Raw genomic sequence first — 72,089 nt, 5'->3', positions numbered from 1 at the left:
AAAAAATGATTACAGCAAGCATTTCCACTCTTACGACGGAGGAGTGCGAAACACGGCAGCCACTTGAACATACACAGTGCTCCTACTACTAGGCATGTGCAGTGGTTCATATGTCAGTACTACACAATCTTGTTGCTAGTGTAGTAAGATATGACGATAACAAATGATGTTGTGCGCATGTCAACTACTCCTATATGTAACACAGTACCGCTTTTTCAGCTGTCCGGTCGAGAATGAACGGTGAGATCAATGTTAATCGAACTAGGTCCACAGCACACAGAGAGTACGGTGCTACAGTACTCCACGAAACATGAACCATATGAAGCACGAATAGTGTTAGGCAGGGTGTATAAAGGGTGCACGGGATGGGAGCAAAAGTTCCCTTCTCGGCCCACTTTTGGGTGTTCGGCAGAGTGCATGAAGGGTGCATGAGTCCACACTAGTAGGTTGACAAAAATACACGAAGAGGAAACAACTATATTGAGATGAGAATGCAACCAAACACACCCACACGCTTTGTGCTACAGTGACTGATCTGCATCATCTGAGTTTGATCCAACGGTCATGTTGCGTCGAGACATGGACATGCCCATGCAGAGGGCGCCTAAACACCACTGAAGTCCCTCTGCTTCTCGAGGCGCATGATGTTGGTGATGTAGGGTGCAACCGCCCGCAGAGCCCGCTCCCGGTCAACGGGAGCCAGTGTCAGGCGCCTCACCTCGGACTCCGTGATCTGCTGCGACGCCATGGCACTAGGTAGAAGCAATGGGGAGAGGAAGCAAAGGGGGCGAAATGGCTGAACGGCAATGCAATCTACGGGAAGGCGGAGGGAGCAGGGAATCTTTTGGTTTTCACCACGGTAAAACACCAGTCGACGACTTCTCACATCAGGGAGCAATGGGTTTTTACATGCGGAGTCATCGTGACTAATTGCTGCTGCGCCTGCTCCCGTCAATCAAAAATTTATTATCCTGGCGCTCCTGCTCCTGTCAATCAAAAAATTAAAAATCATGCCGCACCCAAACACCAGAGCAACACCGCGGTGGATATTTAAATTTACCTGCCGGCAAGTAGATAAAAAAAGGGTGAAAAAACAAATGTGGCGGCGGCCTAGCTAATCGGTCGAACTAGCCCAACTAGCTAGCCACCGTGCTTCACTGATGTACTCGGCGGGAAAGGTGGTCTTTCATGATTAGATGACTCATTTACATGCTTCAGCGCTACGACCGAGCAGGACCCAGAAAATGCGCTGTAGGGCATCCCACGTCAGGAAGAATATATGCGTGCACCACCTGGGAGGACCCTGAAACCGCGCGGTAGGGTGTGCCATGTCTCGGCATGAAGGAAAAATGTGCGTGTAAAAATATACTGTATCAGACGTAGTACCTATGGTTTGACCTCGGGACCCAACCAGTCGGTCGAAAACACCCCACTAGCCACACAACTTCATCATGCAAATGTGGCATGGAGGATAGATGTGGTTAGCTCCATCTCGACCAGCCACAACGTCTCTTGTTCTAGGCGATTCTTCTATTTTACAAGTTTTTTAGATGTAATAACACCACGGTAAGCTAGCGCCGCTCTTCGTGTGTGCCCGTGCAAAGGTTAGGCGATGGAGAGAAGAGAGATTGAGATCGCAGACCTGGGACCCACTAGTAAGTGAGACAACGGTCATGCACGTGTTGACGAGGCACTCCCTCTACTCTACTCAACGCAAGTACTGTATAAAATCAAGTTATGGGACAAAGCCAACAACCGTTCGTTTTTTCAGGCTATCGACTTATGCTTTGTAGTCCAGGTTGCCAGTTTGAATCTCGTCTTTCAGATTTTTTAGTTTTAGGTCCAAATTTGATTAATGACAAGTGGGACCCCCGTGTATTGTTCCGATATTTTAGTGTAGGATGGTTTTTTTGAACAAACACTTTGTGCGGTTAGACAAGTAACGGCATGAGTTACACGTTGTTTTGCAAGTTTACAAACAAAAATGACAGCGACATAGAATATCACATCCACCCTGCAGCTTAGATACTATGGTGATACGAGTTTTTAAACCGTTGGAAGTGAGATCCAATGGCTTGGGAGTAATCTTTGTAATTATGCGCAATTTCCAAACTCTCTAAAGGTTTTTTTGCAAATAAAACATTCAGGCCTCATGTGTGCCGCCGCATCTTGATCCAACGGCTCCTCGGTGCTCATATTAGGTGCTCCCCGTAGCTTAATTACCCGCTACGGTGATATGAGCATCTAGGTCGTATGATCAGTGATCAGATGGCACATGCGTAGTGCTTGTACTTTCTGCGCATTTCCCAAACTCTATCAGACATATATTGCAAAAACATTCAAACCTCCTACTGTGGGCCGTTAGATCTCAGTGAACTCGTATCACCATAGAATCTATGGTGCGGGAGCACTTCATACTCTCCCGTGCAAGAAAACATAAGGTGCTATCGCAGCTTGGATGCTACGGTGATACGAGCTTGGAGGTCGTTTGAGGTGCTCCGGTGATACTCTCCAATGGCATCTGAGCAGTCTTTGTGCTTGTAAGCAGTGGCCGAACTCTTTTGGGGCTTTTCTACAAAAAAACCATTCAAACCACCTAGGAGGTGTTGGGTCACAAATCCAACGCCTCCGAAGAGCATGTATCACCAAAGCATCTAAGGTGTGGTAGCACATGATATTCTTACATACATGAGAATATGATGTCCTCCTTCATCTTAGATGCTACGGTGATACGAGCTTCGAGGTCATTGGATACGGGATCAAAGGGAATCTAAGTAGTTTTTGTACAAATTGTGTGCAATTCTCAAACTCATCAAGGTTTCCTGCAAAAATATTAAGATACATCATGTGAGCTGCTATATCTCAGATCTACAAGCTCCAAGCAACTCGTATCGGCATATAGCATCTAAGGTATGGGGGCACATGATATTCTCCCGGGGAGGAGGGGTGGGGGTGCACAACCAATCGGTGGTTGGGAGGGTGGGGACAAATATAATCTAAACAACCCTAAACAGAGCTCCACAATTTTATCTAAGGTCGAGGGGTTGACCCCCGACAATCATAGCTCCGCCTAAACACAACATTTGCATGTATTGTAGTACTAGACTTAATATTCATGTTTTAGTTTCATGTTGATTTTAAATATTTAACTGGGGACCATGGATGTCTTACATTTTACTCCCTTCGTTCCTAACTATTAGTCTTTTTAGAGGCTTCAAATGGACTGGCACATACGGATGTATATAGACATATTTTAGAGTCTAGATTCACTCATTTTGCTCCGTATGTAGTCACTTGTTGAACTCACTAAAAGACAAATATTTAGGAATAGAAGGAGTATTTTTGAATTCGTGTCATACATGCATGGTTTGGAAAAATAGATGCACTATACTTATTGGATTGTTGTTGTGTTCATGCGTGTCTCTCTCTCTCTCTGTGTGTGTGTGTGTGTGTGTGTGGTCATATGCTTGATACATACAAAGTTTTATCACCTCCATATTATTCATCTTTTAAATTTGAATTTGCATTGGAAAACTTACTAGGGATTCCATGAAATGTGAAATCCACGTTGAGATCACTATATCACAAACTCACTCTAATTCAACAACTCGTCATAAATCAATTACCACGTTGAGATTAGTATTTGCAAGGAAAATACGGGTATTGTAATACACATAGATTCGTTCGGCAATTTAAAAGGTTCCTTTCGTATTCTCGAATGGTAGGGCCCAATGGCGTACCAGCCAGACCTTGGCTCGTGTTGATCCTAAAAAAACCGGGCTCGTGTCCTTCGGTGGCGTGCGTGGTACGCACATTAGGAAACCCCAACCAGTCGAGCCTCAGCGTTTCAAGTCGAAATATCTGGCGGCCAGAATTCCAGCCCTAGGAAATTCCCCTCATGTCCCCGGTCCATAATGACTACCGATGAACAACGGAGGGATGATTTAGTAACTAGAAAATGTTACCTACCATGCCGAGCACGGTTCAATTCCCTCGGTCGCCGCTCGTCAAGGTCACCCGTCAACTGCATTTCCTAGTACTACTACTACTACTACTACTACTACTACTACTACTACTACTACAGGATGAGCACAGAGTTGAGCCCGTTTATTCGTGCCTAGTACTTGAGTTAATATATCAGGTAATGCACTAGTATGGAGAGATTATCCTTTTACTCTGCATATATAACTTGTCTGAACTCTAACTAAGCAAAATGTTTGACCAAATCCTTTCTTAAGAAATACAACATGACAGATGTACGGCTTGAAAATTTATTGCATGATGCAGGTTATGATATTGTTTCGAATCCTGGACCTTAAATTTCAGAAAATCCAAAAGTGAGCATAAATTCTTGAAACTAAGCATGGTCACGTGATATGGAACAAATATTACTTTGTAAGTTTTTTCTTCAATTTGAGACAAGCTGCTTATGACAAGTTGCACAAATGAAGAGCCAAGGTATTTTGGAACAAAGACCTGTCACGTTAAGGCGAACGCTTTCACTCTTGAAACCGTGGGCGTTTACGTGCGGCCACGAGTCCCCGCTTCTCATCAGCAGGTGTCGTCCGAGCAAGCGTGTGAGTCGACGGGAGGCGTGCGAGCAGACCGCTGCGCCGGCTGCCAGGGAGGTGTGCGAGCAGACCGCCGTGTAGGCTCACTAGGAGGAGAGCCATTTGACCAGGCTCCGCCGCCCACCGTCGTCCCAACCGCTCCCACTTTTAATGTCGTCGGCGCCGCAGTTTAAAATCAACCCCGCACTACCCGGTATCGCTACAATCCTCTCTCTTCCTCTCCGATTCTCCTCTCGTCTACCTCCAAGTAGCCTGACCTAAACGTACGCCATGCCGCATCACGATGGTCTGCCCTTAGTGTTCCAGTTTCCTGAGGAAGACACCCAGCCGGAGTCTCAAGAACATAAGGCGCTTTGGGACGAGCTTGAACTGGCCTTGCGAGAAGACGCCGCGCTTGTCCCCGCTCCCGTTCCGGCTCCCGTCGCCCCGACTGCGCCAGCGCCCATCCCCGTGGCATTGATGGACTGGGAGCCGCACATTGTCGCTGAGCTTGATCCCACGGGGTTCCATGAGGTCCCCACCGACTTTCACGCGCCCGTGCACCTGCCAGCGCATGCGCCTGCGCGTGCACTGACGCGCATGCAACTGCGCGTGCACTGACGTGCGCCCACGTGCCGGTGCCCATGCACACGAATGTCTCTGCCACACCATTCACAGCGCCTGTCCCCACGCGGGTGGCAGTGCCCCCCTTAGCAGCATGGATGGCCGTCGTCGACCGCTTCCTTGCACCAACGCCAGTCGCCTCCTCCCGCCAGTTGACTCGCTCCGAAGTCCAGAACATTTTGGCCTTCCTTGAAGCTAGGCCAACGTCCAGGAGTACGCCAACAACGGCGCAAGACGCCGCCGTCGCCGTCGGTCAGTGGCCCGGCAACACACAGAGCACGGCAGAGGAGCCGCTTCCCACCGCGAGACGCCCCCGCCGCCGCGTAATCTAAATTTGCCATGAAAAATGTTCGGATTGCCATGCTTAAAATCCAAACGTTTATCAATTCCGTTTATTTTATATCGATTGTCGTATAATTTAAAGTCAGAGTCAGACTGAACGAAATGTATGGTTTGATCGATTGAATGTTCTGCTAGAGCCATATCAAATTAAATATAAAATGTCATCAAGCCACATGTATTCCTTCTCATCCAACGACCTAGACTACTTCAATGTCGAGCGCTCAACACGTTTAGCGTGCAGTTAATTTCATGCCAAAAATAGTGCTAATCACATGACAACACGCAAATAATATCCTACTAGTTAATATCTGCATGCACTTAATATACTTCCAAATTAACGTGCATTGCACGTACACACTGACTAGTGCTGCTAGTATGTGAAACTGGTGCCGTGACTTGTGAACGCATCCAGATATGGTCAACGACAACATTGCCCGCGAGTTCTTCGTGTTTGCCCGTGCGTCTAAACGGAGAAGCGGAGGAGAGAGAGAGAGCACACATGGAACCCACCAGTAAGTGAAGGCGAATAGTACTAAAAATAATATTACATGTTATCCATTAATTGGGTTGTGGTAATATAAAAACATTATGTGAACAAAGGGGGTACAACAAACATTGCTATTCTATGTATGTTGCCTATTGACGTGCGGCTTGAAGACCCGGTCGCATGTTCGATCCTCTTCCTTTATTTTTTAATTTGTATATGGGACCAAATTTGTTTCATGACATGTGGGCCCCTTGGTGTGTAGTTTGTAGCACTTTAATTTGTGGGTCGAAATTTGTTCCATTCCAAGTGGACTATCAGTGTGTAGTTTTGTAGCTTATTTATAATAATTAAAGAGAACAACATAGTTTTTTCAATAATACCATGGTGCGACGTTGAAGGCGAGAAAGGACGTGCGAGAGAGCGATGACCGAGCCAGAGGGAAATCAAATAGGGGAGTTGCGTGGGTTGCAACGGTGTTTGGAGTAGTTGTGGGTCGAATGCTACGAAAATATAATCTAAACCGACCGGAATAAATGCCTACACAAATTAATCCAAGGTTGGAGTGCCCCTCGCAATGTAAATAGCTCCGGCTTTGCGAGGGATGGAGAGGTAGTAGCTTCAACACATGGAAGATACGGTGTGAGAAAGCGAGGTTAATCGAGAGACATATAGATAGAGAGACAAAGTGTGGTCCGACATTCATTGAACAAATATATATGCTCTGGAGAGCTATTGTCCGATTGAGCTTTTTGGCAAGGGTGAGGGCTGTAAGATAGAGCTTGAGAGATGATCCAGGCACAGACGTGTAGATATATTTTGTGCATGGGAGGAAGCAAGGTCAACCGATCACATAGGGTCGCCGTGCGATCGAAAGAGTGAGACGGGTTGGAGAGAGTGACCTAGATAGACGATGTGCGTGAGAGAGTATACAATGTGAATAGGTCGAATTGGGCTCAAACATGGTGATATATCGTTTTTGTCCGAGAAAGAGCAAGGTCAATCGAGACATACGGAGAGAGAGAGAGAGATTGAGTGAGCCTGGCCCACCATGAGGTCGAAAGAGTGGCAGCGGCTTGGATGGACTGACCTAGACAGACAATCTGCGTGAGAGAGTATAGAGTGTGTCAATCGAGGCCCGAACAGGGAGATATATCATTTGTGTGTGAAAGAAAACAAGGTTAAACGAGACTCAGATAAAGAGAGCGAGATTGATCGAGTGTGGCCCGCCGTGCGGCAGAAAGAGTGAGACAGTCTCGAGGGAGTGACCTAGATATACAACGTGCGTGCGTGCGCACGAGAGGTTGGGGGGCTAGATAGGCAATGCATATATTTAGCGCGAGAGGGTGAGAGGGAGAGGGGAGAGAGAGCTCGGCATGGGGTGCAATGGCGGGTGTGTGAGGTAAATACATTTGGTAACAGAGTGGAAAAGGGGGTTGTGTAGTTGAGAGACTTAGAGATCGAAACATGGAGAGAAAGAATGAACGTGTGTTGGAAACCGATAGCTTCCTAAGGTGGTTAGGAGAGGAAGATTGACCGATACAGGAAGTATGTAGCATTTGTGCGGGCGGGGGGGGGGGGGGGCTAAAAACAGCATTTGAATGTACATAGTACGAGACTTAATATCGATGTTTCAATTCGGTGTACATTGTAAGATTTGAACCGAGGACCAGGCATACGGGTAATTATTTCGAATTCATTCCATACTAAGTTTCGAAAAGTTGACATTGACTCAGTTTGTTGTGCTATTTTGTAGGTCATATGTTTTAATCCATCCAAAAGTTTTCTCACTACCATGGTGTTCATCATATACATATGAATTTGTATTAAAAAGTAGCGTGGATGTAGTGAAATGCGAAATCCACGTTAGAATTGGAGATCGCTACATGACACACACTCTAATTCAAATAACTAACTATGTGACACACACTCTAATTCAAATAACTAATTATGTGACACACACTCTAATCCACGTTAGCGTGGGTAACGTTTCGATTTTTTTTCAAATAACTCCTCATTAATTAATTTATAGTATTCCCTCTGTTCACTTTTATAAGACCTTGAAGACATTTCAGACAATGTGCAAAACAGTTCATTTTAAGTTGTCTGAAACGACTTACAAAAGTGAACGGATGGAGTATCTTGTTTCGAATGACTAATTATTGCAAGGAAAACACAGGCATGGTAATACATACAGATTCGTTTGCAAATGAAAGAAGATTCGTTTGCATTCTCAAATGCAGGCGCACCAGGCAGACCAGGGTCGTGTCGGGGTGGACGCTGCTTCGGTGCCTTAAAGGCAACTGCCTTTGGGTCACTGATATGTGGGCCAGCCACCTGTTGGGCCCGCATGTCATGGACACAAAGGCAGGTGCCTTAAGGCACAGAAGCATAGTCCTGTCGGGGTGATCGCGTGTGTCGGACGGACACATAGCACCCAGCAACCTAGCCCCCTCTCCCCAAAAAAAGGACGACGACAATATAAGTTCGCGCTTCCACGTTTCGGATTGAAATATCTGGCAGCCCCAATTCCAGCCCTGCAAAATCTATCTTCTCCATCCTCCCCTTCCGCGCCTAGATTTTGCTCAAATCCCTAATTCGCTGCCAACCCTCGAATCGCCCCTCGTCTCGTCTCTTTCCCCACCGTTCCCCACCTCTGTGCCAGACGACGGTCTCGCTTCACCACCGCACCGGAGCTACCTCATCTACGCCCTCGTCCACCGCACCGGGTGGTCCACCGACAACGTCGGCCGCCGCAACCGACCTGCCTCACAGATACCGAGTTCCACCGCATCAGGTGCACTTCACCGATGCCGTCTCCCAACTCACCAGGGCTCCTTCACCGAGCACATCGTCGCACCTCCGCCCCCAAGGCCGTTGGGGCTTCACCAACGGTCTCGTCCACTGCATCGTAGCGCTCCGCTGCCACTCAAGATCTGCATCCATGCGCGGCCAGCCAATGCCAGCGCATCACCCTCAACGGCTCTGAAGTGACCCGCACTCTAGCTAGGCGAGCGTGCCCAAACGTCGGCCCGAACTAGGTATCCACACATCACTCCCTTGTGCACTGTTCCGACGATGTTTGGATATCCTTTCACTGCTCTCTTAGCTTACACGCCTATGCAACTCTGACTTTAACTCTTATTTCTTCGGGAGATATCATCTGAAACAAGCAAATCCATTTGTTTAGCGAAGCATGACGGTGCTACGTTATCTGGTACACATCCTGCACACCCGTATAACCTTGTAAGTATCTGTCCTCCGGTACAACATCAAGGTCGATTCCTCTTATTTGATCAACCATTCGCCGTGTCAAAAATGCAGAGGGGGATGCAAGGAGCACAAGGCCTGCACATCCAAGAAAGTGGTAACATGGACTTGTACATGGAACATCCCAAGCGCAAGCAGAGCTGCAGTGAGCCTGTAGAACGAGCTAGCGTAAGTCCCTGCATTTCATTTAATTCATACTAGCATTCGTGTATGATTTGTGTGCAGTGGCTGATCCACGAATTCAAGTTACCAGGGGCGAACATTTAACTTAAAAAATATGAAGGCACTTGCACCCTGGGAATCAACATAACTTGAGAAATGTGAAGCTACATGCACTTTGAAAACCAGCTAATGATCCAAAGTAGTTCAGATTATAAACACTAAATGATGCAAGCACCAAAAAACACAAAATGCAACATGGTGTACAAGGACTACAAACATGGTCTATACCTGCTTGAATTATTCGTTCTCTGGCTGAAAATATCGAAGTGTAATTGCACGTATAACCAGTGCGCAAACTGCGTATCAATATATCTATCCTACACAAGTATGCCAATAGTTTCAAACAACAGATTAGAAAAGTATTTATGCTATGTTGTCATGATATGGGGACTTTCTAGTAGATGTCCTTGACGTTTCCTCAAGCTATGAAAATGCACTATAATTTGCTTGTCATCAATGCATGCAAATCTCTGTCTCTCTCAACATAGTAGATCATCATTAGACACTAAATCCTTCAATGAGCTTGCAAAATTCTTGCATTAGATCCCTCATTAGACAGTATATGTTCATCACCAGGAGCATGTAATTTTTTTTGCATCAAATCCTTCATTACCAGTCTGTTCATTAGACACTTCAGGCTCAAGAACAACATGAGCTTGTATGTTTGCATCGGAAACTTGATTAGATACATCAGATTCGGTCAGTTTAGTATTGATTGGGGGAGTTATAAACTAAGTAGAAATTGGTTTCATTTTCTCATAGATTCCCTACATACAAGCAGTTTTACAACACCATCACGTTTAACTATTGGCCAGAAATTTAAGAGTTGAATTAGATATAATCAGGGATGTGATGTACCTGCTCGTTGCGCATGCTACTCTTGCAAGCTGCGATTGTCCATTTGCATAAGCTTGATGCCATGCCCGTGCTGCCGCCGCTGCCTCCCACGCAGGCTACACCCAAGGTTGGATCTTCATCTTCTGGTCCTTCCGTTCGCTTGAAGCCCAGTGACTGCCCTCCAACGAGGGCACGAGGAAGTGCTGTGTCAGTCTGTCCAGCGGCGGTTAGGTTAGGAGCGAACCAGACTGGAGGCTGGATTGAATGAATTGGGATTTTTCCTGCTGTCGATCGATATGGGAGGCGCTCGTTTGGGCCGCAAGCCTGCTATAGGGCCTGCCTTGCACTTATGTTATTGTCCCGTCCAAATTGAAACATTTTTCTTCATTTTTTACATTGCCCGCTCGTGCGTTGGGACGAACAAAACTAGCATGGGCCAACCTGGACGTCTCAAACTATGTGCACACTTTCCAGGCACCTGAGGCGGCCACCCATACTAGCCCCTATGGTGGCGTCGCCCCTTTTTGCGTGTATGATTGGATAGTGAAAAATATTCCAGTGGCGCTCTTGATTTACCCACAGAATGGTTGAATTGCTTGTTTCTATGAACTGAGTTCGCCAATAATGTGAAGGATGCCAGTCTTTTCATCCTATTGTAGATTGCTGAGATCTCGATATGCCAAAAGTAATCGCATGAAATATATAGTAAAAGACAGCGTGATGTGTTTGGCTACAACTAGTCTGACTACACGTCCTCATATAACATATCAAGGACGCACCATCTTACCAGATTAACCATTCGACTTACCCATGCAGTGTGGGAATAAAGAAGTATTGGGACTGCGTATCCAAGCAATTGATGCCATGGACTCCTTCGTACAACCTTGTAAGCGAAAAAGAAGTTGAAGTGTGCCTGTACAAAGAACTAGCGTAAGTTCAGTTACCTGCTTCTAGAATTTTAGTTAGCCACTTATTGCAAAATTGTTCAATTACGTTGCTTGGCTTAATTTAGTTTGCTACTGATTACATAATGGCACAGCCTGTTAATCATATTATAGACTGCGCCTATCTATGTGTTTGATACTTGATACGTCTCCAACGTATCTATAATTTTTGATTGCTCCATGCTATATTATCTACTGTTTTGGACATTATTGGGCTTTATTATCCACTTTTATATTATTTTTGGGACTAACCTGTTAACCGGAGGCCCAGCCTAGAATTATTGTTTTTTGCCTGTTTCAGGGTTTTGAAGAAAAGGAATATCAAACGGAGTCCAAACGGAATGAATCCTTCAGGAACGTGATTTTCTCAATGAATAAGACAAGAGAGACTTGGACCCTACGTCATGAAATAAAACAGGAGGCCACGAGGTAGGGGGGCACGCCCACCCCCACCAGGCGCGCCCTCCACCCTCTTGGGCCCCCTGTTGCTCCACCGACGTACTCCATCCTCCTATATATATCCACGTACCCCCAAACGGTCAGAACAGGAGCCAAAACCCTAATTCCACTGCCGTAACTTTCTGTATCCACGAGATCCCATCTTGGGGCCTATTCCGGAGCTCCGCCGGAGGGGGCATCGATCACAGAGGGCTTCTACATCAACACCATAGCCTCTCCGATGAAGTGTGAGTAGTTTCCCTTAGACCTACAGGTCCATAGTTAGTAGCTAGATGGCTTCTTCTCTCTTTTTGGATCTCAATACAATGTTCTCCCCCTCTCTTGTGGAGATCTATTCGATGTAATCTTCTTTTTGCGGTGTGTTTGTTGAGACCAATGAATTGTGAGTTTATGATCAAGTCTATCTATGAATAATATTTGAATCTTCTCTGAATTCTTTTATGTATGATTGGTTATCTTTGCAAGTCTCTTCGAATTATCTGTTTGGTTTGGCCTACTAGATTGATCTTTCTTGCAATGGGAGAAGTGCTTAGCTTTGGGTTCAATCTTGCGGTGTCCTTTCCCGGTGACAGTAAGGGCAGCAAGGCACGTATTATATTGTTGCCATCGAGGATAACAAGATGGGGTTTTCTTCATATTGCATGAGTCTATCACTCTACATAATGTCATCTTGCTTAAGGCGTTACTCTGTTTTTAACTTAATACTCTAGATGCATGTTGGATAGCGGTCGATGAGTGGAGTAATAGTAGTAGATGCGGGCAGGAGTCGGTCTACTTGTCTCGGACGTGATGCCTATATACATGATCATACCTAGATATTCTCATAACTATGCTCAATTCTGTCAATTGCTCAACAATAATTTCACAACAAAAAAATACACTTCCGTGATGATACGTGTTTGTCACAGTAGGTCGCGTTTTTTGTCATGCATGTACATCCATGAAAAATGTATGACATAATCAAGATAGCCATACTGATACGCCCATTTTGCATCATGCTTTTATATTGATATTTATTGCATTATGGACTTTTATTTCACTTTATGTCACAATACTTATGGCTATTCTCTCTTATTTTACAAGGTTTACATAAAGAGGGAGGATGCCGGCTGCTGGAATTCTGGTCTGGATAAGGAGCAAATATTAGAGACCTATTATGCGCAACTCCAAAAGTCCTGAAACTCCACGGAACGTCTTAAAAGAAATAAAGAAAAATCCATGCCAAAGATGAAGGCCAGGGGGCTCACACCCTGCTCACGAGGGTGGGGGGCGCCCCCCTAGGCCGCCCCCCTATCTCGTGGGCCCCTGATGGCTCTCTGATGCCCATCTTCTCCTATATGAGGTCTTTCATGAGAAAAAAATAGACAGGAACTTTTCGGGACGAGACTCCGCCGCCACAAGGCGGAACCTTGGCGGATCCAATCTAGAGCTCCAACAGAGCTGTTCTGCCGGGGAAACTTCCCTCCCGGAGGGGGAAATCATCACCATCGTCATCACCAACGCTCCTCTCATCGGGAGAGGGCAATCTCCATCAACATCTTCACCAGCACCATCTCATCTCCAAACCCTAGTTCATCTCTTGTATCCAATTCTTGTCTCAAAGTCCGGGATTGGTGCTAGTAGGTTGCTAGTAGTGTTGATTACTCCTTGTAGTTGATGCTAATTGGTTTAATTGGTGGAAGATCATATGTTCAGATCCTATATGCATATTATTACTCCTCTGATTATGAACATGAATATGCTTTGTGAGTAATTACGTTTGTTCCTGAGGACAAGGGAGAAGTCTTGCTATGAGTAGTCATGTGAATTTGGTATTCGTTTGATATTTTGATAAGATGTATGTTGTCTAGCCTCTAGTGGTGTTATGTGAATGTTGACTACATAACACTTCACCATTATTTGGGCCTAGAGGAAGGCATTGGGAAGTAATAAGTAGATGATGGGTTGCTAGAGTGACAGAAGCTTAAACCCTAGTTTATGCATTGCTTCGTAAGGACCTGATTTGGATCCATATGTTACATGCTATGGTTAGGTTTACCTTAATACTTTTGTTGTAGTTGCGGATGCTTGCAATAGAGGTTAATCATAAGTGGGATGCTTGTTCAAGTAAGAACAGCACCCAAGCACCGGTCCACCCACATATCAAATTATCAAAGTATCAAACGTGAATCATATGAACATGATGAAAACTAGCTTGACATACCTGTGCTGTTGTAGAAGTGTTCCATGACATTACCAAAATTATCATCACGGGAGTGTCCACTTCCATGACGATAAATCGCGCGTCACAGAAGTGATTTCGTCAAGGGTGACCTACATGTGGCATCCACCGTAACGGAACGCTGTTAAGCTATCTGGTCGGGTTTTGGGTCCGATAACCCGTTAACAGCCCCGACCAATGGGGATTTTCCACGTGTAAAATCATCATTGGCTGGAGGAAACACGTGTCGGCTCATCGTCGGGACAGATGTCATCCACTCATTGGACAGAAGGCGCCTATGATAAGTTGACACATGGCACGGCCCAACAGAGGCCCATTCCTGTGAAAAGGCCGGCCCGTTTGACTTGGTCAAAAGGTGGAGGGCCGGCCCATGGAAAGCCTATTAACGGCCCGTTCGCATATAGCCCATTTACAGCCCGCTAACCCAAGGCCCGTTACGCCCTATCCGAATTAGGCCCAGTAGCGTCATCTGGGCCATCCAATATGATTCCAGCCCGTTTTCACTTCTGGCCCATGTATGGCCCATGACGTCTTTCAGCCCATATGAGGCCCTATGTAACTCTTGGCCTATTAACGGCCCATGGTGAAACTGGCCCGTAATGAATAGTGTATCACTTTACACCCATTAACGACCCGTGGTGAAACTGGCTCGTAATGAACAGTGTATCACTTTATACCCATTAACGGCCCGTTATTCCATTGGGCTGTCTCCAGCCCATGTTATCTTTCAGCCTTCTCATAGCCCATTTATTCTTGGGCTCATTTCCAACATTCGTTTACTTACGGCCCGTTACTGTCATTTTCTGCTTGTGGGTCAAATTCAGCCCGTGGTTACAGTCGGCCCGTTTGTGATCCGTTAATACGTTGGGCCGTTTTCATAGCGTCATCAAATACGGCCTATTAACGATGTCCCGTTATGGTCGGCCCATGAACGGACGATTCCAACTCTAGCCCGTTTACGGCCAGAATGTGGTCTGTTTGGCCCATGTTTGGCCAATCGATCATATGGCCCGTATAAGGCCCATTGATGATACGGCCCGTAGAAGGCCCATTGATGATACGGCCCGTAGAGGCCCATTGTTTCTACGGCCCATAGAAGGCCCACTATTTCTACGGCCCGTAGAAGGCCCACTATTTCTACGGCCCGTAGAAGGCCCACTGTTTCTACGGCCCGTAGGAGGCCCAGTGTCACTACGGTAAATATTAGCACATGGTTATTGTGGCCTAGTTTTAAAAAATAGGTTATTGAAGCCACTAGCAAACCGCAGAAAAAGAACTGCACTGACTACAAGCAAACAAATAAACAAGACAACAAGGAAATAAATAAGCAAGCAACTTACACTAGGCTATCACGGCTATTACACATATTACATCCACTGGGAATCAAAGTTCGCCACCAGTGCAAATATAGGGAACACAGCAGCATATAAACGCCGCAACAAAACAAGTACAGAACTGAAACCACTTCAGAAGAGCTCAAGAAACAATATCCTGGGTACCCATAATGCTGGCAAGATGCTTAGCAAGCTTATGAACTTTCTCTTGTTTGGCGCTTAAGTCCTCCAGCGCTTGCTGTTGCACCAGAAAGTATGCATCTGAATTCTGCAGGGACTTCCTCAGTCCTTCGGCTTCCTGTCGCATAACATCTGATCGATGTCTTTCAACTTGAAGTTGAGACTCAAGAAGCCGAACTGATTCGGGCAATGAGTTCGAAGAGCTGGTGCCAGCAGTGGTATCCAGTAACTCGAACACTACATCAAGATAGGACTTTGGGGTTGTCTCAGTGTCTTCAATATAGTTTTTATCAGCTTTCTTGGAGACCAACAGGGATGTCTCACTATCTTGAACCTTATCTGCATTACTTGCTTTACCATTGCATAACAGGGTACTCTTCTCCAATATTTTATCCGCGTTCTAAAAGAGAAACAAACAAACACATCTCAGGTTTACAATGTAGTATATGAAACTCATTTTGGTAAACCAGTTCAGTAGTAAGGTGGATAGGATAACAACATGAAACAAACATATATCTATGTAGTATGGTCACTGTATGGTCTATATCATTCTAGTTTATGTTGCCAAATCAAGATAGATACAGTTCGAATCATATCTATTTAAGACAAAGCAACATAGACAGAATATAAGTGTGGGAAACTACACAGCAATAACAACACTTGTAATGTGCATGGCATGAGAACATAACTATTTATTCAATTGAAACTGAAATCGACATAGAGCAAGTTACAACAGCAAACAGCCACACACGTTGAAGAAACAGGTTTAAAACATACCTGTTGCGCCATTGGAGTTTCAATTGCATCCTTCAAATTTGAAATTAGTTGGTATCAGTAAATACAGTGATGCAAGAGCAAAGTAGTATGAACCATAGCTACGGAACCTGACCTGAGAACAATTCTTCTTCTGCTTTAAGCGTTGACTTCGGGTTCAGAGTGGTGGTCCTCATGATTTGGGCACTGCAGTTGCCTTACTAACTGCTCGTGTTTGGGTTCTCTGTGGTGGAGAAGGTGCTATGTCAATGGGAACTGGGTGTCTATCTGCTGGGGTTGGGGTTAGAAGGGGTGTAGCTGGTTCTCTGTCCAACTGGGTAGGGGTACAATCTGCATGAGTGTGGGTTATGTGTGGTGGGGCTGGTTCTTGGGCAAGTACAACCGTGGTTCTATCTGCATCGACAGGTAGCACAGTCTTTTCTGAAGACCGTGTTTTTACTCCCACAGATACTGCCATCACTCCCTCCAATTGAAATGGCCGATAAACAAGAAAAGTAATTGAATGTACAGACATTGTAAGATAGACAAGTGCAATGGATAGTAGGGAAGAAAACAGGGCATGAAATAATTCACATTTATGTTGTCTAAGCAAACAGAATAGCAGGACATAATTTCACATATATGATGGCTAATTAAACAGGATAGCATGACACAATTTCACATGTACGATGGCTAACTAAACAGGGTAGAATGACATACTTCAAAATATGATGACTATGTAAACAAGATGACATGATATAACTATACGATGTGTCTATTAAAGTGGTTGGCATGCCATAAATCACAAACATGCCATCGATGGAAACATGATGGCATGATATAATTCACGGATAGAATGACATAATTTAAATATGATGACTATGTAAACAGGATGAGATGATATAACTATATTATGTCTTTCGAAAATGGGTTGGCATGCCATAATTCAGATACATGCTGTCTATGTAAACATCATGGCATGACATAATTCAAATATATGATTTATATACTAAGAAAGTGAGCAGAGGGCAATCGCATATATGATGTGTCAACTAAGGAGATGGCATTCAATATTGTGTATATGATGTAAAATTGCAATACAACATATGCATTATATGAGTAATATAACCCTGCCAAGTTTGAGCATACACCTCATGGGGATAATAGGACTGGTCATCTGCCTCTGAATCCTCCTCTGAAGAGCTATCTGTAACCAGCAAGATATCTGCTTCAGTAGGTATCATTGTCTGCTCTGAAGACATTGTTTTCACTCCAGATTTCTCCATCACCAATTCAAATGGCTGATGCACAAGAAGAGCAGTTGAATATACAAATATTGTCGACAAAAGCAATGAGAAATACAAAAAAAGGACGGCATGATATAATTCACATATATGACGCTTGCCTAAACAGCATGGCATTGCATAATTCACATACATAATGCCTTGCAACAAGATAACATTGCATAATTCACATATATAATGTCTTGCAACAAGATGGCATTGCAAAATTCACATATATGGTAATTAGACACTAAACAGGTGGCATTCACACAAAGCATGTCTAAACTAAGCAAAAGACATAGCAATGCAAGATACCATATGCACGATATGAGAAACATAACCCTGCCAAGTTAGGGCATGCACCTCAGGGGGGGGGGGGAATATGATTGGTCATCTGTCTCTGAATCCTCCTCTGAGGAGCTAAACCAGCAAGACATGCGCTTCGTCAGATAGCATTGTCTGCTCTGAAGACCTTGTTTCCACTCTAGATTTTCCCATGACCGTGCCAAATGGCTGATGCACAGAAGAGTAATTGAATGTACTAAAATTGTGGACAAATTTAACACGTAATAAAAAAATGATGGCATGATATAATTCACATATAAGATGACTGGCTAACCAGGGTGGCATTGCAAAATTCACATATATGATACCTGGCTAGACAAGATGGCATTGCATGATTCACATATACGATAAAGAAACTAAACAGATGGCATTGACACAAAGCATGTCTAAACTAAGCAGATGACATCTTTAATGTATACAGTAAGAAATGCAAGGCACCATGTGCATGATATTACCAATATCAGCATGCCAAGTTAGAGCGAATACCTCATGGGGTAAATAGGAGTGGTCTTCTCCTGCTGAATCCCCCTCATAACAGTTATCTTCCTCTTGATTACGATCCGAAATGGGTGGAGGGGGGGCTGCCTTTGCGCCCACCATGGAATGACATCTGCATGAAATTTTATTGCCACGCAAGGCTCGTCTCTTTTGCTCTACATGATCAGTTCCATTGTGTACAATAACTGGCATGCATAGGAATAAAACATAGTGAGATTATGTAAGGAGTGCATGCACAAATCCAGAGTGATGGTAGCAAACTGTGGATAGACCCAAAACCAATGATAGCAGGCAGATAATAGCTTTAGTTAAAAAATACAGATAATGGCTCCTTTAATGTTTGTTTGCACCCAACATGAAACTCATTGTAGACACCGAAGATTAACCAGATAGTAGACAGATAGTACTGATTGCTGCCCCAATATGTACCCCACAACCATTTAAAAACTCAAGTTTCAGCATTAGTTTGAACCTGACTCGGAGTCTAATAGGTGAACACGACGATAATGTAGCATGTCATCATATTAAGCGACGCATAACTTAAGCAGACACGGAAGAGTGCGACCTCTCTTGCGGACCCGTGTAGTCCTCAAGGTCATCTGCTCAGTTGATGATAGTAATGCATTTGCCGTGGCTGCCGGCGGCAGGGAAGAAGATCTGAGGCGGCGAAAGACAGTCTGGAGAGCGGATCCCTGCTGTGGTGAACCCTTCCGTCGTTGGAGTAGCTGAGCTGGGGTGGAACACAGCGCCGCAGGAGCAGGACAAACCACATAAGGTTTTCTTTGACACATATCTGTAACAGAAGTAATTGAGTAAGGGCTTGTTTGAATTTGAGGATTCTAACAGTGCATGGATAGGAAATAGACAAGAATAGGATAGGAATGCACGTGCAAAACAGAGAATTTAAAAACACAGGATTTCTGGCAATCTGGGTGTTTGATTCACAACAATGGGAAGATCACAGGATGCAAAAAAGCATGGTGAGATTAAGTCAAACCATAAGAAAATGTACGGTTATAATGCTATTATGCTACTATCTCTTAGTCTTGTGCTTGATGAATAGGAATATGAAAAGGAGGAGAAGTGGAAATTAGAATTCCTACGGTTTTTCTTTCAAGGAGACACTAAAGGAACAAATCCTACAGTTTTCCTTTGCTCCATTCCTTCACAACAAATTCATGAAAAGTAGTACCATAGGAAACTTTCCAATTCCGATGTTTTTCATTCACTTTTCCTTTCAAGCACTGGTGATTCTAGTAGGCAGGCTTGAGCAAGGAAACTCCTACACTAAAAAAATATTTTTGTGCTACTTCTATTACTTTGGACCCAGGCCACTGCCATACTAGCTCAACTCCCAGGCCCATCGACAAATGCATAGCTCAAACGCGCAGAGATAAATAATGATGGCGTTCAAGAGAGTCCATCACGGATAGCTAAGTTGCCTGGTACCTCACTGCTTGTCATATAGTAGGATAAAATAATCGTATTTCCCGTTACTACGAGTGCTCAGTGGACAATATATATAACATGTAGAGTGAAAAAGAGATGCAACAAGTGTACAACCTCTTTGGCAAAGCCATGTCGATCTCAGCATGATTGGGTTGGCCGGTGAGGATGCTCCGGCTGACTTGGCTATCGGAGGAGGGGAAGAAGATCTTAGGCGTCTGGAGATGGAGCCTGAGGTACTGCTCTGCTGTGATGGAGGGTTTCGTCGTTGGAGCAGCTCCGGTGAGTTGTACGACGCCGAGGCTGAAGCAGGATAAGAGAGACAACGAACAACGTTAACCTAAGTGGAATTCTAATAGCATCTCCAATACATGACGTAAAATACATAACCACAAAGTGCTAGATGTAAAATACATCAGCCGCTCATCTCTGAACTTAACTTTCGAAACTGAATTTAACTGTCGAAACTGAACTTAACTATCGAAACTGAACTTAACTGTTGAAACTGAATTTTGCTGTCGAAACTGAATTTTGCTGTCGAAACTGAACGCACTAGCAAGGTGAGGCTACACGTTGGTCGGCTGACTTTTTCATCTCTGGTCAGTCGATTTTGCAGCTGTTGGATACAAAATCAAGGGCCTGCGGTTCATCTTCAACCTCCACCCCCCTGAGCCGGCCAAACAGCAGCCCCCCGCTGCCCGCGGCCGGCGGTGCGCCGCCCTGCCCGCCCCGAAAACACTCCCCACCGCCGGTCTGCCGCCGCCCCGACCATCCCTCAAGGCCCCCCCGTGTCGAGCTTTTTCTCCGGTGATCCCCACGCCACCGCCCCGCCAACGCCCCGCCACCGCCGGCGACCACCACCCCCATCCTGAACCCTAAGATAGATAGTGGGGTACCTCTCCGGCGAGCCCCCCTCCCCACTGCGGCTGGTTCTTCCTTCACCCCAGCGACATTGGAGTGAAGTGTGGCTAAATCGGAGCAGCATCGCAAGCAACAGCGAGAGCAGCAGCGCGAGCAAGAGTAATAGCAAGAGCAGACCAGGCAGGGGACCGAGAGCAAGAGCAGAGCAGCAGCGCGAGCGAGAGCTGAAGCAGTAGCAGGTCCTACTAATGTGGACGTCGCCGTCGAGGGAGCGACGCCGTGGAGGAAGTGGCCGGCGACGCCGCCGTGGATGGAGCCGCGCCATGTCGGCTCGGGACCGAGCGCCGGCAGCAGCGTGAGATCGAATCAAGAAGAAAATGTGGCGATTAGTGTACAAGCTCTTTGGTGGCGCCGATTAGGCCGCAGCTTCATCTGAGGAAACGGTGATGATGATGCTCTTCCAGTGGTGCAGGTGAAGACGGCTGTAACGCCCTCGATGCGGCTATATCTCCCACATGTCGAAGCATGACTTAGAGGCATAACCGCATTGAAAGCAATGTCTCAAGTGAGGTAATCTTCACACAACCCATGTAATACATAAGGGAAAAGATACATAGTTGGCTTACAATCGCCACTTCACACAAATACATGAATAAAGCATTACATCATCCAGATACAATCAAGGTCCGACTACGGAACCAAAATAAAAGAAGAACCCCAAATGCGACACGGTCCCCGATCGACCCCAACTGGGCTCCACTACTGATCAACTAGAACGAAACAACATAAAGTATAAAATCTTCATCGAGCTCCTCCTGAGCTTGGTTGCGTCATCTGCACGGTCTCATCGGCACCTGCAAGCTGGTTTCGGAAGTATCTGTGAGTCATGGGGACTCAGCAATCTCACACCCTCGCGATCAAGACTATTTAAGCTTATGGGTAAGGTAAAGGTATGAGGTGGAGCTGCAGCAAGCGACTAGCATATATGGTGGCTAACATATCCGCAAAAGAGAGCGAGAAGAGAAGGCAAAGCACGTTCGAGAAAGTATGATCAAGAAGTGATCCTAAAACAACCTACGTCAAGCATAACTCCGACACCGTGTTCACTTCCCGGACCCCGCCGAGAAGAGACCATCACGGTTACACACGCGGTTGATGTATTTTAATTAAGGTCAACTTCAGGTTTTCTACAACCGGACGTTAACAAATTCCCATCTGCCCATAACCGCGGGCACGGCTTTCGAAAGTTCAAATCCCTGCAGGGGTGTCCCAACTTAGCCCATCACAAGTTCTCACGGTCAACGAAGGAATAGACCTCCTCCCGAGACATTTTGATCAGACTCAGTATCCCGGTTCTTCAAGACATCCTTGACAATGGTAAAACAAGTCCAGCAAAGCCGCCCGATGCGCCGACATCCTGATGGGAGCTGCACATATCTCGTTCTCAGGGCAACACCGGATAGGTCGAGCTACGAGTAAAACCAGCCCTCAAGTTTCCCCGAGGTGGCCCCACAGGCTTCCCATTTCGGACCAACACTTAGACAAGCACTGGCCCGGGGGGGTTAAAATAAAGATGACCCTTGGGATGCGCGACTCCCAAGGGAAAAAGGCTAGGTGGCGAATGGTAAAACCAAGGTTGGGCCTTGCTGGAGGAGTTTTATTCAAAGCAAACTGTCAGGGGGTTCCCATTATAACCCAACCGCGTAAGGAACGCAAAATCCGGGAACATAACACCGGTATGACGGAAACTAGGGCGGCAAGAGTGGAACAAAACACCAGGCATACGGCCAAGCCTTCCACCCTTTACCAAGTATATAGATGCATTAATTAAATAAGATATATTGTGATATCCCAACAAGTAAACATGTTCCAACAAGGAACAACATCTCCATGTTCCAACGAGGAACAAAACTTCAATCTTCACCTGCAACTAACAACGTTATAAGAGGGGATGAGCAAAGCGGTAACATAGCCAATCAACGGTTTGCTAGGACAGGGTGGGTTAGAGGCTTGGTTCAACAATATGGGAGGCATGATAAGCAAGTGGTCGGTATCGCAGCACAGGCATAGCAAAAGAGCGAGCAACTAAGCAAGCAAAGATAGAAGTGATTTCGAGGGTATGATCATCTTGCCTGAAATCCCGCAAGGAAGAAGAATGAGTCCATGAAGAAGACAAACGGACGTAGACGAACGAGTCCTCACAAACGCGACGTTACCGAAACCAACCCGAAGAAGAAAATACCGGAAAGAAGCACACAACATAGTAAACAACCAGCACATGAACATGGTATGAGATGCGGGATGCGGTATGCGATGCATATGCATGATTTGCAAGGGAATGAAAGAACCTGGACTCAACATGGAAATCCAAGTGTGCCACTGGAAAGATGAGATGAAATTGCTTGAAACCGATATAAAGATCACCGGAATCGGAGTTACGGTTTGGAAATGGCAAGTAATTCAAATATGACACCGGTCTGCGATTTACAGCAAGTAGTCAACTAAATGCAACAAGATGAACATGCTACAGCACTCAAACATGGCAACAAAATACATGGCAAGGATACACTCATAAAGCTTAAAAAATGATGAACACTGAGCTACGGCCAATTCATCCATTAACAGGTTCAAACAAGCATGGCAAAAGAGCAATTGATAAACAGGTTTCAGACTTAGTGAAATTAACACTTGTCTGGAATTTCAGATCAGGTAGCACACTTTGGAGCATGAAAACTATATGCTACAGGGCCTGAACATGGCAAAGAAAAGAATGGCATGGAGCTACTCAAAGAGCTTAACAAAAGTCCCTTAGTGACCTTGAGCCAAAAGGGATCAGAGAAAACATTTGCAAGCATGTGAACATGGCAAAAACATAATCAGATCACAGACTTAGTGAAAAACTGGAGCATGCAAATCAGATATCAAGTAGGCATGTTTACGAGCTCGATGCACTCACTACAGAGCAAGTCATGACAATCTAATAATACACCCATCAAGAATACACAAAATACAAGCTAGACATGGCAAGAACAATAACATAGCATGCACGGATCAACTACAACATCCTCGGCAAAATCGCTGGTAGACAATCTGCCCAGATTCACGAAATAGCAAAAGTAGAGCTCGATTGACTCAAGCTAGATTGCTCCATAAATGCAAACAAAGACATGGATGGATAGAGCACTACAAGATTAACAAAACATCCTTACTGATCATCCTCAAAAGAGGCACAGATCACTAGCAAACAACATGAACATATAGCATAATGAGATAAACAGACCAAGGACTTGGTGGAAATGCTAAGTCCCTGAAATCAGCATTAACAAGTGCACCACTTTGCAAGCTTGTGCTAGTCACCACACACATCACAAAAATACATGGGTCGCACCTCTGAATAGATGGCAAAACATATAACAAAACACATGTAGGGCTCATGGGCATATCATGCACACAATAACCATGGCAAAAATGACAAATATCTAAATGGAGCAGCAGACCTGACAATTATCTCAACTAGCACTCTTCCAACAGCATTTCGTTCATCAAGATGAACTCAAATGAAAATGATGCAATGAGATGAAATGATGTCCTCTCTGAGACGAACATTTCGATATGCTATAAGCCCAAAACGGATCTCCGGATGCAAAGTTACGGCACGATAAACATGGGCATATGGATTTGGGAATTTCGGGGACTTAGTGAAATTATACCTCCGTGAAAAGTCAACTTCACAGAATCCGAGGTTCGCCGGCGCGGTTCTCGCCGGAGATGGAGGGGAGAGAGATGGAACTCGCCGGAGATGGCGGATCAGGGCCGGATCTCGCCGGATCCGGCCGGATCCCGGCGCGGGGCGGCGGAGGAAGGCTGCCGGCAGGCGGCGGTTCGAAGGACGAGGCGGCGGGGCGAACTCCGGTGATGCATGGAGGCGCCGGAGGGTGACGCGGCGGAGCGGCGAGCTCCTGCGGCGGAGAGGCAGAGGCGGGAGGCGGCCGTTGCCGGAGATGGGGGCGCGGCTCCGGCGACCTCTGGCGTGAGCAGCGGAGGGAGAAAAAGCGGCGGCAGCGAGCTCCGGTCGCCGGGGTTGGTCGCCGGCGACGGTCATGAGGGCGGCGCGAAGATCCGGCGAGGTTGCGGGTGCAGGATCCCGCAGGGCAGCGGCGGCGGTGAGATGGGCCAGCGCGGGCCCTGGATGGGCTCCGCGGGCCGCGGCGGCGGTGGGAAGTGGCGGCGACAGGTGGCGCGATGTGAGTGGGCGAGGGCGGCGGCAGCGATGACGTGGCGACTCCGGATTGGTCCGGGTGAGGTGGCAGTGCGGCGGTGGACATGTCCGGCTCCGCCCGGACGTGTCCGGCGGCGCGGTGGAGAAGAGGCTAGGGTTTCGTCCGCGAAAATGAACATGGTGCACATATTTATAGGTAGAGGGAGCTAGGAGAGTCCAAACGAGGTGCGGTTTTCGGCCACGCGATCGTGATCGAACGACCGAGATGATGGAGGAGGTTTAGGTGGGTTTTGGGCCACTTTGGAAGGGTGTTGGGCTGCAACACACACGAGGCCTTTTCGGTCCCTCGGTTAACCGTTGGAGCATCAAACAAAGTCCAAATGGTACGAAACTTGACAGGCGGTCTACCGGTAGTAAACCAAGGCCGCATGACAAGTCTCAGTCCAATCCGGAAATGTTTAACCCCCACACATGAAAGGAAGGTAGAAATGACCACCGGAGGAGAACGAAGCGCCGGAATGCAAAACTGACAACGGGGAAAATGCTCGGATGCATGAGACGAACACGTATGCAAATGAAATGCACGTGATGACATGATATGCAATGCATGACACGCAAGCAATGACAACACAACAACAGCGAATAACTGGATGACACCTGGCACATCGGTCTCGGGGCGTTACAACGGCGGTGTGGGAATGGAGGTGGCGCGAAAGACGAGGGGAATGTCGGGGCAGCTCCTTGGAGGTGGAGGACGGGGTGGCTGAACCGGCAGGACGATGAGATCGACGATGGATCCTCATTCGGTACGGTGGATGAGGGACGTCGAGGTGTTGTTGTGGACGACGTTGTCGAGGAAGAGGCTCCGGCTGGGTGGCGGACGAAGTAGGGTGTGGGGTTTCATCGCGGGTTTTCGCGGCCTCGGTGTACGAATGGGTGGGCGGATGGGATGGTAGTGGGGAACCATGCCTTAGAGACGCGCTTGTCCGAAATGTGGGGTAAGTTACAAAAGTACCCCCACCGATTTGAGGCGGTTCTTTCAGTTCAGGGGTACCACGGGCATTTCGCGTGTCGGGATTTCACAGGAGGTGGGAGTTTTCGCGCGCGTTGTAATTTCGGAATAGGCGCGGGTTGAGATGGAGGGAGTTGTCGGAGCACAACGAGACAAAGATATATCTTAAATATTTCGGGCTAACAAGGCGCGGGTTGAAGAGGCGGGAGTTTCGCAGCATGATAGACAGAGATGCTAGCTTGAATTTTCGGCATAACAAGGCGCGGCTTGAAATTTCGGAAGAACAAGCTTAACGTGTACCCAAAAAAAGACAATTTGCACCTCTACACGCACAACACACACACACAAACACCATTTAGACTAGAGTAAGGTACACGTGCATTGCACGCATGAGATTTGGCAACCAAATTATGAATAAATACCACATTATAGCATGCAAGCTTTGAGTCATATATGCATGATGTAGATGTTCGTGTAATTCTTATAGTTCATTTCATTCAAAATCATCTAGTTTTTATAAGAAAGCTAATCTATTTTAAGATTCATGGAATTGTGCGTCGTAAGACATAAAGTAAAAACAAATAATGGAAAATCATGTAGAAAAACATTTGGGCAATTCTGATACGGAAGATTCTAGAACAAATAAGAAGTGCTTGTGTTTTGATGTTTGTGCTTTATGCTTAAGTTCAACCATGGAGTCTTCTAGATTATACATGTGGCGAAATCTGGTGGAATCTAGATGATATCCAACGGCCAGTAGTGCTCAAATCTGCCATCTTTGGACCATCGGATTCGCCTCATCCAACGACCATCTTTCAAAGTTAAAGTTACCCGCACACAATATAAAAAAATATAAAATATAAAATATAATATATATAGGGGTATAGATATAGATATGTGATGCAAAAGCCGCCCATCATCTCCAATTAGAATAGTGTGTCCATGCACGGATGCGACGTGGCCAAATGATGTCTGCCATCAGTATCTCAAATTCAAATCAGTCTGACCTTGTTCAATGTGTATACATTACAATATGCTCGTTTCCAAACCACACCACGCAGATCTCCGTTATATTCATGCATGCATGGGTTTCAAACATTAGGATCTCTTATTCAAATATTTGAATTCAACTTTACATTGATTGTGACCTCACCTATTCATCTATTCTTTCACACCCACACAGTAGTCTTCTCTTTATAATTGTACCACTAACTTTCTCTCATGCATGCATGCACGCACACTACCAGTCGGCATTATCCATCGCACGCATGCAATCTTTTTCTTCAGGTTGGTCTCCCATGAAGGCACACACCAACACACATCCCCCTCTCCATCATATCAGGCATTCTTTATCTCTCATGCGTGCATGCGCAACGATTGATGTTCCTCTATGTATGTGTGTATATAGCTAGGTCTCTCATAGTTTTCCACACAAACCGATCAATCGATATATCCAGTGAGGTCTCACCCTCTTTCCCACGTCCACATTGATAAATCTGTACCTCTCTATATAGGATTAACATATATAGCTAATACACCCACATTAATTATGTAGCCAACGTCCCCCTCTCATCATCCATGCCTTCCGCTTCATCTCTCAGACGCGTGCACAATGGTGAAGACAGGGGGCGGTAAGGGCCCTGGCCGCCTCGCCCCTAACATCACTATATATCAAGGCTAATATGAATCTGATCATTAGACAATTGCTACTAAAAATGGTTTAAGTTCATGAATTGACCCTCCTCATAATGGATTAGCAATCCTTGGCCCCCTAGCTCATTTATTTTTCATGGCTCCACCACTGCGCGCATCAGCGCACGTGTTCGCACCCTCTCTCTAAATATCGATCTCGCACTTGTGCATTCCTTCATAGTCTCCCTCCACTCGGCCCTTGCACCATCTTCTAGCCGCCCACCGGATTTTGCCACATGTACAATCTAGTAGACTCCATGGTTGAACTTAAGCATAATGCACAAACTTCAAAACAACAGTGGTTCTCTTTTGTTCTAGAATCTTCCGTATCATAACTGCCCAAACTTTTTTCTAGTTGAATTGCCATTATTTGTTTTTACTTTATGCTTTACAATGCACAATTCCATGAATCATAAAATAGATTAAGGGCTTCTTTGATTCAAAGGATTCTCAAAGGAATTTTGGAGGATTCTAATCATTAGGAAATTTTCCTATCTTGGTTGTTTGATTCGTAGGATTGTAAACCATAGGAATTTTTTCATATGATTCATTTGCACTAGATTTCATAGGAAACATCCCATCCACTCAAACCTCTTTGAAAGAATTATGCATTTTTTCTATGCACAATCAAACACTCGTACAATCCTGTAGGATTCAAGACGACATTCCACTATAATCCCATGTTTTTCCTATTCCCGCGTTCTTAGCTTTTTTGTAAAAACTAATTGATTTTGAATGAGATGAACTATAAGAATTAAACAAAGGGCTACATCAGGCATATATGACTCAGAGATTACATGTTATAGTGTGGTATTTATTCATAATTTGGTTGCAAAATCTGATGTGTGCAATGCACGTGTACCTTACTAGTACTTCCAGTATGTGCAAAACACGTAAATTAGAATACCAATGGCACGCTACATGGTGTCTCTCTTACAGTTCATGAAGCCACGTGGCACATGTGTTGGCGTTGTCGCGACCTCCTTGCGTGGATTGATCACAGTGACATGCTGCTGGTTCCAGAAGAATGTACTCGTCCTCCCTGAGCCATACTGGCGGTACATGCACGAAGCGAAGATGTGCACGCACGCCATGCACGCACTCATTCCTCGCACGCACACGCGGGTACACGGGCGGACGCAATTTTGTACCAAGATCCACCCCATGTGATAATTTGACGCGTGTAAAGTCGCTCACTTCATTGATGGTCAATTAATACGGTGCAAGCAAATTGAGTGGACGTGAGGGCGGAAGAAAGACATTATTACTCCACTGCGCGCATGCGAGTAGTTAAATCGTGGGTTGCTAGTAGTACTTCCATTGGTCTCCTTCATATTTTGTGCCAATTTTTGACAGTAACATAATATTTACGCATTTGAGCGGTGTAGTACTTGAAATTTATGTTCCGCTAAACTCATCGGGAGCCGTTTCGGGCCTCGAAACCAAAACCATCAATTAATATTTACCTTGTTCCCATCACATTCGAAAGCCTGCTCACACCTACTAGTAGTACGTACCAAACCTGAACGTATTCCCACTATGCAGGTATTAGTACTAGTGCTAGTACTTAGGTTATAAAAAGGGGAACTACCTAACTGAAAATCACTCTACCTTTCCTCCTCATAAGTGCTTCTTCTTCGTCCGTCGTTGCCATGGCCGGTGAGCAGAGCTCTAGGTTGAGAACTACTCGTAACAAGGGAGCGGCAACCAAGGCTGCGGAAAAAAAGAGAGGGCTCGCCGCCACGCAGAGACCTCGAAAGATCTCTCATGGGCAGGCGATGGCTCCCAGGAGCGCCCTAGCCGCGGAGGCGAACATGCCGAGCCAGTTGAGCTGGAGTCGTTATTCCTCGACAGCATGCCCGATCAGCTCAATAAGCAGAAGGAGTTCATCAAAGGCTTGATGGAGTTGCTGAAGGAGAGCCTCGACGACATGCCCGCTGAGCTCAATCAGCAGGGGGAGTTGATCGACGGCTTGGTGATGCTGTTGAAGAAGAGCATTGCCTCGGAGAAGAAGGCGACCGGCGAAATCCTGCGACTTCGGGAGGACAATGCGAAGCTCTGCCATGAGATCGACCTGTTGAAGGAGAAGAATGTCGGCTGGAAGAAGCTACATGAGAATAGTAGTTCCTCGATAAAGATGCTGCAGGCCCTCGCCATGGAACAGAAGGAAGAGTTGGCGAAGCTCCACATCGAGCACTCGGCTGCTGTCAAAGTACGTAATATGGCCGTGGAACAGATGATGAAGGCTCGTGTCGAGAAATGTCGCGTCATGGACACAATGATGAAGATGGCGGAGGAGACGCGCAAGGAGATGGAGGTCGTGGAGGCGATGAAGAAGAAGTTATGACTCCGCGGCGAATTAGATCATTTGGGGTGATAATCTTCCTTCTTCTTTTGCTCCTGTGTTTCATCTTTTGCTTCGGGTGTTTCGCCGCACGTGTCACGTTCTCTGCGAGGCATGAATAGAACAATGTTTTTTGAGGGAATGAATAGAACAATGCTAACAATGAGATGACTAGCAAATTAGATCATTTTTTATCGCCATATGGCACTGGGCTGCCATGTTTCGTGCTCCTCCATCGCAGTACTACTCCAGTGGAAAACTTGAGTATACCGCATGGATCTTTGCTCCTCCTCGATCAGGTCATTCGCGCATTTATACGAGCAGTCAAATCACAAGGCCCCGCCTTCCAGCAGTAATGAGCTGTCAAATCACAAAGGCCCTCGCCTCTTGTGAAACCGACCAAGCTAGACTGCCCCACCCTCTAGCCTTTTAAAAAATGTATACTTTTGTACATCAGTAGTATCGATGGATTGCGCCATGGAGAAAAACTTGAAATTAAAAAGCACTCGTCGCCAAATTATGCATATAGTACTATTAAAAAGGCTAGTTACAATAATGGTGTCCAGCACAACCCACCCCTCAAATAAAACTAAGAGGGTGCTTGGATACGTTTTAGTCCCATGACTAAAATTAGTGGGACTAAAACATGCTTGCCTCACCCATGCTTGGATCCAAATACTAAAAAGGCTAAAATCAAGTTAATGAGAATTTATTATCCTCCAAACCCTCCAATCCAGAACTCGCCTATGTTAAAGGAGAGGAGTTAAATGAGTAGAGAGAGGACTAATCCACATTTTAGTAGGGTTACCCCTGACTAAAAAAATTTAGTCTCAAGACTAGTTTTAGCCCCTCTTTAGTCAGGGGTGCTTGGAACTTTAGCCTCTTAAAGAGACTATTTTTAGTCAGACTAAAATAAGTCCCTTGGATCCAAGAACCCTCTAAGCATCCTGGAATTCTTGGACAAAACTAAGCACCCTGAAATTCTTTGACAACTAAACTGCTGGTTATATGATGTTGGCCATATATATTGTACGTATATAATGTAAAGAAACGAGTGGTAGTACTATACCAACTAAAAGATGAAATGTAAGAAATACTAGTATGTACGTACTGAAGAGTCAAAGTAACAAGAAGAAACATAACATAATTCTGCTGGGGGCTCAGCACAACACACCCCTCAAATTAAATTAAGCACACCTGAAATTAAACTTTGCAACTATTCTGGTAGACACTGCATTAGAACCACCATGAGCAACGACACTGCCACCTTACTCGGAGTCCTCGTCCACGTCCTCGACTTAGTCCTTGTCCCTCTTCATCTTGGCCGATACTTCTTTGCTTGAACCACACACTTGGTTGTTGCTCTTCATCCAACCCTTGTAGATATTGAAGCAAAGGTAGCCATCCATTGCAGCATAGTGGATGTGGTCTATATCTAGTACATTCCGCTGCCATGCATGACGATGAAACGTGTAATGAGGTTTCTCCAGTTTACCGTACGAAGGATGAACCATGGCTCGTGCCAGGGTCAGCATTGAAGGCTGACGAGAGGACACCAGCCGATTCTTCTGGAGGTCGAAGGTGTTGCCTACAACGAGGCCTATCCGACGCAGGACTTCTTTGTCGTTACCAAAGTCTATAGTAATGAATTTGACTAGGTTGCTCTCGAGGAAGTTCTTAAAATCCTGGCACTCAACATCGGCATGGCATATGTGGTAGACCAAGCAAACGTTATGTACGCAAACCTGGATCATGGTGGGCTTCTTCCTCTCTTCGTCCTTTAGATCCTTCTCTCGTCCCAGGACTATGGTGTACTCAACATCTAGCCCAGCGACCCACTCATCATCTGAGTTTTCGAACATGTGTCTGAAGCGAGAAAGGCATCCTTTCACCGTTGCGGGAGAACAGGTGTAGATGACGTCGAATCATCGCCGGTGATGGTTCTAACATTGTACTCACCGCCGATCGTGGAGATTTGGGACGCCATGGATTTGGGAGGAGGGTTAGGATTAGTGGAACTACCGTAATGTGAATGGACGGGACGACTAGGAGCGAACCGATGTAGTATTGAAGGACGTGCGGGGACGAGTAGGAGCGAACTGCCAGCGTGCGAATGGCAGGGTAGTGGCTTTCCATTCTCCCATGATACGGGCTTCCGAGAGCCCTTGGATATGAGATCGAATGGTTGCATGGCATGATTCTAGACCTATGGGTGAATATCCTATCCTGGAGGGTTATTCTACAAATTTTTAGCAACTTAGCATGCGACCGTTTGATCTCAGATCCAAGGGCTGCCAGCAGCCCATATCATGGTCGTGCCTACCATGACCGTCGCGTCGCTCGCGCGGTCGTGCCCTTGGAGATTTAACACGGTGCGTTAGGCTATCTGATGTTGGCATGTCATACATAGTCATCACTTAGTCACTCATACTATAACAAGGTTGGCTATAAGTGTATTTTTTACTCCTCTCTATCTCTTTCTTCGTACTCAAGGAAGAAACGGTGCTAAGCGTGTGTATTTATTGCATTTGCCAAGGAGTGACCTCTTCCAATGAAATGGTGTTGCTAAGTTTGCTTCATTTAATTAGCTATAGACTCAAAATTGTGTTTTCACCTAGGTACACGCGCTTAGCACTGTTTCTTCCTTGGGTCACCAAACTAGTCTCTCTTCTTGATAAACTTGCCACATCAGACTTTATGCCTATGTGGAAAGCTTAAGCACCTGTAGGAGCAAGTAAAAGTAAGTACAATAGTGCGCTTTACATGGAATTTTTGCATATGTGGAGGAAAGAGAGGCAAGGAAAAAGTGGAGAAGTGGGCTCTCATGCAAGAGCCAGCCTCTACTACATGGTGGAGCATTGGGAGAGGCACCTGTATGTAGGTGGTCAGGAATCTGGGAGACTCACGCCGGTCGTAGCGCCGCAGTAAAAATGATAATGGCAAGTCAAATCATGGGGCCCCACCTGTCCAGCAGTAACTCGCTGTCAAATCACACATCCCTACGTTTGCAGCAGCCTACTCCCTCGTCTTCTCGCATCTCTGTCGAACCGACTAGGCGGAATTGCCCCGCCACCTACTGCGCAGGAAAAGCCCCGCCCTCGACTTTTAAATAGTATGCAGTATACTAATTTTGTATCCATGGATTGCGCCCGCGCCATGGAGCAAAGCGTCTAGAAAACGGAGGAGAGACTGTGGTCTTGCAATAGAGAAGAGGGAGAGGTGAGACGATGGTTTTGGAGTGGAGATGATGGAGAGGAGAGGAGGTGGTTTTGCAATGGAGAAGAGGGAGAGGAGTGTGCGGCAGCGATTTAGGATTGGACGAGAGGGCCGGCGCGCTCTGACTGGATCAAAATCAAAATCAATTTACCCTTCAATTAAGAAAGCAACCCCACATTAACTAGTCTCCCTTTTATTCTGGGTCATAATTGACCATGATTTTCGCACATAAAATATATGTTATACGTTGTATACAAGGCCACTATCAAAATTACAATTTGCAACTATACAAGGCCACTAACATTAATCGAGGCAAAATTGATGGCGTTTGCCTCGTACTAGCACCCGAGGACATTAATATCCCTTGTGTGAATGCGGGAGTGAGAAGGTTAGCTTGCATTCCCAACATTAATCAACCAATGAGGAGTAAGAGGGTTGGCTTGTTGTGCTTGGGAGAGAAAAACCACATTAATTAACACGACAATCAAGGTGACAAGCTAGCTTGCAACATTGACTTAAACATAGCATTGATTTTTACCTTGGTACCTGTAATATGAGTTTGTGGCCTTGTATACAAAATGGAGGGAGTATAATTTGAAAGTACATTCAGATACGAACCAAATGATACAATTTTTGGTGACATGCATTCACATTTTGCTTGTAAAATACAGTACGTGGTCAAACTTTGACCCAAAATATGCGAAACAACAAAAAAATACTTCCAAGACCAGCGCCCCTCTTCTGCTCTTCTCCTCTTAAACCACCGGCGCTCCTCTCCTGTTCCAATCTAAATGCATCACCGCTCCTCTCCTCTTCCATTTCAAAACCACCGCCCCTCCTCTCCTGTTCCAGTCCAAAACCAGCGTCGCTCCTCTCCCGTTCTAATCCAAAACCAGCACTGCTCCTCTCCTCTTCCATTCAAAAACCACCGCCGGCGAGTGAAGGTGCTGTGGAGAAGTAGATCGATGGAGGAGTACAACCGATACGTGAGGATCGCAGACGGTGACCCTGTGAAGCTAGCTAGGACGTTGGAGATACAGTCTTAGTTTGACAACAAGGACCAACTAGCGGCGACGGCGACATCCATGGCCAAATATCTGCAACAGAGAAAAAAGGCGGCGATACTCCCGGAGGGAGTCGCGCCAGAGTACATAGAGCTGCTCCTCTGGGCCATGGAGCAAACAGATTCACTAAATCCGATCGTGAGGGAGCGGTGGTGGGAGTATCGATCCCAGATGGAGCATCCACCACAGATTGAAGGATCGAGCATCTACAGGGTGCCGTTTGTGAGGGTGTCCTGCCAGAGCGAGCCGGTGGAGTCTTCGTCGACTGAACCCAACTACAAGAGGAGAAAAGCAGTTGGCCCGACGACGCTTCCCCGCCATCGTCTCCCTCGCCGTTCACATCGTCTCACGGGGCGGCTGTCTGCCGCCAAGGAATAGGATGGGGCTGCCCCCCCCAGCCCAATAGTCGGGCAGGTTGTGAATTGTCAGGAGGAGCTTAGGGTTGTCAGTATTTGCAGGTTGTGAATTGTGTTTTGTGTTGTGTATTTTGAGAGTACTTTCAGATATGAATGTCTTTTGAATTTTAGATTTGCAGTATTGAGCATATAAAGTATTTTATGAATTCTAGAGATCTATTTTTAGCACATAAAAAATGAAGTTTCATAGGAGTATAAAAGTGCAGACAATGTGATTCTCAAAGAAGAAACTTCAAGTTTCAGTTTCAGATAAGAAACTGCAAGTTCAGTTTCAGATAAGAAACTGCAACTTTCAGATGCAGAGCATTTATATTAACACGGCCTTTTTAAACAGGGTTAACATCATGTTGGAAGTTTTATTCATGGTCAAAAATGGAACTACCAGCCAGTTAACTTCATCCTGATCAACATTCATGCATAGCACATCTTCATATGATGCACAGTCAAAATGCCCACACAATGTCGAGTGTGCGAAACACATAGAAAACGAGGGACAAAGTTTTGGCAAGTGTTGGACGTGGTTTTGGGCTGCCCCGTCTAGGCTTTCATTTTTAACATGCGCAGCCCACGACCTCGGATGGGAGGTCCATAGGCCTGTTTGTATTTTCTTAGGGCCGTCATGTATCGACCAGCCTATGGACCTCCCATCCGAGGTTTTATTTTTGGCAGCCCAATTTATGTATTTTTTTTGAAGAAAACGCAGAGGTCTGTTCTACTTTTCTATATAAGAATAGGAACGCCAGGTCCAACTTATGTTTCCCTTCTAACTATATTATATATATTTAAATTATTTTATATGTTGACTGTTTAGTTCACATACTCCCTCCTTTTCCCTTCTAACTATATTATATATATTTAAATTATTTTATATGTTGACTGTTTAGTTCACATACTCCCTCCTTTTCAGTTTATAGGGCTTATCTCAAAATTTTAGTTTTTCCATTTTATAAGGCTCAATTTGGTTGTTTTCCATCATATGTTCAGATTCCAAGGTGCATTAAATCATTGCATGCAAGTATTAAGAGAAAATTGACCAATGCATGTACTTTATGCATGCATGCATTGCAATTTATGCATTGATAAACATAATTTTCTGAGGAAAACAAGTGCATTAAGTAGGTGCTTTTGCAAACTACAAAAAGTATTCCACCATTCATCATCTACCTTGGTTGGTGAGATTTTTGAATTGAGCCCTATAAACCGAAAAGGAGGGAGTAATTGGCAAATAGATCTCGCCGCCACCCCCCGCCTCCTGACTCCGGGCGCGCCTGCCCCCCTCAGCAAGTCTGCTCGCGCGCCCCATGGAGTCGCCGGCCATATCCACGGGGGAATGGCTGGAAGACAGGCAGATGTACAAGATGCATCTCCCACATGTCTACAAAGCCTTCCCGCGGATGCTCCAGCCGCTCGACTCCGTCGCGCCGGCGGTGCTGCGGGAGATTCGAGGGAGGAGATGGAGGGAGCGGGCGATGCGGATCCGCGACGATGCTCTCTCCTGACCCAGTGCACGCGCGAATGGAGGGAAGTGAAGGAGGAAGCTGCGAGGGAGGAAACCGAGGAGGGACCGAATCCGTTCTCTCACTCGCGCAGATATGCTCGGATGTGCAAGGATCATGTGGATTGGGAGCTGCTGAATCTAGCCCTGCGGATCTACTTCGAAGGCGATTTCTCGAAGAAGCACAGGATGCCCCACCCCAGTGAGCCGCCGATTGCGTTCGTTCGATGGCCGAAAGGAGAAGTGAATTCAGGAGATCCACGCCGTGCTGCGAGATGGGAATGCTTGACTGGACTCCTGCCCATGACCACGCCACCGGAGCTGGAGCAGGTGGATCCCCTACCTTACCTCTCCCCCAAACCTGCAGAAGATTGAAATTAGGCTTGCAATCTACTTCAATTGAGCTGTCTGGTGGTTATTTCTACTTCCTGAGAGACAACATCTGGCTGGAGGATGAGAAGGAACAATTTCCCCTATCACAATGGGGGGAGCACCGGTTGGGCAGTGGTACGGCCCACCTCCGCCCCAAATGGGGGCACAATCTGGGCAAGCTCCTGTAATTTCCCAAGATCAATCTGCTGGTGGTTCTGACTCTCAGATCAGTGGGAAATCTCAAGGCAAGAATCAGCAAAAGAAGAGATAGGACATCCAGAAAACTGCTCCTGCCCCTGCTTCGGGCTATATGGCATACTCTGAGGTGATCTGCTACAACTGTGGGGAACCAGGGCATCATTTGGATAAATGTGTCAAGCCCAAGAGTTGTTTTATCTGCAAAATGGTTACCCATAAAGTTATTGCCCTGTCAAAAGGAAAACCCACAGTTCTGCTAGATATGTTGGAAGTGCTGCTCCAGGATTATGTCCACCATTGACAGAATTTTCTGTGACACAGAATTAGATAGTTTCTTTCCCCTTTCTAGTTGTAGAGCTATGCCTAGATGTGGTAGTGACCACACTCCTTTGCTCTGGGACTATGGTCTTAACCAAACTCCAAAGAGCAATAGTTTTAAATTTGAAAAGTGGTGGTTGCTTAGAGAAGATTTTACTGAGCTAGTCAGGAAAATCTGGAATGAGCCTACTGGGAGCAGCTGCCCCCTAGAAAATTGGCGGATCAAAATCAGGAGATTTAGAAGAACTACCAAAGGGTGGAACTCCAATGAGGAAGCTAATCTTAGATGATACAAAAGGCTTCTCCTCCTTGAGTTTGATTCTCTAGATATTAAGGCAGAAACCACTGACCTCTCTGGGGTTGAGACCAATAGATTAAACTTTGTCCATGGAGAGCTCAAGAAAATTTGGCTTCAAGAAGAAATCAAAGCCAAACAAAGGTCTAGAGATAGGAACATTAAGGAGGGTGATAGAAATACTGCTTACTTCCATGCAGTAGCTAACCAAAGGAGGAGGAAAACCCTCATTCACTCCCTCGATGGCCCTAATGGCCCTGTTACTGAGGTAGATGAGATGCTAAAAGTGGCTAGTGACTTCTACAAAGACCTGTTTAAGAAAGAAAACCCTTCTGGGTTCTCTCTACAAAAAAAATTTCTCTACTTCTGTAAAAGTCTCTCCTGCTGAAAATGAGCTGCTAGAAGCCCCTTTTTCAGAGACAGAGGTGAAGGAAGCCATTTTTAGCTCTTATCCTGATGGGGCTCCTCGTCCTGATGGGATTCCCTTCTTGTTTTACCAGCATTTTTGGGACTTGGTGAAAAATGATCTCTTAGATCTTTTCCAAGCCTTTCATAGAGGAGAGTTGGATCCAGCAACTTAATCATGGGGGGTCTGTTGGGGGCAAGTTAAATAACTATGAAAGTGATTTTTTCCTTGCTGGTAAAGGCCTTAGGCAAGGTGACCCCATCTCCTCGCTTTTGTTTAATTTAGTAGTGGACGTTCTTACTAAAATGCTGAGCAAAGCTGCTGATCATAGTCTGATTGCAGGGCTCTGTCCTGAGGTCTGCCCTGGTGGCATCATCTACCTTCAATATGCAGATGATACCATCCTTTTCTTAGACAATGACTCAACACATGCTAGCAATCTGAAAACTGTTCTAACCTGGATAGAACAAGTCTTAGGCATGAGAATCAACTACTCTAAAAGTGAACTCATCCCTATCAACATGGATGATCATGAGTTAGCTGACTTCCTCTCTATTCTAGTCTGTAATAAAGGTAACTTCCCCATTAAGTACCTAGGTATCCCTCTCCACTATGATAAATTGAGGAGAGAGGATATCCAACCCCTTCTGGATAAAATCATTAAAAGGATTGCTGGGTGGAGGGGCAAACTTCTCTCTTACAGAGGTAGATTGATCCTCATACAAGCTTGTTTGGCTAGCATTCCAGTGTATCTCCTCTCCTTCTTCAAGCTCCCTAAATGGGCAGTGAACCTCATCAATTCTTAGATGTCTCATTGCTTGTGGAATGATTTTGAGGGAAATAGGAAGCTACACCTTGCTAATTGGGCCCTAGTCTCTATGAAAAAAGATTTTGGAGGCCTAGGCATACCTAACCTCCAAGAAATTAACATCTGTCTTCTAGGGTCTTGGATTAAAAGACTCTATGAGGAAGACCTGAAACCCTGGAAGCTTCTTATTGCCCATAAATACCTAGGAAATAAACCTAATATTTGTGTCCCTTCCTCCAACCCTTGGACCTATAGATTCTGGAAAGGATTAAAATCTATTATGCATGCTGTGAAATTTGGCTACAGATGGAACATAGGGGATGGGAGCAGAACCAGGTTCCAGGAAGATACTTGGTTTGGCACATCCCCCTAGCAGTCCAATTTTGGCCTATTTACTCTGTCCGCAATGAGCTTAACAAAAGTGTCAATGAAGTTTGGGACGGTCAATGCCTAAAACTCTCTTTTAGAAGGAACTTTAGTGATAGTCTCATGGAACAATGGTTCTAGTTGGAGGAAATTGCCAAAAGCATTACCTTTACTGTCGAGCTGGATGCCCTGATTTGGTAGCTGGACAATAAGGGGAAGTATTCCTCCAGCTCCCTCTATCATGTTATCAACTTTAGAGGGGTTCAACCCGTGTTTATCCCTGCTATTTGGAAAATGAGAGTTCCCCCTAAAATTCATGTATTTCTCTGGCTTCTCTCCAAAAACAAATTGATGACTAGGGATAACCTTAGGAAGAGACACATCATCAAACCCCTTCATTGTGTTTACTGCTTGGAACAAGAGTCTTGTTCTCACCTATTTTTCGAATGTATAGTTGCTAAACATCTCTGGGCACACATTGAGGAATATTTCTCTAGTCAGATTGGCTCATCCTTCGAATCTGTCACCAGATTCTGGATTGCTACCAAAAAGTGCTCAGTTTTAAACACTGTTAGCTTAGCTGTCCTTTGGTGCCTCTGGAAATATAGAAATGCTATGATTTTTAGTAACACCTCCTGGATTTCCATTCCACGGGTCTTGAGGTTGATCAGGAACATGGTGAGGAACTGGGCGATTCTCTCCTCCGGATCGGACAAGGTCAAATTGATGAGCTTCGTGGAAACCCTAACAAGATTCCTCCAGAAACCGTCGGCGATCACTTGTGCTTGAACAAGGCTCGACCTGCTTTGGGGCTGGACTCGTGGTCTCGTCTCAAGATCTCTGATGAAGATGATGGGCACCTAATGCCGAAAAAGAGGGACATCCACCATGCTACGCCTTCCAGCCCGGTGTCTCCGCTTGCTTACTAGTCGCCGTAGGATGACACGACCCCTCGACTGAAGACCATGAAGGCTTCGCTGGACCCTCCTTGTGTCATTTGAGTGCTCTATCCGCTCTGCCTTTGGCACCGCTCGGGTGATTTGTGTTATTAAGAGAACTTGTTCATCCACCCCCCCTATTTTGTAGCTTTTCTACCTTTGCTTTCAAACTGCTCTTTGAGCTGCTGTATCAGAATATGTTGTGGTTTCATTCTCAGCAATGGAACCGGGGAGATGCTACCTGTTTTTCTAAAAAAATATTTTATATGTTATTATATATTATTTTTATTGTCATCATATATTTAACAGATACTTACATATGTAAGAAAACAATATCCCACATCTTATTAACTTATAAAAATAATTTCTTAACAAATAAAATCCTGGATTGTTTTGGCACGAAAATCCTAGTGATTGTGTACAAAAGCTTGGTAAGATTTAAGGACGAATGTAATAATATCACTTATTATTTAAATATATTTATAACAAAATGTTGAGCCCCTTTTTATTTTTTGATAACATTGCTGGCCCAACCCAACATTATAATTAGAATCAGCCCAGCAAAATCGTGTATTTCAAGAAAGTGCAAATGGCTTGTAATTTTTTAGGAAATAAAATAAACGGGCCGCATGGATGCTACATTATTTGTTCACCCAGCCCAGCTAATGGCTGTAATTCAAAAAAGATCAAATTGACTGTAAATTCTACTGCGCAAAAAAAGATTGTAAATTCTGAAAAAATTGGTTGAATACGTGCCACATTTTTGGAGGCTGAAATGTGGGCCAATAGGTCGAAGCCAATGCAAGTCGTTGTCAATTTAGTCAACAAATGATTCTGACATGTTAGTCGTTGGATTTACATCCAACGACCGACATCCATCTTCAATCTCTCATCTTCTTCCTCCAGTGCCGCCGGGACCACCTCCCGCCTCCTGCTGCTAGCAGCTCTGCTTAGCACGCTTCGCTATGAAGCGCTACTCCACCGTTGGCCAGGACATCCCTCCACCCCTCCACACCTCATGTTCTTCTCCACTGACTGCCGAACCACACCGCACTAGAACCAGTTAACCCTCGTACACCTCTCTGTCTGCGACTCTACTCCCGCATCTTCCCATCTCTGGCTCGTTGCTATCAGGGGCCTCGCCGTTGTCCACCACCTTGGATGCGCTCGGCGCGGCGTGGTCAACGTGGTCAACAAACGACACCATCGGAAGTAGACTATGCGTGGAGAGGCTGACAGCTGGGTCCATGGCCGCACACAAGGAAATGCCTCCTTATTACGCGCAAAATAATGATTCTTCCACCTGACATCTAGGACCCATGGGAAGGGCCTCTGTATTTCGCGAAATAAAGTGCCCCCCGCTGACATGTTGGACCCACCAGCTATCTTCGCACGCAAGGAAGTGCCTCCTTATTACGCACAAAAAAATGAATATTCCCCCTGTGAGCTAGAACCCAGCATAGTGGGAGGCTGACTTGTGGGCCTACCAAGTTGACGGGGACGGAGGGCTTTGTCAACTTAGTCAATATGAACGATTCTAGCTCTTGTTACCGTATGATTTTCATCCAACGGCCGTAGTGCTTCTTCAAGCTCTGATCTTCTTGCTCCAGCCGCCCAAACCAGTGCCGGTCGTGCCGCGTGCTCCTGCCTCCCGTGGTCGGCTGTGATGCCGCGGAGGCCTCACCGCCCCCTACTACTCCCACCGTTGGCCAGGACATCCCTCTACCCACCCACACCCCCTGTTATTCTGCGGCCACAACAGCCTCACACCGCAGCCGAACCAGTGAACCCTCGTACTCCTCTTCGCGTGGGCATCCACTTCTGTGTCTTCCCTGGCTCCGAGTCGTCCCCTTCCTAGTCCTCGCCATCGTCCACCGCCCTGGTGCTCTCGGTGCGGCGTGGTCAACGTGGTCAACGACTGACTTCCATCGGAAGAGTACTATACATGGAGAGGCTGACAGCTGGGTCCACGGTAGCCTGAAGGAAGTGCCTCCTTATTACGCGGAAAATAATTATTCCTCCACCTGACAGCGGGGACCCACCGGACGGGCCACCAGTATTGTGCGAAAAAAATCGTTTCCCCCTGACTGCTAGGACCCACCGGACGGGCCATCGTATTTCACGAAAAAAACGTCCCCCCCCTCCCGCTGTCAGCTCGAACCCACCGGAAGTGCCTCCTTATTATGCACAATAAAATGAATACTCCCCCGGCTAGCTCAGACCCACCTTGCTGGGAGGCTGACTTGTGGGCCTACTAAGTTGACGGGGACGAAGGGCTTTGTCAACTTAGTCAATATGAACGATTCTAGCTCCAGTGACCGTACGATGTCCATCCAATGGCCGTAGTGCTTCTTCAACCTCTGGTCTTCTTGCTCCAGCCGCCCAAAGCAGCGCCGGTCGTGCCGCATGCTCCTGCCTCCCGTGGCCGGCTGTGCTGCCGCAGAGGCCTCACCGCCCCCTACTATTCCCACCGCTGGCCAGGCCCTGCGGCGACGGCAGCCTCACACCGCAGCCGAACCAGTGAACCCTCGTAGTCCTCTCCGCGCGGGCTTCCACTGCCGCGTCGTCCCCTTCCTAGGCCTTGCCGTCGTCCACCGCCGTGGTGCTCTCTATGCGGGGTGGTCAACGTGGTCAAGGAACGACTTCCATTGGAAGAGTACTGTACGTGTAGAGGCTGACAGCTGGGTCCACGGCCACAGCCTAGTTTTTGTGATTTGCCAAATAAGTCGCTTTGTCAGGCCTGTTGGGCTGCAAATCTTTCAAGACGAGGAGAGCTTTCATTCGGCTGGCCGAGAAAATGGCCCATTAGTAATGAGAAATGGGTTGTACATTTTTAAAACACATCAAACCGGCAATTAGTTTCAAATATCTTTTTTTCATTTCAAGATTTTAAATTACATTATTTTTTATGCGTGGAGAATTTGTTGGACTTTATAATGATATACATTTATTTTTAAAATCAGTTTGAATGTGAGTCGAAATTTCAGGATTAAAAATAGTTCAGACCGCACCGAAATATGCAAAATTTCGTATAATTTTTTAACCATTGCCACAATATGGGCTATAATGCTAACAAAAAGAATATGGGCTCCAAAAAAACCTTAAGAATTAGCAAATGGGCTGTAAATTATTAGAAATAATGGCAGATGGGCTGTATGCTGTTTTCCATAGATTTGAGGCTTTCCTAAAAAAAAGGTTGACGCACAAGCACTGACTGTTGGATGTCCATCCAACGGCCGTCGTGCTTCTTCAATCTCTGCTCTTCCTACTCCAGCCGCTCAAACAAGCGCCGGCGGGACTGCCTGCTCCCTCCTCCTCGCGGCTGGCTGTGCTGCCGCGCAGGCCTCACTGCCTAACCGTACTCCCATCGCTGGCCTAGCCATCCCTCTACTCACCCACACCTGCTGTTATTCTCCGGTGATGGCAGACGAACCAGTAAACCCTCGTACAGTCGTACTCCCCTCCGCGTGGGAAACAACTGCCGAGTCTTCCCTGCCTCTGTGTCGTCCCCTTCCTAGGCCTCGCCGTTGTCCACCGCCCTAGTGCTGTCGGCGCGGCGTGGTCAACGTGGTCAAGGAACAACTTCCATCGGACGTGGACTATACGTGGAGAGGCTGACAGCTAGGTCCACGGCCACAGCAAGGAAGTGTCTCCTTATTACGCGGAAAATAATGATTCCTCCACCTGACAGCTGGGACCCACCGGACGGGCCACTGTATTTCACGAAAAAAATGTTTCCCCCTGACTGCTGGGACCCACCAGCTACATCATCGCACGCAAGGAAGTGCGTCCGGGAAAAAAAACGATTCGCCCCCTGACTGTTGGGACCGACCAGCTACATCTTCGCATGCAAGGAAGTGCCTGACAGTCGGGACCCACCTGGTCAAAGCGTACGTAGCGTTGTCATTCTAGTCGCGAACGTGTACGTACATACTGGTCGATGTAAAGGCGCGCGTGTGTCGTAGTAGAGGCACGCACGTGTCATAGTAGAGGCGCGCACGTAGCATTTACACGAACGTACAGCGGCCAGGGTGCAAGAAAGAAAATACGGCTATGTATGTGTACATACGGGCGGGGTCTCAAATGCCTACTCGTGCATACGTACGGCCAGGGCTCATGTACATGGCTGGGTCGGAACGGAGAAACAGCATCGTCGTCATGTTCATGGGGAGGCAACGGAATGCGTCGTTTTAATGGGGAGGCAACGGAATGCGTCGTGTTCATCGGGAGGGCTTGGACAGAACAGGCGATGGAAATGAGGCCTGGCGTACCGCAGAACGGAGAAAACGGCCTTGTGTTCGTCCGGCCACGTTCGAAACGGGATCCTGTTCGTCGGGAGGGGTCTGGCGTACCGCAAAACGGAGGAAACGGACCTCCTACGGTCGAAACGGGGGTCCTGTTGATCGGGATGGGTGTGGCGTACCGCAAAACGGACGAAACAGACTTGTTTGGAGCGCTACTGTTGAAACGGGGGTCCTGTTCATCAGGAGGGGTGTGGCGTACCGCAAAACGGGACTCCACGGGATACTGTTCATCTCCACCGTCGACCTCCTCCAGCCTCCACGGGCTCCTGTTCATCCAGCCTCCACCGCGCGCTACTCCACCGGCTACTGTTCAACCAGCCCTCCACCGTCTACTGTTCATCCAGCCCTCCACACCATGGGGTCCTTTTCAACCACCCCTCCATGGGCACCCCTCCACCATCTACTGTTCATCCAGCCCTCCACACCACGGGGTCCTGTTCAACCACCCCTCCACCGTCTACTGTTCATCCAGCCCTCCACACCACGGGGTCCTGTTCATCCACCCCTCCACGGGCACCCCTCCACCGTCTACTGTTTATCCAGCCCTCCACCACACCACGGGGTCCTGTTCATCCAAAGGCAACGCCACCGCTCACTGTTCATCCAACCCCCCCCCCCCCCCGCAACGCTCACTATTCATCCCATCGATCGACTTTAGTTAGCAGCAGTAGCGAAGGAATCGCTCGATCGGGTTCAGTTAACAGCCATCGATCGACCGCTCGGGTTCAGTAACGCGTAGCCTGCAGTGCAATCGCTCGGGTTCAGTTAGAGCCCAACGCCTCGCTCGGGTTCAGTTAGAGCCAACGCCTGGCACACACGCATGTACGTGTACGAGAGAAACGCGCATCGCTCGGCCCCCGACCTCCCACCGTACCGGGAACTCCCCGAAATTTTCCTCCCCCTCGCTTCTACCGTGGTTTTTTTTGTCATGGACGGCCCAAAGAATGTCATGCAGCTGCATCTCCGGCCCGCCCAGGATGAAAAGCCCATTTTCTGTCATGATTTTTTTCATAGAAGTAGGAGCACACCACATCTATGATGATACCGGGTTTTGTCACAATTATCGTCAAAGAAGTGTCATATGTATGACAGAAAAAAATTTGTTCGGCCCAAAATGTCACGGATGTGTATTTTTTTGTAGTGTTTGTTCACCCACCGTAGAATACTTATGCTCTCGAGAGAAGCCACTAGTGAAACCTATGGCCCCCGGGTCTATCTTCATAATATTAATCTCCTACTACTTAGTTATTTCCTTTGCTATTTACTTTGCCTTTATTTTACTTTGCATCTTTTATCATAAAAATACCAAAAATATTATCTTATCATATCTATCAGATCTCACTCTCGTAAGTGGCCTTATAGGGATTGACAACCCCTATTTGCGTTGGTTGCGAGGATTTATTTGTTTTGTGCAGGTACGAGGGACTCGCGCGTAGCCTCCTACTGGATTGATACCTTGGTTCTCAAAAATTGAGGGAAATACTTACGCTACTTTGCTGCATCATCCCTTCCTCTTAGGGGAAAACCAACGCAGTGCTCAAGAGGTAGCAAGAAGGATTTCTGGTGCCGTTGCCGGGGAGGTCCACGCAAAAGTCAACATACCAAGTACCCATCACATACCCTTATCTCCCACATTACATTATTTGCCATTTGCCTCTCGTTTTCCTCTCTCCCACTTCACCCTTGCCATTTTATTCGCCCTCTCTCTATCCTTCCTCCCTCTCTATTAGCCTCTTTTTGTCCGCTTGCTTTTTGTTTGCTTGTGTGTTAGTTTGTTTGCTTGTCATTATGGCTAGTCCTTTACCTTCTGCCTCTATGTCTGAAATTGGAGAAACTATTGTCGATAATAATTCTGATGCTCCTACTAAAGAACCCACTATCTCACATATAAAAAGATTTCGTGTTGGTAGTGGTAATATTATTGGAAAAGGAGTTATTCAAGATTTCTTTACTTGTGCCGGTGCTTTACCTTCTATGGGTAGTTCTATGCTTCATAGAACTAGTAGTCTTGCCGACGCTATTGCCATGCTTATAGTTGAACTTGAAAGACAATTCATGCACATGCATCCTTCTATACAAAGGATTTTTGTGGAATTTTCTAATATTGAGCATTCTTCTGTTAAGCGTGCCGCTACTATCTTTTTGGCTCATGAGTTTAGATTCATAATAAAAGAGCCCAAAGAAATCTTAGCACATTATAGGGTGGACGCTTGTCATCCTCCCATAGAGGCTATCCTCTTTGATCAAGAAGAAATAATGCGCTTTCAATCTCTAGATTATGTTGCTTTCAATGAAAATCTTAGAAAAAGGGTTCCTACCAATGTTTTAGTTGATAGAATTTCTGAACTTAATGATGATTTGGCTATTCGAAATAATGAACTAGGATATTCTCTTGAACATAGGCTCACAAAGTTCTGTCAAAAGAATGCTTATAATGATGAATTGCTTGTGCAATATGAAGGACCAAAGGAGGTACCTATACCTCCCAAGGTTGATCTTGGGGACATTTTTCCCATTAAATTTAGCCCTTTTGATTACTTTTGCTTGCCTCAAAGAAAACTTGCTGCCGAACGTAGAGAATATGAAATTAGTTTTAATGATCTATCTTACTATTATGGCAATACCTAGATCTATTCTTGCCTGTTATGCCTAGCTAGGGGCGCTAAACGATAGCGCTTGTTGGGAGGCAACCCAATTTTATTTTTATTCCTTGATTTTTGCTCCTGTTTAGTAAAAAGTAATTTATCTAGCCTCTGTTTTGTTGTGTTTTTTGTGTTTAATTAGTGTTTGTGCCAAGTAGAACCATTGGGAAGACTTGGCGAAAGTCTTGCTGAACTTGCTGTAAAAAACAGAAACTTTAGCGCTCACGAGAACCGCTGTCATTTTTATTTGGAGAGTTCTATTTACTTAATTATTTTTTCAGATGATTAATAGAAAAATTCCTCAACTCCAGAAATTTATTTCATAATTTTTGCGGTTCCAGATCTTGCGCTAGCTACAGATTACTACAGACTGTTCTGTTTTTGACAGATTCTGTTTTTCATGTGGTGTTTGCTTATTTTGATGAATCTATGGCTAGTAAAATAGTTTATAAACCGTAGAGAAGTTGGAATACAGTAGGTATAACACCAATATAAATAAATAATGAGTTCATTACAGTACCTTGAAGTGATCTTTCATTTTCTTTCGCTAACGGAGCTCACGAGATTTTCTACTTTAAGTTTTGTGTTGTGAAGTTCTCAAGTTTTGGGTAAAGATTTGATGGATTATGGAACAAGGAGTGGCAAGAGCCTAAGCTTGGGGATGCCCATGGCACCCCCAAGATAATCTAAGGACACCTAAAATCCAAAGCTTGGGGATGCCCCGGAAGGCATCCCCTCTTTCGTCTACTTCTATCAGTAACTTTACTTGGAGCTATATTTTTATTTACCACATGATATGTGTTTTGCTTGGAGCATATTGTATGATTTGAGTCTTTGCTTGTTAGTTTACCACAATCATCCTTGCTGTACACACCTTTTGAGAGAGCCATACATGATTTGGATTTTTTTAGAATACTCTATGTGCTTCACTTATATCTTTTGAGTTATATAATTTTGCTCTAGTACTTCACTTATATCCTTTTAGAGCACGGTGGTGGATTTGTTTTATAGAAACTATTGATCTCTCATGATTCACTTAGATTATTTTGAGAGTCTTAAATAGCATGGTAATTTTCTTAAAATCCTAATATGCTTGGTATACAAGATTAATAATAAAACTTTCTTATGAGTGTGTTGAATACTATGATAAGTTTGATACTTGATAATTGTTTTGAGATATAGAGATGGTGATATTAAAGTCATGCTAGTTGAGTAGTTGTGAATTTGAGAAATACTTGTGTTGAATTTTGTGATTCCCGTAGCATGCATGTATGGTGAACCGTTATGTGATGAAGTCGGAGCATGATCTATTTTTTGATTGCCTTCCTTATGAGTGGTGGTCGGGGACGAGCGATGGTCTTTTCTACCAATCTATCCCCCTAGGAGCATGCGCGTAATACTTTGCTTTGATAACTTGTAGATTTTTGCAATAAGTATATGAGTTCTTTATGACTAATGTTGAGTCCATGGATTATACGCACTCTCACCCTTCCACCTTTGCTAGCCTCTCTAATACCACGCATCTTTCGCCGGTATCATACACCCACCATACACCTTCCTCAAAACAGCCACCATACCTACCTATTATGGCATTTCCATAGCCATTCCGAGATATATTGCCATGCAACTTTCCACCGTTCCGTTTATTATGACACACTCCATCATTGTCATATTGCTTAGCATGATCATGTAGTTGACATCGTATTTGTGGCAAAGCCACCATTCATAATTCTTTCATACGTGTCACTCATGAGTCATTGCATATCCAGGTACACCGCCGGAGGCATTCATATAGAGTCATATTTTGTTCTAAGTATCGAGTTGTAATTGTTGAGTTGTAAGAAAAATAAAAGTGTGATGATCATCATTATTAGAGCATTGTCCCAGTGAGGAAAGGATGATGGAGACTATGATTCCCCCACAAGTCGGGATGAGACTCCAGACCAAAAATAAATAAAAGAGGCCAAAGAAGCCCAAATAAAAAAAGAGAAAGAAAAGAGGCCATAAAAAGAGAAAAGGCCCAAATTATATATATATATATGAGAGAAAAAGAGAGAAGGGACAATGTTACTATCCTTTTACCACACTTGTGCTTCAAAGTAGCACCATGATCTTCATAGCAGAGAGTCTCTCATGTTATCACTTTCATATACTAGTGGGAATCTTTCATTATAGAACTTGGCTTGTATATTCCAATGATGGGCTTCCTCAAAATTGCCCTAGGTCTTCACGAGCAAGCAAGTTGGATGCACACCCACTTAGTTTCTTTTTGAGCTTTCATATACTTATAGCTCTAGTGCATCCGTTGCATGGCAATCCCTACTCACTCACATTGATATCTATTGATGGGCATCTCCATAGCCCGTTGATACGCCTAGTTGATGTGAGACTATCTTCTCCCTTTTTGTCTTCTCCACAACCACCACTCTATTCCACCTATAGTGCTATATCCACGGCTCACGCTCATGTATTGCATGAAGATTGAAAAAGTTTTGAGAATGTCAAAAGTATGAAACAATTGCTTGGATTGTCATCGGGGTTGTGCATGATTTAAATATTTTGTGTGGTGAAGATAGAGCATAGCCAGTGTAACGCCCGGAGACCATTGTGCCAGGTGTCTCCCAGTTATTCGATGTCGTTGCCATGTCTTTTGCTTGCGTGTTGCATTTCATCATGTCATCTTGTGCATTGCATCATCATGTTTTTGAAACTTGCATCCGTCCAGGTCTTTCGGTTCTCTCCGTGTCTGTTCTGAGCCCAACCACACTCGCATGTGCCCGCGGCATGTCCGAAATAGTATTTTATAAGTGGCCGGAAAATGTTCTCGGAATGGGATGAGAGTTGGCGTGCGGTCTTGTTATAGTGTAGGTAGACTGCGTGCCAAGTTTCATCGCAATCGGAGTCCGTTTGATGCCCCAACAGATATTTATAGCGGTAATATAGCCGGTCTAACGTCGGACGTTTTCGGTATCCGGAAACCGTGCCGGGCTGCATCTCTCTCCTCTTCTCTCAGACCAACCCGCTCTTCACAATCCGTCAGGCCCTACCTAACCTCTCTCGTCAACCCACGGCCTTCCTCGTGCGCGCGTCCGAAAATTGTCCCGGACCCGACCCGAGCAGTCGTCACCGTTGTGTCCGGATCAACACCAAACGTCTACAAAACATCTCCGTTTTGTTAATTGGACTCCCTAGCTATGTTATCCACGATCGTCCGATTGCGATCGTAGGGTCGAGATAGCCCCTAACCTAATCCGTGATGTATATTTATAGTCCACCCTAGTCTAATTTCAGACCAAATCCCTAAATTCTAGGGATCCTCCCAGCCGCCGCCGCCGCACTCATTCCCCAACCTCGGGATCTCCTCCCGATCCACCTGCGCCTCTCCTTCCGCGCCCAGCCACTACTCTTCTTGGATCCAGATCCTCCCCGTGCTTCTCCTCCTCGCCTCGTCGTCCGGTGCCGCCGCCAGGGACCGAACCAGCCAGCAAGATGAGCATCTGCCACACACCCCTGCTCCTTTCTTCTACCCTCCTGCTTCGTCTCTCTCCCTTCTCTGCTCTAACCTCATCTATCTCTTCTTCTGCATCTTCTCGCAGGAACCGGAAGGAGCAAGCCATGGCCTCCACACCTGGCAGGAGCACACCCAGGAGCACCAACCGGCGCCACCATCGTCGGAGATGGACTCCCGCCGCCCAGATCCACCCGTTTCCCCGTCATCCACCGGCCTCCCCTTCCTTCTCAGGAGCTGCATCGCCCCTCTGCCGTAGCTGCCTTGGATGAGCGCCCTCGCCTGGGCATGTTCGTCCCTGCCGCTGCCGTGCCTCTGCTTCGTGCCGTGCCAAGATGTTGTCGCCTGCCTCGTCGTCAAGTGGCCGCTGCTGCATCCTCTCCATCCCGCTCATCTCGCGCCTCCTCTTCATTGATCCGAGCCGCTCCAACGCCCGCTACGACGACTGGATCGCTGCCGCTCCAGGCCGCCGCACCTGTGGTCCGCCGCCGTCGCCAAGTCCCTCGCCTCGCCGCCCCTTTGCCCCGCTCGTCGGAGTTCGACTCCCAGCCGCCGTGCCCCTGGTTCCTCTGCGCCGAAGACGAACTGGCCTAGCCCGTTGACCCGGCGTGTACCGCAGCCACGCCTCGATCCCAAACCGGCCCAGCGCAGCGCCCCTGCCGGCCTACCCCCTCCTCCTCAAACGGGCCGAAGCCCATGGGTGAGGCAACCCACAACACCCCTCCGTTTTGTTTTATTTCTATTGTTGGGCCAGCCTGCAGTTTCAGCCCGATAGCTTTTTTTCCGGGACCTGCAATTTTTGCTATTATCCAGTGTAAAACAGATTTGCAGAAAAACCCCTAAGCTCCATGCATACCATAACTCACCAACCGTGCATCTTTTGTAAAAAACATTATACATGTAAAATGCTTAGAATTTTATCTAGTTTCATAATATGCTAGTTTCATGCATGTTAACATGTTTAAAATGTTGTTTGTTTAAGTTTTTGCTTAATTGTCATGTTAAAATGATCTAATTCATAACTATTTAACCATAACTCGGAATTTAATAAACTTTATATGTAAATGGAGTAGAATTTTGCTAGTTTAACATGGTGGCATCTCTTTGCATGTTTAACAACTATAAAATATGGTTTAGGGAAGAACAGTACCAAACCTAATATATGCATATGAGGATTTTTCTGGACTTGTTGTTTGTTATTCCGGCCTCATTTAAATTTGCCTAGATAGGTAGTTTTCATTTGCTTCACCCCTTGCCATGTTAATCAACATTTAATATTGTTGGGTACATAAACGAGATCAAACTAAATAACTTGTTGTGGTGTTTTGTCAATATGCAACTCGTTGCATATTGAGCTCCACTTAATTTGTAGGATTGTTTGTGCACTTTGCCATGCCATGCCTCATTAAACCGGACAGGCATCATGCTTGATTGTGCATCGTGCCTTGGTTATGTGTTGGTTGTTTACTATGTTGTTTGCTTCTTTCTGGTGTTGTTTCTTCGGTTGGTTCCGATAACGTCGCGTTTGTGAGGAACCGTTCGGCCAGCCCAAGGGTCATCTTTATTTTAACCCCCCCCCCCTGGGCCAGTGCTTGTCTAAGTGTTGGTCCGAAATGGGCAGCCTGCGGGGCCACCTCGGGGAAACTTGAGGGCTGGTTTTAATCGTATCTTGACCTATCCGGTGTTGCCCTGAGAATGAGATATGTGCAGCTCCCATCAGGATGTCGGCACATCGGGCGGCTTTGCTGGACTTGTTTTACCATTGTCGAGGATGTCTTGTAACCGGGATTCTGAGTCTGATCGGGTCTTCCTGCTAGAAGGAATATCCTTCGTTGACCGTGAGAGCTTGTGATGGGCTAAGTTGGGACACCCCTGCAGGGATTTGAACTTTTGAAAGCCGTGCCCGCGGTTATGGGCAGATGGGAATTTGTTAATGTCCGGTTGTAGAAAACCTGAAGTTGACCTTAATTAAAATGCATCAACCGCGTGTGTAACCGTGATGATCTCGTTCCGGCGGAGTCCGGGAAGTGAACACGGTGTTGGAGTTATGCTTGACGTAGGTTGTTCTAGGATCACTTCTTGATCATAGATTCTCGACCGTGCTTCGCTTTCTCTTCTCGCTCTCATTTGCATATGTTAGCCACCATATATGCTAGTCGCTTGCTGCAGCTCCACCTCATACCTTTTACCTTTACCCATAAGCTTAAATAGTCTTGATCGCGAGGGTGTGAGATTGCTGAGTCCCTGTGACTCACAGATACTTCCAAAACCAGTTTGCAGGTGCCGATGATACCATGCAGGTGATGCCACTGAGCTCAGGAGGAGCTCGATGAATATTTTGTCCTTGTATTGTTTCATTCTAGTTGATCAGTAGTGGAGCCCAGTTGGGGTCGATCGGGGATCTGTGTAGCTTTTGGGGTAGTCTTATTTTATTTTGGTTCCGTAGTCGGACCTTGTATGCATTTGGTTGATGTAATGCTTTATTCATGTAATTGTGTGAAGTGGCGATTGTAAGCCAACTATGTATCTCTTTCCCTTATGTATTACATGGGTTGTGTGAAGATTAGCTCACTTGCGTCATTGCTTTCAATGCGGTTATGCCTCTAAGTCGTGCTTCGACACGTGGGAGATATAGCCGCATCGAGGGCGTTACAGCCAGACTATATGATTTTGTAGGGATAACTTTCTTTAGCCATGTTATTTTGAGAAGACATAATTGCTTTGTTAGTATGCTTGAAGTATTATTATTTTTATGTCAATATGAACTTTTGTCTTGAATCTTTCGGATCTGAATATTCATACCATAATTCAGAAGAATTACATTAAAATTATTCCAAGTAGCACTCCGCATCAAAAATTCTGTTTTTATCATTTACCTACTCGAGGACGAGCAGGAATTAAGCTTGGGGATGCTTGATACGTCTCCAAACGTATCTATAATTTTTGATTGCTCCATGCTATGTTATCTACTATTTTGGACATTATTGGGCTTTATTATCCACTATTATATTATTTTTGGGACTAACCTATTAACCGGAGGCCCAGCCCAGAATTGTTGTTTTTTGCCTGTTTTAGGGTTTCAAAGAAAAGGAATATCAAACGGAGTCCAAACGGAATGAAACCTTCGGGAACGTGATTTTCTCAACGAATAAGACCAGAGAGACTTGGACCCTACATCAAGAAATAAAACAGGAGGCCACGAGGTAGGGTGGCGCGCCCACCCCCACCAGGCGTGCCCTCCACCCTTGTGGGCCCCCTGTTGCTCCACCGACGTACTACATCCTCCTATATATATCCACGTACCCCCAAATGATGAGAACAGGAGCCAAAACCCTAATTCCACCGCCGTAACTTTATGTATCCATGAGATCCCATCTTGGGGCCTGTTCCGGAGCTCCGCCGGAGGGGGCATCGATCACGGAGGGCTTCTACATCAACACCATAGCCTCTTCGATGAAGTTTTAGTAGTTTACCTCAGACCTACGGGTCCATAGTTAGTAGCTAGATGGCTTCTTCTCTCTTTTTGGATCTCAATACAATGTTCTCCCCCTCTCTTGTGGAGATCTACTCGATGGAATCTTCTTTTTGCGGTGTGTTTGTTGAGACCCATGAATTGTGGGTTTATGATCAAGTCTATCTATGAATAATATTTGAATCTTCTCTAAATTCTTTTATGTATGATTGGTTATCTTTGCAAGTCTCTTCGAATTATCAGTTTGGTTTGGCCTACTAGATTGATCTTTCTTGCAATGGGAAAAGTGCTTAGCTTTGGGTTCAATCTTGCGGTGTCCTTTCCTGGTGACAGTAAGGGCAGCAAGGCACGTATTGTATTGTTGCCATCGAGGATAACAAGATGGGGTTTTCATCATATTGCATGAGTCTATCCCTCTACATCATGTCATCTTGCTTAAGGCGTTACTCTGTTTTTAACTTAATACTCTAGATGCATGTTGGATAGCGGTCGATGAGTGGAGTAATAGTAGTAGATGCAGGCAGGAGTCGGTCTACTTGTCTCGGACATGATGCCTATATACATGATCATACCTAGATATTCTCATAACTATGCTCAATTCTGTCAATTTCTCAACAGTAATTTGTTCACCCACTGTAGAATACTTATGCTCTCGAGAGAAGACACTAGTGAAACCTATGGCCCCCGCGTCTATCTTCATCATATTAATCTCCTACTACTTAGTTGTTTCCTTTGCTATTTACTTTGCCTTTATTTTTCTTTGCATATTTTATCATAAAAATACCAAAAATATTATCTTATCATATCTATCAGATCTCACTCTCGTAAGTGGCCTTATAGGGATTGACAACCCCTATTTGCGTTGGTTGCGAGGATTTATTTGTTTTGTGCAAGTACGAGGGACTCGCGCATAGCCTCCTACTAGATTGATACCTTGGTTCTCAAAAACTGAGGGAAATACTTACGCTACTTTGCTGCATTATCCCTTCCTCTTCGGGGAAAACCAACGCAGTGCTCAAGAGGTAGCAATACTTACTGTTAAGAATTACCTGTTTGCCTTAACTTAAATATCTACGTGTTTGTTTAACTGCGTTGCTGCTGCAACAGCGGGTTACAATGATGTTAATAACTACTTTTCATCATCCAATTGGAACTCTTTAATTCCTTGTTTGTTTAACTGGTTTGCTGTTATAACTCCCAGTTGAGATGTTTTGCTAACTTCAACTTTTCTGAATCCAATCGGAACTTTAATGTCAAAACAGGTTAGCCCAAGATCAAAGAGCAAGGTCCCCATGGACGTTGCATCATCCCACAGCAGTGGCACCGGCCCAATCGTGCAGTATGAATTGCCAACTGCTGATGCTCTAGAGGCTAAACTAGTGGTAGAAAGAGATTCTGCTTCTGCACTTAGAGATGAAGTTGACATGTTGAGGAAGCAAACAGCACAATCACAAGCAGTACTCAAGACAACCATTAAATATTTGGTGGATTTCAAAACGAAGCAAGCTGAGACTGACCAGATTGTTAAGGTCCTGAAGGAAAAAAGGAAATTAAATTCCTACTTGGTAAATCATAGGTGAAATGTTCTTTCCATAGTTGAATAACCTTTGTGTTGTCTGTTCATGTAATCATTCAAACAATTTGTTTAGAGATCATGTAATAATTGTTTTTTTTTGTTTTTTGGTTTGTAATTTTACTTGAGAACAAGTCTGTACTAATTGATAAGACTCGGAGACATTTCATTTGGATTGCTGTGCCAGACCTACAAATATGCCAATCGGGCTTAATGTGCATTCAGTAATAGTAGTAGTATAGATGGACCATAAGTGGCACGCATCGGAAAGGGCCAAGATGCTGGCTAAAAAAAGGATGTTGTTGTAGCCAAAAAAAAGTACAACGGCCTGGCTTATGTATGTTAGTTGATATTATTGATCCATATACTCTATAAGTGTTTATATGTCTGTTAGTTCTGTACATTCTTGGTTGATTGACTCGGTATTTGAATCTTGATACATCGCTTGTGTACATATCTAAATGGGAGTACACATTATGCTGCGTGTGACACTTGAGTTGGACATGAAGTGTTCCAAATATTCGAATTCACCTTAAACTGGATTCTAGTTTCTGAATTTGAGTATCGGCATTTGTAAACCATATTCATATATGACAGTGGAATACACCTTTGTCGTCCTTTTGAAGATACATAAAAACACATAGAATGATTTATAAAGATTCATATAGGAATACAAAATGGATTCGAATTTAGTTGCCAGGGTAAACGTGGATGCTTATTGTCCCAAAATTCAAAAGAAGCAGCAAAATGTCCACTCCCACATCAGCTGCCCGAAGCCAAGTGTTTGGGAGATGGAAATTACTGTCTACCCATTACACGGACAATCCATCGGCCCGATTTCCACTGCTCTAAATAGGGGTAGGTTAGTAACTTCAATTAGACGTGACACGACCGCCTCTGAGCCCATTCCGACATGGTGGGCGTCAAACATGGGCGGCAAAACTCATTTGATTCAAGCTCGTCTGAAAGACCTCTGTTTCTCCCTCCATTCCCCATTCATACACGGTGGGCGGCAAAACAAACTCGACTTGGCCGAAATCGATGTAGGCAAATATTTTCAATAGGGGCAGGTTTGTAACTTCACTCAGACGTGACACAACCGCCCTACCTGTCAGCCCCGTTCATACACCGTGGGTGCCAACCATGGGCGCCAACCACCCTCTCCTCGCCCGAAATCGCTCTGGGCAAATATTGGCGAGATGCGAGATTACTGTCCTATCCCCAACCGACGAGACGTCCAAATTTTAAACGGGGGCTAAGTTCGTAACTTTCCCATATTTCAGATAGGCCCGTCCCAAAAACATGGTTCCCCGTACCTCTCCCTCCATTTTCCCATTCATACACCGTCCGCGCTAGAACACCCCATCCCCAGACCAGCCTCCGTCCGCCACCACATCCATCGCCGCCGTCCTCCACCACATCCATCACCACCATCCTCCACCATGCCAGAGCGCCTACCAAGACTGTGTCGTCCTCTGCTAGAGACGGACGTTTCTCATCCACGGCGACGGACCAATAGCCTTGAATTGCGTCCTCTCGCTTCATCGGCGCCGTCGTCCTCTTTGCTGGGGCCGCTCACACGACCTTCTCTTCCACCACAATGGGACTTATCCCCCGATGCACCCATCTACCATCGCAGATCTGCTTCAACGCCACCGATAGCCATCGCACCACCGATGCCTACACGGCGCCGCAAGAGAGGTGGTACTTCATATCTCCTCAACTTCTTGATCTCAACCAAAAAATAGATCTTAACTTGGTTACTCTACTTTCTTTTCAGCTCTTAGAATTTAGTTCTTAGTTCGAAGCAAACAATGGATGCTAAATATCATTTCTCTAGTTTGCAGCTTCAAATCTGCCATGGCATGGGTTTAATTGATCATGTTGGTTCCGTGGTGGTTTCTTTAATAGAAATCGGAGGGGAAACCCTCTTTTGCTTAAAAAATGCTTAGAGTTTCCCCCTTTTATGATCACTATACGATCGGAATACATGCTTCATGTCATAATAACACTGCTCCACCCATCAAGCTAAACAAGCTTAGTTGTTCAAATACGAATCTGATATTATTAAAACAGAGTTGTTTAATTGGTCAGCTAAATGTTCCTAAATTAGTTTTGAAAATGCATGTTCGCCGCTCGGGTGTGTATCTCTACAGGGTGCCCACGGTGGGCTGGCCCACCCTAGGATTTTGGGTCGTCCCAGGCCCCGATTCCCCTCTGTTCTGCTGCGTGCTTCCAATCTCTACTCGCCCCCAGCCGCCTGCCTCGCCGGTGACTTGCCATCCCCGGACAGCATGACTCTAGGAGGAGACGCCGGACTAACAGGAGGCCAGGAGACGCTCGCCCAACAGCGTCACCGTTGCCCGGGCGCGCCGCCGTGCCTACCTTCCCAGTCCGTTTAGGGCTCAGGCGTGCAGCACCCACCAAGCCAACCCGATTTATCCTGAGATACATCCTCAACACTCAACAGCCACTCCTCATCACCCATTTTCTAATTGATTCATTACTCATTAGGCAGGACTGTCATTAGGGTTTGTTGTGTGCTTAGTGCTACCTACACTTAATGGTTCAGATGTATTTTGGTAATCTTTAGTACCTCCAAAGTTCATAGGGTTTTCAAAATTCCGGACCTCGGAACAGAAACTAGTCATTTTGGATTGTTGGTCGTAGTGACATTGACCCAGATTACTACTGCAAGCCAGGTTTGTTGACAATTTTACTTGTCTTTCTTACTCATTCGATATAATATCCAATTATTCACGTCGATTAGTTGCAAACAATAAGTTCTAGACAAACTTCTTCATTCAGATTTTGGACGGTCTCTTACTGCAGTTACAATTCTGCATACTTGTCCTAGTAAGCTCACAAGTAAATGATTGATTCACTACATCTATGCTTGCCTTTTCATATTTGTTGTCAATATTCTTTTAGGGTGGACCACCCAGTTTCTAAATACTGGAACCGTAGACATGAGTGAATAGTATTTCTCTATGTGATCTCTTTCATCATGTGTGGGTAACGAACACTACATTGTATAGAAAGGAAGTGTCATTTTGAGCTTTTACATAGGTTTCGATCTTTTACATGGAATACAATCTGCCTACTTGCTTTGTGTCGCACTACCAACACTCCACCCTTGAAGCTAAACATTACGCCACTCATAATTGCTTGGTTTATTTGTTCAAATACAAATTTCATATGATTCTAATGTTCCTACTTCAGTTTTGAAATGTGTGCCTGCCTGTTATAGAGACATAAGGGGTTTGTATTTCTGTGTGTGGTCTGGTCAGCATGGTTGGGGAGGTGAACTTTGCATATGCAGGGGTTTATAGGGAGACACTCTCCGAGTTGAATCCGCAATGCATTCCATAGATAATCTGACTACTTTTTATGTTTTCATGAATCTCAGATTCTGAACAGCATCATAATGATTATGAGCTTGCGCGCATGAAAAGAATAAAGCAGAACAATGCCATGGCTGTCAAACTTGGCATTAAGGGACTGAAATCAAGTCTGGGTGCAATGCAATGCAAACGCTCTCCACCTACAGATTCATGCTCAGAATATGATCCTAATAGTGATTCTGAGCTAGAGGGAGACCTAAGTCAATGTAGCTCCCTAGTGGAGGAGTCAGAGGAAGATGCCCTATCTTATTCACCCATCAAGGTACTTGCTCTAACTTTCCAAGGTTACATTGCTCGCACATATCTTGCAACTGATGCTTTGCATTGCTTCTACTTTGTTGAACTTCCATTAGCTTAGTTTACACATCGTGTATGTGAATACGCCCTACCTATCCATTTTCAGTACATATTCCATCTGTCATCATACCATATTTATCCATTCAAATGTTGTTCTTGCGTATCAGACGTTCAAAAGGAAGAGGGTGATTGCTGATCGTGGAGGAGCACAAGCAAAGTATTTGGAAAAGGTAGTGGCACCTGATAAATCAAATAGCCCATTAGGTGTAGTTGCAATATCACCTGACCCAAAAAATACCCAACTCTAGCAGACTCTAGCCCTACTACACTGGTCATTTCTGATGCCCCAACTCAGCAGACCCCAACTGCAGCAAACAGTATGATTATGCCAGTTGACATAGCACCAGCTGTATGACACAAAACCCCCATTCCAGCAAAGAGTACACCAAATCTAGTTGCCAAATCCCTTTTCGAACCAGAGAGAGCCCCAATTGCAGCAAATAGGACCCATGTTCCATTTCTTCCCAGTTTAGAAGACGAAGCTTATGTTGTTGTCAGGAACTTTGTGCGCATCTTTCCTTCATGGAAAGATTATACCGCAGACACAGAACAATTTCCAGTCTTCCTCCACAACTTATGCGTAAGTAATGTACTAATGTTATTCATGGTCATTACTGCATATGTTTCTGCTGACAGAAGACACAAGATTTCATTATTTTAAATAGGCGAGGAGCAAACTGGATTGTGATGATGAGCAAGGGTTGGTTGCGCTTTTCAGGCACTCATTGATGAAGTATCGTTCCTACCTGAGGCAAGCGCACTTCGATGGCAAGCCTCTGAACAAAATTTCTGTAAAGTCTCCGGTGCTACATTTATCCGACGGTGACTAGAATAATCTTGTTACACATTGGTCTCGGCTGCAGCGTAAGGTAATGTCTGTGATATCACATCACAATTTGAACTACATTTCTGCATTTGCCTTAATGTCTCACTTGTACGAAAACTGTTAGCAGAAGAACATTCATTCTCAAGGGACCACAAGATCTCGCAACTATACTGCACACTGCATTGCTCTTGTGAGTACCTCTTGACCTGTATGACCATACTTATTTTCATAGCTATTTGATTATGTAGCATCACTGCACATGTTAGCCTCGTAATCGTCCATTTGGTGGACATTATAAGATCCATATGGACTCTTACATAAATTTAGAATCAACCCAATGCTTTTGAAGAGGTTTAGCTCTGCAGTCCTCTTGTAAGGACTGAACGTGGTCTATCACTGTACTTACATTAACAGCTACTCCCTCCGTCCCATAATGTAAGAACGTTTTGTACAGTACACCAGTGTTCAAAACACTCTTGTATTATGGGAAGAGGGATTGGTTCATTTTGTAGCATTCTGCATCTTATCTCCCTCGCCTACCATTTACTAAAAAAGATCAGATCTATATTTAATCTTACCAACAAGTAGAATACACAGACAATGCTAGTGCAGAAGTGTAGCCCATTGCTCTTGTTAGTACATTTTGTCCTGTAACGCTTGTACTTCTAGGGATTGGTAGTTGATTCTGTAGCATCAATCTGCATCTTATCTTCATTATCCTCTATCCCTTATAGTATTATCATATCTATAATTACTCTCTACAAAATGAAGAGTACAGCCAATGCTTATGAAGAAGATTATGTGCTGAAATTCTTGAGTTATCCTTCCCTTGACATGGAGAAGGGCATTATAAAGCCGGTGTTAACTGTTAATGTAAGTCAGTCCTTCTAAAGCCTTTATCCTCAACTGTTGTTTAATTTGCTCATACTTCCTATCGTTTACCGCTGTTTAGTTTGCTGTTTCTACCAAAATGCATGTTCGTAAGAACTGTAAGTTCTAAGTTTTACTTGTAAAACCAAATTCCTTATTCATACCATGCACATTACTTAATACTCCCTATATGTATGCTTGTTTTTGTGGATCTATAATCCAGTGTGTGGTGAAGCAGCCCACGTTTGCACCTTGTCATCTCCTGTTTTATCTTACTGATGTGGCTGATGATATGAACAACATGCCATGCACATTATCCAAAATAGATACAATGATTTTCTTTGCCATTCATCTATGCTTGTTATGTTGACATGGTAATCCAGTAGTGTGGTGAAGCTCCCCACATTATGAACAATGCCAAATTATGCTATTGATATTTTGAACTTACTCTTTATTTTCTAATTTGAAATTGGATAGAATTGACAGAACCGTTATCATCTTTGTTTATACACGTGCAAAACCTGTCATCTCTCTGCTTTGTTTCAGGGTGATATGCCTGATGGCATGCACAAGTCTGCTGAAGGCTATGAGACAAACCCAACATATATTGCAGCAAAGAAGGCAAAACATCTTGAAGATAGCAAGACAACCCCAAAGTCTTGTCTTGATGCAGTGTTCAAGTTACTTGAGACTAACAGTCAGACAAGCTCACAGAATTCGTTGTCTGAATCAGTTCAACTTCTTCAGTCCCAAGTTCTAGCAGAAAGTCATTCTGCAACTCAACTTTGACTTGAAGTCCTATCTCTAAGAAAGATTGCGGAGAACACCAATGAGAACCTCATTGCTAAACAGCTACACCTGGAAGCTATGACCGACATGCTAGGCCGGTCTCACAGCCTTGCTCAGCAGCTTGCGCAGCAGTTCCCCCACATGGCTAACCTTTCTTGAACTGTCTTGGAGGTGGTCTCGGTTCAGTATTATTTTGTTACGCTGCAATGGTGCCTAGTTTTTGTAATCTACTTCTTCGTTGCGCTTTATGATCACTGGTGGTGAACTTCGATGCCCAGTGGATGTAATATACCTTAAATCCTTTATTGTATGGTTTAGGTTTATTCTTAGTTACTATGCCGTAATTTCTTTATTGTATAGAGTAGGTTTGTTCTTAATTCCTACTAGTTACTGCCATCATTCACTATCTCGAAAAAAAATCAGATGTAGTCGACCGGACGGAAACATTCGACTCTAACGGGCCAGGCTTTTAGCAGGCCACAATTGGGCCGGCCTGCGTCTTTCTTGGGCCCAAATGATTGGGGCCTTCACACATTGCGCCATGCCCAAACTTACACCGGCCTATATTTTAGTTGGGCCTTTTGTTGACCCAGCGCTTAGTTTGTCCCAGGTAGCGTTGGGCCATTAACAGGCTGAATATTGTACTGGCCTGTTACGGCCGAGATGAAACCACGGGCCTTTAGCAGGCCAAAATGCATGTTGGGCCTCAATTTTCACTAGTCGTCGACGGGCCTTCAGCAGGCCAAAATGTAGACCAGGCCGTTTTGGGCCTAGTTAGCTCACGGGCCGTTACCAGGCCAAGACATATCTCGGGCCTTAGTTGGCCCACTGATATCATGGGCCTTTAAGACGCCGAAAGCTTAGCACAGGCATCAACGGGCCGAATTACGCGACAGGCCTTTAATAGGCCCAAAGTCACGTTGGGCTTAACTGTTGCCACCTTTAGCACGGGCCGTTAGTGGGCCCGATGTCCCATCGGACCATATGTAGCCCATGGGCAGCACGTGCCATTCCCAGGCCGAAAGTCACACCGGGCTGAAATGGGCCCATGTCTACATCAGGCCTCTAACAGGCTGAAAGTCACTGGGCTGTAGTTGGGCCCAAATATTCGGCGAACAATTAACAGGCCAGATCTGGCTTCGGGCCGCAAATGGGACCAAATATTGGGCGAACAATTAACGGGCTAGATCTGGCTTCGGGCTGTAAATGGGCCCAAATTTTGGGCGAACAATTAACGGGCCAGATCTGGCTTCGGGCCGTAAATGGGCCTTTATTAAGCAGGCCGTTATTGGGCTGGCCCACTAGTACCTGATTAAGTTCTACGGGCCTTTGACTGGGCTGGCCTTTTTAACCTATATGGGCCTCTGTTGGGCCCAGCCACGTGTCGACGTATCATAGGCATGTCTCCTCTAATGGACGGGCGACATCTGGCCCACTGACAAGCTAATAGGTGTTCCCTTCGGCCAATCAGAATTTTACACATGGAAATTTCCCATTGGTCACGTGACAAAAAACGTGACCTACTGTGACAAACACGTATCATCACAAAAGTGTATTTTTTGTAGTGGTGTCCTGCGGTGGGCCAAATCTGGTGAGCCGGTCCGGCCCGGGAGGGCTGCGGAACCGCAACAAACCCAGGAGGCGTCCGTGCGCCAGACGAGGGCCGCGGCGGTGAGGAAGGAGGTGAAGACTGCAGTGGTGAAGAAGAAAGCGACTGCCTCTTCTTCGACCAAGCATCCTCGGACTCCACCCGCTTCCCCTCCTCCCGCAGACGATGACACGGAGGTCGTCTTCGACTTCGGGTCCCTTAGCCTGAGGAGGAAGATGAAGGCAGCGAAAAAGGAGGCACAGGATGAGTAGGTATCTTGTCTTTTGTCATCTCCGTCCCCTCAGAACGTGCCGCTTTTCTTGACTTGTCTTCATCTTTGCAGGGATATGGAGACGCTGGCCCAGAGGGTGTCAAAGAGGGCCAGGGCCTCGACGGCGGCCAGCCCCCGGTGGGCACCTCGACTACGCCGCTGGTGGTGGAGAGCAGCCCGGATAGCAGCCCCCGGCGCAGCCCCCAGCGTGCGTTCATCACTCGCTCCCCATCAACGTGTGCTGGGGCACAATCTCTTGGTGCTGACCTTGCCATGGTTGTAGGAGGAGGACGGCAGTAGGAGGAGCCACTGAGGGCCACCCCCAACACACCGCCCCCATCAACCATGCCGCCCCGAGGGGCGTCCCCGGCAAGGGCGCCAAGCACCGAGCCCATGTGCATGGAGGAGGAGGCGAACCCGGGCACCGGCGGCTCCGTCCCGGCACTGAATGTTGCTGGGGAGGGGGCCACTTCTTCCTAGCCTGGCACGGGTGAGTTGTTTGCCTTCTGTCCCTACTCGTTTTTCTTATTTTGAATTTTGGTCTTGACTTCGCCTCATTCCCTTTCTCGGTATCCAGATCCTTCCTCGGCGGACCGGGAGGACATGGACACCGTCATCGAGGAGGTTGCCAGGGATGTCGTGGCCGAGGCCGACAAGATCGCCGCTGAGGAGGCCACCAAGGGTGCTGCTGAGGACACCACCAAGGGGCCTGCCGGGGAGACCAGCAAGGCCGCTGCCGAGGAGGCCGGTGAGGGGCCTGCCGGGGAGGCCGGCAAGGCCGCTGCCGAGGAGGAGGTGGTTGACGACCATCCTTCCTCCTTCGTCCCCTCTGGCTCGGGCAAGTACCTGAAGGTGAGCGACGACCTGTTCATCCACCTGCCATGGATGACGAGCACCAGGGCGCCCACCGAGGGGGAGGTATTCGACGACGAGGTGCTTGCCGCCACCGGGCTTGAGGTCGTTGACGAACCGAGCACCGGTGGCGGCGGTTCCCAGGAAGAGCGGCTCCTCTAGGGCATGAGCGCCAACTTCCATAACCTCCAGGAGCTTCACCGTGCCCGCCTGGACAAGGTCAAGTCCATGATGGCGGCTGTGGACAAGGCGGAGGCGGACCTCGAGGGGCGCGTCATCAAGACACAGGCTTGGTTCCGCCAGGCCTGTGAGGAACTGAAGACCACCCAGGATCTGCTGGCCGAGCGCAAGCTGGAGCTTGTCATGAAGCAAGCTGATATCAAGAAGGCCCAGGAGGCGGCAAGACAACAGACCGCCAAGGACGAGGCCGCTCGACGCCAGCACCAGGCCGCGATGAACTCCCAGGAGGAGGACCTTGCCGCTCGTGAGGAGAAACTCGCCGCAACACTCCGCAGCAAGGACGAGGAGGTCAAGAAGCTTGTCGTGCAGCGGACCCAGCAACTGGAGCAGAGGTATGAGGAGGCACTCAATGCTCAGGCCCAGGTCCATGCCGGCAAGGTGAATGAGCTGGAGGTGGAGCGGTACGGGCTGAAGAAGCAGATCCTCAAGCTGACGGGGGAGAGGGACGCGGCCAAGTGCGCTTTGGCTGACGCGCAGGCCACAGTCCTCGGCAAGGCCGAGCTACTCTTCAAGGCCAAAGTCTCCATCCAAGACCTGAAGCTGAAGCTGGAGGGTCTTGAGGGGACGCTATCGGAGGTCAGGGCCAAGAATCTGGAGAAGGAGAGGCAGCTGTGGAAGAATGAAGCCGCCAACCACGAGGATTTTTTGAAGGGCGAGAACCTCTAGATCAATCGCCTCGCCGGCGTCGTCGGTAGGATCATCACGCAGCTGGCTACCATGGGGATGCCAAACGTGAGGTATGTCATGGAGCCGAGCATGAGTCCCAATGCCAGGCTGACCCTGTTCTTCGAGGGTATTCCCGGGGCCCTGGAGCAGCTCTGCTCCAACAGGGCGGCCTCTCTGGCCGATGAGGCCCGTAGGCTTTGCCGGGGTGCCATGACCAAGGTCCTCACCAAGGTGGGATACTGGAACCCTGACCTCGACTTCGACACTGCGCTGGAGAGCTTGCCGAAGAACGTGGACCTTGCGACGCTCGAGGCGCGTATCGACCCCGTCATCAGCCGCATCGACGGAGTTCGGAGGATAGAAGGCCAGTGCCCGGCCTAGGCACCCTATTTCTTATCGCCGCTGCAGGTTCATGACCAAGAAAATTTTTATATTTAGTTAGAACCGCAGCAACAATTGATGTAATATAACTCTGTAGTGCTTTTGAAATGATGCATGTTATTTTCCCGTTTGATCTCCCTTTGTATGTCCACCCTACGTTAATCGGGTAGGCTTGCCGGTGCGGAAACCCAGGCCGCGGTGCCTTGAGGACAGATCCCCAATGGCCTACCGGGTGTGCTTGCTGTCGGGCAAACCACCTCACTGCTCTTAACGCGGCCGCTCGAAATGTCGAGCGGACTCGAGACAGAATGAGAGTGTTGCCAATCGCAGAAGGTCACCCTGCCGTTCTCGACGCAGCCGGTCGAACTGTTGAGCGGACTCGAAACAGAACGAGGGCGTTGCCAATATTGGTAGGGCCCCATGCATGCAGTTTTTCCATACACAGGGCAAGGTCGTTGAGGACGATAACCTTATAATATAAAAAGGAATTGCTCAAAGTTTTGCATGACTTAGCTTTTCTGCCGCTGCGTGAGCGTTCACTACATCCAGCAAGGATGCCAGTTGTTCGGTCGTCGTCTTCCTTGGAGTGACGACCATGATGAAGCCGCTGCTTCAACCAAACTAGATTTTCACAACTGTGCATCCCCTACCTAGCGCGCCAAAGATGTCGGTGGAAACGAAACCTATGGGATCACTGGGATCCCTTCTACGGTTGGCGGGCGCGGGGTTGTGCAAAGAGCGGGTCTGACGGTCAGCACAAGAATGATTTACCCAGGTTCGGGCCGCGAAGATGCGTAATACCCTAGTCCTACTTCTGGTGTATATTTGAGTGTTCTTAAGCTCTTGAACTAGCTATGGTGCGTGCATAGTTCAAAAGATCTGAATTCCTCTCCAGTACGCCCCGGGCCTCCTTTTATAGCCAAAAAGGGGTCACCATAGTGGCACACAAGAGGTGGAAAGGTGTATAGTGGCTGAGTCTATCCTATGGCACCGTTGGACAAACGCATTTAATGCGCTACCAACGTGCCCCTCTTGCTTTATCAGGGACGGCAAGGAAGCTCGTCCCAGCTGTCGCCGCCTCGCCTGGCTCCGATGCGCGTCCGAGCTGACGAGGCATTGTAGCACCATGTTGGCTGGCTGCTGGGCTTGCGTGGTGGTGGAGTCTTCACAAAGATCTGCATGCCACCATGCAGGTGCTTGCTGAGTCGGCGTGGAGGCCGCACGCTGCCACGCAAACGCCTACCCAGCTGGTTGAGCTAGCAACTGCATGGGAGTGGCTGATACGTATCCAATGTATCTATAATTTTTTTTATTGTTCCATGCTATTATATTACCTGTTTTGGATGTTTATGGGCTTTATTATACACTTTTATATTATTTTTGGGACTAACCAATTAACCGGAGGCCTGGCACAAATGCTGTTTTATTGCCTATTTCAGTGTTTCGAAGAAAAGGAATATCAAATGGAGTCCAAACGGAATGAAACCTTCGAGAGAGTTATTTTTGTAACGGAAGCAACCCAGGAGACTTGGAGTAGACGTTAGGGAAGCTTCGAGGAAGCCACGAGGCAGGGAGGCGCACCCCCACCCTCGTGGGCCCCTCGTGGCTCCCCTGACCGACTTCTTTCGCCTATATATGTCCATATACCCTAAAAACATCAGAGAGCAGAATAGATCGGGAGTTCCGCAGCCGCAAGCCTCCGTAGCTACCAAAAACCAATCGGGGCCCTGTTCCAGCACCCCGCCGAAGGGGGGATCCCTCACCGGTGGCCATCTTCATCATCCCGGCGCTCTCCACGACGAGAAGGGAGTAGTTCACCCTCGGGGCTGAGGGTATGTACCAGTAGCTATGTGTTTGATCTCTCTCTCTCTCTCGTGTTCTTGAGTCAGCACGATCTTGATGTATCGCGAGCTTTGCTATTATATTTGGATCTTATGATGTGTTCTCCCCCTCTACTCTCTTGTGATGAATTGAGTTTTCCCTTTGAAGTTATCTTATCGGATTGAGTCTTTAAGGATTTGAGAACACTTGATGTATGTCTTGCATGTGCTTATCTGTGGTGACAATGGGATACCACGTGATCCACATGATGTATGTTTTGGTGATCAACTTGCGAGTTCGGTGACCTCGTCAACTTATGCATAGGGGTTGGCACACGTTTTCATCTTGACTCTCCGGTAGAAACTTTGGGGCACTCTTTGAAGTTCTTTGTGTTGGTTGAATAGATGAATCTGAGATTTTATGATGCATATCGTATAATCATACCCACAGATACTTGAGATGACATTGGTGTATCTAGGTGACATTAGGGTTTTGGTTGATTTGTGTCTTAAGGTGTTATTCTAGTACGAACTCTATGATAGATTGAACGGAAAGAATAGCTTCATGTTATTTTACTACGGACTCTTGAATAGATCGATCAGAAAGGATAACTTTGAGGTGGTTTCGTACCCTACAATAATCTCTTCGTTTGTTCTCCGCTATTAGTGACTTTGGAGTGACTCTTTGTTGCATGTTGAGGGATAGTTATATGATCCAATTATGTTATTATTGTTGAGAGGACTTGCACTAGTGAAAGTATGAACCCTAGGCCCTGTTTCAACGCATTGCAATACCGTTTGTGCTCACTTTTATCATTAGTTACCTTGATGTTTTTATATTTTTAGATTACAAAAACCTTTATCTACTATCCAAATTGCACTTGTATCACCATCTCTTTGCCGAACTAGTACACCTACACAATTTACCATTGTATTGGGTGTGTTGGGGACACAAGAGCCTCTTTGTTATTTGGTTGCAGGCTTGTTTGAGAGAGACCATCTTCATCCTACACCTCCCACGGATTGATAAAACTTAGGTCATCCACTTGAGGGAAATTTGCTACTGTCCTGCAAACCTCTGCACTTGGATGTAACGCCCTCGATGCGGCTATATCTCCCATGTGTCGAAGCACGACTTAGAGGCATAACCGCATTGAAAGCAATGTCGCAAGTGAGGTAATCTTCACACAACCCATGTAATACATAAGGGAAAGAGATACATAGTTGGCTTACACTCGCCACTTCACACAATACATGAATAAAGCATTACATCAACCAGATACAATCAAGGTCCGACTACGGAACCAAAATAAAAGAAGACTACCCCAAATGCTACACAGATCCCCGATCGACCCCAATTGGGCTCCGCTACTGATCAACTAGAAACGGAACAACACAAAGGACAAGATCTTCATCTAACTCCTCCTTGAGCTTGGTTGCGTCACCTGCTCGGTAACATCGGCACCTGCAAACTGGTTTTGGAAGTATCTGTGAGTCACAGGGACTCAGCAATCTTACACCCTCGCGATCAAGACTATTTAAGCTTATAGGTAGGGTAAAAGGTATGAGGTGGAGTTGCAGCAAGCGACTAGCATATATGGTGGCTAACATATGCAAATGAGAGTGAGAAGAGAAGGCAAAGCACGGTCGAGAAACTATGATCAAGAAGTGATCCTAGAACAACCTATGTCAAACATAACTCCAACACCGTGTTCACTTCCCGGACTCCGCCGGAAAGAGATCATCATGGTTACACACGCGGTTGATGCATTTTAATTAAGTTAAACTTTAGGTTTTCTACAACCAGACATTAAAAAATTCCCATCTGCCCATAACCGCGGGCACGGCTTTCGAAAGTTCAAAACCCCGCAGGGGTGTCCCAACTTAGCCCATCACAAGCTCTCACGGTCAACGAAGGATATTCCTTCTAGCGGGAAGACCCGATCAGACTCGGAATCCCGGTTACAAGACATTTCGACAATGGTAAAACTAGACCAGCAAAGCCACCCGAATGTGCCGACAAATCCCCGACAGGAGCTGCACATATCTCTTTCTCAGGGCACACCGGATTGTCCAAGGTTCCGGTAGGCCAGCCCAGAGTTGCCCCTGGTGGCCACCGGCAGCTGACAGGTTGGACCAACACTCAGAGGAGCACTGGCCCGGGGGTTTAATAAAGATGACCCTTGGGCAGGCCTACCCAAGGGAAAGAAAAGGCTAGGTGGCAAATGGTAAAACCAATGTTGGGCCTTGCTGGAGGAGTTTTATTCAAGGTGAACTGTCAAGGGGTTCCCATTATAACCCAACCGCGTAAGGAACGCAAAATCCGGGAACATAACACCGATATGACAGAAACTAGGGCGGCAAGAGTGGAACAAAACACCAGGCATAAGGCCGAGCCTTCCACCCTTTACCAAGTATATAGATGCATTAATTAGATAAGAGATATTGTGATATCCCAACAAGTAAACATGTTCCAACAAGGAACAAACTTCAATCTTCACCTTCAACTAACAACGCTATAAGAGGGGCTGAGCAAAGCGGTAACATAGCCAAACAACGGTTTGCTAGGATAAGGTGGGTTAGAGGCTTGGCTCAACAATATGGGAGGCATGATAAGCAAGTGGTAGGTATCGTAGCATAGGCATAGCAAAAGAGCGAGCAACTAGCAAGCAAAGATAGAAGTGATTTTTAGGGTATGGTCATATTGCCTGAAATCCCGCAAGGAAGAAGAACGAGTCCATGAAGAAGACAAACGGACATAGTCGAACGTGTCCTCACAAACGCGACGTTATCGGAACCAACCCGAAGAAGCAACACCAGAAAGAAGCACACAACATAGTAAACAACCAACACATGAACATGGCATGATACACAACCAAGTATGATGCATGACCGGTTTATTGAAGCATGGCATGGAAAAATGCACAAACAATCCTACAAATTAAATGGAGCTCAACATGCAACTCCATTGCATATTGACGAAACACCACATTCAAGTTATTTAGTTCGATCTCATTTATGTACCCAACAATATTAAATGTTGTTAAACATGTCAAGAGGTGAAGTATAAAGGAATTATCTATCTAAACAATTTAAATGGGGCCGGATATAGCAAACAACAAATCCGATAAATCCCCATATGCAATTATCAATTTGGTGCAACAACAATTTTAAACATTTAAATGTTATTTAACATGATGCGGATGACATGCACGTTTTATGCAATATTTATGAAAATGTTGATAAGAATATATTAAGAAGCATTTGTCATCGTGGCAGAAATGAAAAGGGGCCACGGCGACGATAACGGAAACGGTGCCACGGCAACGTTCCGTTTCCGGAAACTCGATTGAGATGCCGGTGGAAAAGAACAAGTGTGACGGGAGCGTGTCATGCGATGAATGGTGGGGTGATCTCGGATAACGAGTTCCCATGGGTCGACGACGGTGCCAAGCGAGGGAAACATCTAACGATCACGGGAGGATACAACATCCAAACATGCATCTCAAACTACACATGCATTCGTACACGGGCGGTCGACTCGGGGTTATACCTTCGAAGCATGCCTTATCGGAGGGGTTCGAGTTCGATGCGGTGTAGGGGAAGTAGATGTTCTCGGGGAATCGAGGGAAGGAGTGGTTCATGTCCGTAGATGTTCGGGGTCATGGCATGGAACTTGACGTCCACGGGGTCTTCGAGGGTCGACGGTACATGTTTCAAAGATGTTCGAGCCATCGGTAGCGGGACACATTTTGGAGGGGAAGTCGAGGTTCACGTTTCATAGTCGTTTGGGGTAGCCGATAGTTGTACACAGTCGTGGTTGGACTTGACGGATCCGATGTCTCCGGACATAGTGGTACACGTTCGTTTTTCGGAGAGGTGCTTGGCGTTCTGCTACCCGGATTTTCGGTGACGGTCGTTGTACACATGACATTCGGGTACTTGTGGCATCATCGGTTGTAGTGGTACATGAGGGTCTTGACGAATCCGAAGGGTACTTGACGAATCCGGTCTTGGCGGTCTATGTGGTCAACGATGTTGTGGTACTTGGCGTCGTTGTGGCCTCCAGGTACTGGCCGAAATCCACATCGGGTGTAGTCGTACAGATTTGAAGACGAACTTGGCGCCGAAGTCGAACTTGCCGGTCTTGATGAATCTGAAGGGGCATCAAGGGACTTGCCAAGGCCCTGCCTCAGGAGGTCACCGGAGGTGTGTGGAGGCGGCAGAGAAGTCTCATGCGGTCTTCCGGTCATCGTGAACAGGAGGCCAAGGCAGGGCACATCGACTGCAAGAGGAGCAGGTGCTTCTCCAGCGACGCATCGGTGCAGGGAACGAAAAGAAACGCACGGGCAGGAGGAAGGCCATGGCAGACGAGGGCTTGAGCAGCAGCAAGAGGAGATACGAAGGCGAAGCAGGGAGGCGGACCTCCTGCAAAATGGCGGCGGAGCAGCTGATTGCTGGTGGTGGTGCTAGAGGATCACGGCGCCGGCTTCGGGGAGCTCCCTCGGGCGCGGCTGGAGGATAAAGAAACACGAGACGCATCTGGGGAGGTGGCTGCTGCACGGAGGCTCGTCGAGGGGCAGATCGAAGCTCTGGGACGGGCTCGTCCCTAGGCGGCGGCCTTGTGGCTTGAGGTGCCCATGGCCATGGCAAACGAGGGCGAGGAATGGCAGCACCAGGCGCGGGGAAGGGTCGTCACGGGCGGCGGTAGTGG

This window comes from Triticum urartu, chromosome 5A (genome assembly GCF_056163025.1).
Source record: "Triticum urartu cultivar PI428250 chromosome 5A, HENAU_Tu73, whole genome shotgun sequence".
Classification (NCBI taxonomy): Eukaryota; Viridiplantae; Streptophyta; class Magnoliopsida; order Poales; family Poaceae; genus Triticum; species Triticum urartu.
The sequence above is the reverse complement of the archived record's forward strand: the minus strand, read 5'-3'. Positions refer to the sequence as shown.